Source organism: Amblyomma mixtum, chromosome 10 (assembly GCF_055824585.1).
Source record: "Amblyomma mixtum isolate Tamu chromosome 10, ASM5582458v1, whole genome shotgun sequence".
NCBI classification, from domain to species: domain Eukaryota; kingdom Metazoa; phylum Arthropoda; class Arachnida; order Ixodida; family Ixodidae; genus Amblyomma; species Amblyomma mixtum.
In genome coordinates, this window is record NC_143021.1 from 185105792 (window position 1) to 185174813 (window position 69022).

Sequence of the window (69022 nt, forward strand, 5' to 3'; positions counted from 1 at the left end):
CTTGTTGCAGTAAACAAAAGCAGCCCTTACTCCGGCATGCACCTTTTGATCACGAATGCAACTGCTCCGATTTTTTCACCAGATGGTTCCCGCAAAGCAACCTAGTTTTCTAACAATGGCATGCAGCCAGAATTCTCTATAGCTTATCTGAGAGAGGTGGATAATTCTCCAAGAAATGGTCATATCAAGCTTGGTCCGCAACTTGCCCAAAACCTACCTGTGAATCTGAAGAACTCCGAATCTTTCTCCTTAGTCCCATTGCACGCAGTCTGCTAGGCAGCCAGCGCTGAATCGGTAAGTAAACCGAGCTGTAGAAGAAAATATGTACTAAATCCGGAGCAGCTACGTCAGCGCAGCTCTGAGTGGAGCCAAGTAAATACTACGCTGGCTGATGGTCGCCGCGGACGGTGAGGCTTCGTGTCGAACTGATAGTGTCTGGTCGTTTCTCCGTAGCCAAAAAACAGACCGGTTAGTTTGCCGGCGACTCCCACTAAGCGTTGTCTCCGACCATGAAGCCGTCGCTTCCAGGGGTACGCAACGCTCAGAGGCGCCCATGCGCGAAAGCTTTCCCTACCCCTAGTCTCAACGCTTTAGTCTTCGTCACCTACTTTTTCATTGTTTCCAATGGGTTTTCAATGGAAGAGGCGGCGACGCTCTCCATAGATGTGCTTTCCAACATGCCCCATTACGGATTTGTGCATGAGCAGATTGGCTAAACCAAATACGAATAAATACGAATATTAGATTCGCAGCTCACCTTTACTACTAGTCTTTTCGGTTTTTAGGTCTTCAAAAGTTCGACAGTAGTCAACACGGCGCTGAAAATAATTCTGACCCTGCACACACGCCGAATCGGAGCCATGCGGCTCAGGACCGCTTGCAGCCGCGCCTACAAACATGCCTACACACCTTTGTGTGCAATGTTCGGCTGTTGCTAGGCGAAGCACTTACTTCATCAACCCGGCGGTCATGTTGTACTGCCGTAGCAGACTTTGCCCTGCCCGCCTGTACGTCGTGAACCTCTGTTCTGGCTTTCCTAAATGCACTGCACCATTTTCGCATCGAACCGCCGCAGTAGTCAGGAATAAAAACGGGCAAATGAGAAACCCAACCGGCGGACGCCTGCGAAATGCCAAAACGGTCCTTTCACTCCGCAGTTCTCACCAGCTATTACCATTTAGATTTCGTTGAAAAATGGGCGAAGCTGGTAAGCAGAAGATTTTGTTTCACCAGGGTCATATCGGGCAAATGCGCGCGTCTCTCACAAATACAAATTATTAGGCACTAGAATGCCTAAATAGTTCTGTCTCTGACTCTGAAACTAAAGACCTAATCAGTATAAACTTGATTTCAGGCAGTTTAAGTCAAGTTCTGACTCCGTATAAGTGCAATCGAAAAACTCCTTGTTTCTACCCGAGAAATATGAGACATACTGTCGTAAACTGCATTATATTTTAGGATGTGCTGCATGAGGGCTACTCAATTACCAAAACTTGACATGTAGAAAGACATACTTGATATCGAAGCACAGTTCAAAGGAGTTCACTGTTAGAAGTGTACTTTACACATACGTGGAACGTGCAGTGAAATCCGCGCAAATTTATAGCTGCTACCAAAGCAACACGGAGATATCTCCCCTTTCATGACGCACCTCCTAATAGAGGTTATAGTGTGTTAAATAACTGTTCTTGAAAACACGAAAGCGGCAGCTGACATTAAAAGCAAGGCTTATGTAATATGAAGACAAGTAAAGATTATAGAGTTTTATACTTACTCTGCTTGTCTACACGCCAATGGATTATACTATGTGGTTTTATCGCGAAAGAACTACTTAACGCACTCCGAAATAAAAAATCTTGTGCGAAGCCTCGGAGTAACTCGGATTAGCTCAGGTTAGTTCGAAGACTCGTCGCGCAAGCTTCAGCCAATGGGAGGGTCACTTTGAGGGTAGCCTTGGCCAAATCTGACATAGCAGCAGCCCATGCAGAAATAAAATTAATATTGCCGCGACTGCGTTTCGAACCTGCGGCGGCGCGAACGGATAAGTTTCGCTGGAGCATTACGCTATAGCCGCAGTTTTTTTCTTCATTGCATGGAAGTGAACCCACCCTGACAGGCTTCAAGTCCGACTCAACAAGTTTGCATCACTTAAACCGTCATACACCACATAATAGTACACTTTGATACTATAACCAAAGTGTAGTATTACGCTATCGCCGCAATCGATCACACATCGTGTTAAACTGGAACACATTGTTGTTGTTGTTGTTGCCTTGGTGGCATGGCACATACCCACGACGGGGGATTGGCCAGGGTTCTAGCGCTGTTCACTGCACATCATCGTCTTCATCTAATTCCATCTGGGGCGCGAAAATATTACATCAGCTTAACCTCGATGACAGTTTAACTTGAGTCTAATACATCGCCAGACCTGCTGACCTCCAAAGCAAAATGATGAGCCAGTCAGGTTTAACACATGTTTTAGCCCGTCTACTCGGTTTAACTAGGTTAAAACCATAAATCTTTCTTCTTTATAATCTACAGCTGCCGAGTGCTTATATACTGAGAGATATCTTTGTCTGTACGGTTACCTTCGTTTGCCCGTTTGATCATCAGGCAGACAAACGGCAAACAAAACAGATGTAGCTTGATCTTTATTCTGTATTATGCATGATACTTACACATCGCGTTTTGCGTGTGTGTTAAAATAAGGAAGGGCAATCCTTTCTCATGTGCAACCTTGCTTTGGTATACGCTTGGGTGTAGAAATATCAGTCCGGTTGTGGGAATGCGTAATCATTCCTCAGCACATAATACAGACTGTTTCTCCTGACGAGTAGCAGTGCCTCCCCTCTTGTGTGGTCTCCACAGAAATGGGCTTCAAACGCTGGACAAGTGGGTTATAACTGGGAATTCGGGAACTGCTTCTGCGTATGCCACCTGTGCATGTGACCAAATGCGTTCTCTATCGGGTTGATCACACTGCTGCTATGGCATATGAGAAGGCATAAAGCACGTTGTTGTAGATCAAAAGGGGGGGCTATCCGGTTCTTATACGCACTTGACTGGTATTGCACAACACTGGGAGTCACCTGCATGCACACGATACCTATTCATCTGAAATACAACTACACATTTCTATGGGCTGCCGCAATGAACGAAAACTTGTTACTGGCGCCGTCATGTGACGCCAGTGCATGTCGCTCCATGACAGTCTATGATGTCGCCTTGTTTGGTCGCTCTCAGTGGATTAAAATTCTCCTTGCGGCCGCAAAATGGCTTGAACCTCGATTCAGCCATGCGGCTCTTATGGTTATTTTGTAGCCACTATAAAGAGAGGAAACTTCGGTCGGACGCCACTTCTGGTTTACATTCGCCTAGTATTCAGGTGCCGTACTGGTCGATCCTCAAACGGTTAACACCGCACAGCGCACTAAAGGCGCCCATCTGCTATCAGGGCAGGTGGTCGAAAACAATCGGTATTCCTTTACTACGGCTCCCCTCATGGCCGATGTCCCTTTCAGACGTTAACCGCATATACCATACTCTACCATATTAATACCATACCATCAAAATACTCCAAAATCGCCCAAAGCATGCTTAACACGTAATGCAGCTCGCTGCAGTTTCCTTGCTCTATTAGCTCTCATTGGCGTCATGCTGAGTCCTTAGCTCGAAGCAGTGAAAACTGGGGGTGATAAACAATTTTCTTCTATAAAGAGCTTTGCGACCCCCGAACTGGGAGAGGCTCTTAGTACAGGGCATTCTGCCGAACCTGGAAGGAGGCAGTTCATTTAATGAATAGCTGCAAGAAGTTCCTTGGGAAGAGAAGCCTGGGTCTAGCAAGTTCCACCTGTGGCCGTAGCTGACATCACAGGGCAGTAGCGCATCGCTTAACCGCTTCACCACTACGCCAGGAGTGGTATGAGGACCCCCAGCAATCTAATAATTCAAAGTAGAGAATGACCAATTTTGCATATGTGGCCATTTGCTACAGGAGAATCAGAAGGTACAGAAAATATGCCGCATACAAACAATCCACTGAGCGGCGCTTTCTTTTTCTAGTTTTTACTGGGTAGTGATCGTATAACATTGAGCTTCTAAACATTATTTCTTGGGATTATTTTTGCCACCAGCCGCTCTGGCGGCTAAAGTGGTAGGTGCAGCAGGCGAAGTGACGGCTTGCACTGGTCGGCCTGGGTGATGCGTGGCATTAGCGAACGCAATTAAGACCTGCTCGAGCCCATAGTCTCCCACGACGGCGTTGCTGAGCGCAAAATCCTTCTCAAGCTGAACCACCTTCCAAACCAGGGCGCTGCAAGGGACGCGCTGAGCAAACTCGAATGTTCAGACGCCCTGAAGAAGTGAAGGAGATGGAAAAAAAATCTCTGCCTCTCCCGTAACCGAGAGTAGAGTAAGCATGAAATGTTTACGGGCCTAATGTCATCTCGGTGGACACCCGAAACGCACCGTACAGGAAGGGAGGAACGCCACCACCCGTTCAGCGCGATGCCTTGACATTTGAACGCAAGGTTTTTTGAGGAAAGGAAATGGCGCAGTAATTCTCTGCCATCTCGGTGGACACCCGAACCGCACCGTAATGGAAGGGAGGAACGCTACCACCCGTTCGGCGCGATGCCTTGCCCTTTGAACGCAGCGCTTCTCCCCCGGGCCCCTGTGCGCCTGCGCGGATTTGCTTCGATGCGCGAAGCCCCTAAGAGATCACGTATGACAACGAAGTGTATCGTGGCATTTATGTGCTTTTTGCACGCGTTATTAGAAATCGGAAATTATAATTCCGTGCATTATAAAACGCACAGCGACTGATATCTTGATAAACATTGAGAAGGCACTGGCAGCAGTTATTTTTTGTGACTCCTTTGGAGACCAACCGGCGCTTGCATGCCGGTCGCGTAGGAGGGCTTACAGAGTCTCGTTAAATCTCGCTAAGTCTCGTACGGTGCCCGGATGTTCTCGTTTCAGAGCCCGGATGACTGGATTTCAGTGCCCGGATGACTGGAATTCAGTGCCCGGATGAGTAGATTTCAATGCCCGGATGAGTGGATTTCAATGCCCGGATGAGTGGATTTCAGTGCCCGGATGATGGCTCTCGGTCTCGGCGTGACGTCACCACACTGCCGACAACGGGGGCTAAAAGCATTTCATGCTTAAAAACAAAAAAAAAGGTGATGACGACGCTGACTTCTGGCTTGCCGCCTTTCTGTCGAGAGAAACGATTAACTTGCGCGGGACTATTTGTGAGATCGTTAAGATGCTTGCTCCTCATGAATATTGAACCAAAGAGTGGTACATTCTGCTCATGCTTCAAAATGGAAAATTGTGTTAAGTGTTTTTGTAACATGTTTCATTGTCGAAGCTCTCGGCACTCAAGAAACACTCTCCGTTGAGGAGAGCTCTAAGGTACATGTAGAAAGTGCCTTGCAGCTCTTAAACTGTTTTCAGTCATTTATCCATTGAACGCACGATCGGTGAAAGGCTCGAGCCTATTCTCCTAGCCGATCAGTCTCGTTTCCTTTAGATTTGTTATCAGCAAGTGGAATCAGTTCATGAATGAGCGTAAGAAGCAAAGGTCGCGTCACAATAAGTCCTTTACATTCGTCCTAAAGAAAGGCTATTATATTATGAAGACTCCAACTAGTATGACTTCTGCAGTCTAGCTGGCTTCACACAAGCATACAAAGGATTTTTCCGAGATTGGAAGGCTTAGTTCTACCGCACTAATAACTTAGAGCGTCCTCAGCCATAGTGTTAAAGAAAATGCAATTGCATTTGGAACATGGTCCAACTACAATATCCCAAAGAAGCCTTCAAATGTACTGAGCAAACCCACCCTAGAAAATGTTTTAAGATTCAATATCTGCATTAATCTGTGGATTACTGGAAGAATAATGCGGATTAGTGGGTCATTAGGGTGGATTAAGGTTGCAGAGTGAGTATGGTTAGTATAGTGCGATTTGATAATGGTATGGAATGTACTCGAGCGTACTGGACCTCACATTTTCAAATTTTGCGAACTTCTCCAAGCAAATTCGTGACGGAGAAACTCCGTGGCTTTTGCAAGGCAATAACTTCTAAGCTATCACATTAAAAACCTATAAGGGCATATTTCTACACTCGACTAAAAAATCTGACGGCATGATTACTATTATTATGTTCTCTAACGCGGCTATTCTGCGTTTTTTGTAAAGACGCGGGTTCGGTCCCGGCCGTGGTGGTCACATTTCAATGCAGGCGAAACTGTACTCTGCGATGGCAGTGGACGCTAAATAACCACAGGCGGTCGAAATTATCCGTAGCCTCCCACTGCGGCGTTCCTCGTAGCCTGAGTCGCTTTGTGACGTTTGTTGTGGTGCGTGGTTCATCATACGCGCGCGTTCATTAGTGCGCGTTCATGCGAAGGAGCGGGCAAGTTGCGCGCGCGTCCATGAGCGCGCGTTCATGCGAAGGAGCAGGCAAGTTTCCAGGGGCGAAGCGGCGTGTATTCCCGCATGTTCGTCGGTGCGTGGCTGGCCGAGATAAGCCCGCGCGTAGGTTGCGGCGCACGCCTTTTATTCGTTTCGGCGCGCCTGCGCATTAGCGACGGCGGCGATAGCCGGACATCACAACGATAAACCTCATGAACCATGAACAATCTGAGTGATTTCTGGGTTTTGTAGAAGGTTTATTGCAGTTAATTTATTGTTTATTTATGTACTGGAACGGCTTTCAAAGCTGAATTATATCAATGTTCATCTTCGGCAGCCTGCACAGCTCTTCTTGGAGGCGGTGGAGGCACTTCAGCAAGCATCTGCGATTACGTATACCGAGTATCGTAATCATCTAGTGACTATAAAATAGCTGCGCTGTAATCCGGCATTACCGAATGTCGTAACCGTGACATCATTAAACCCTTCCTCAATCCGTTCCTTCACGGCACACTCTACGTGCTCGTTCACTTTGTTATTACCTTTATCATCGCGAAGACAATAAAGCCAGCTCGTGCAGGGGTTGTCACATGATCTGCTACAGTCGAGACGCTGAATCGGCAAACAAGCCATTAAAACAGGGGCTCTTGAGAAAGCGATCTGAACAAAAACACTCTAACTTCGTGGCCTGCTTCAGAGCAATAAATAAAGTACAGCCACTTACCCGCTGGGGGCGGCGTGGGATCAACGCTTGCTGGGTCGCAAAATTGTTGACAAAAAGGTAACGCCGCACACTACACTTCGACGGCTGTGTTTTTATTACGGAAAGGTTACCATGAAGGCTTTATGGTGAAGAAAGTGCGGGCGCTTACTTGAGGATCAACGCTCCACTAGCTTGCGGGCAACGTCCCAACGAGGATTCTGTTCCACTGCAAGAACGTTCTTTGATAATAAAGAGTGGTTTTTAAGGAAATGAAAGGGACGGTAGCTGTCGCACTTCTTGGTAGAAACCTCAGCGCCACCGTGAGAGAAGGGAAGAAACTACGAGTGAAAGACGAGAGAGACTTCTACTGCTTGGGGATATTTAATGTGCACTGACATCACGCCGCAGACGGGCGCCTTTTGTGTACGGAATGAATGCAGGGCTTGTTGACAGTATGTGGTATGCTATGGTATGGTATGGTACGGTACGCTACGGTACGTTGCGGTATAGTACGGTATGGGATGGTATGGTATAGTATGGTATGATGCAGTATGGCGTGGTATCGTACGGTACGGTATGGTGTTGTTTGGTATGGCGTGATATGGTGTGGTGTGGTATTTTAAACCATCGTTGTAGCGCAACACATGGCAAGGACACAGGACGAGTCCACACACACAGCGCCAACTTCCAAAAACTTTACCGCATAAAGTTGTTGGAAGTTAGCGCGTGTATGTGTGTGTCCACTCGTTTTGTGTCCTTGTCATGTGTTGTTCTGCAACGATGGTTCTAGGCCAGAAGCAACAAGCCCAAGTTTCTTCCTTACTGGTACGGTGTGGTTTGGTGTGGCGTGATATGGTATGGTTCATGGAGCCGCTAAAGGGTCTCATAACAGGGCCAAATTTTTGGAACTATCGATAATACAGTGCAGAGGTTTTTTTACCGCTCGCGACAATCTCTTTCTCGGCAACTTGGTTGGTCTGTCTGGTATGTACCGGTGAAGATCGGAAAATCAAACCTCCTCCAAATCTACACCTGATCAAAACTTCTGAATTCGAGGAGCGCTGCACTATGAACATTACTGAAAGTTAATGATGTTTCATCTCAGACTTGTGGCAGCTGATAATTAATTGCCATTTGAGGAGTGTTGGTTACGTTACGTTCACCAGGCACTCCGCCCTCTGCCAACAAAAATATGCATTAATACATGTAACCGCTCAAGGTCTGATTGTAAAAATGTCAAACATTTTATTCGTCGGAAAGAGCTTGGTGCTAAGAGGTCGCGTGAAGTGGTCGAGAGTACATAGCCCTAGACGACTTTGTCAGCCGACTCCACCGCCAGAACTTGCGTTCTGGGGTCAGAGCTAGCCAGCGCGGTCTCCCACCGCTCGATCGAGAGCTGGAGTTGTAACTAGATCACCCGGAGGTGGCTCTATTTCGCAATCCCATAGGATATGATCGTAGTTGGCTCGTTAGCCGCTGTGTTTACATTTTGGGTGGTATTGATGTGGATAAATGCGCGCAAGGAGTGATGGGGTGCGTATCGATCTCGTCTGTGGACGACGCCACGTAACTTCTTTTTCTTTAGCCAGGCCTTTGTTCGGAGGGGGGAAATTTGGCTGCCTGGTTCCCCGGATTCCCCGAATGGGCTGAAACACGTATCAGTTCAGAATGGCCACAAGTAGTAACAACCGAAAAGCAGGCGCAAAATTAACGCAATTGGAAGCGTCTATGAAAGAACAAAAATGAAAATTGAAGACAAACCGGTACGTCTCCAACAGCTCCTTCAAGAAGAAGAGGGCATTATTGCCTCAAATTGTACTCAGAAATCGCTAATAGACATTTTTGCTCAGGGTGGTTTCTGTTTACAGGAAGAGATCAAAACTATCATATAGTTTTGTTCACTAGCGAATCCTTATTCCGTATTCCCCCTGGAAACAGCTCAACTGTACACTTAGAGGCTGACCGCCTTTTTTTCCCTGTACAGCCTGTCCCTCTTCTTGCTTCTGTAATATGTTCGAAAAAAATGGTCTTGACGACACGACGGTTGCATAGATGGTTCTCAGGGCGACGGCCTTTGCATTGGTATCGCCATCCGGTCACGGCATAAAACGCGACGCAGTGACGATGCCGCCTACCATTGGCTGCTGCACCTCGAGGTAAGTGGGCCCAATGACAGCTGGGAAAGCGAGCCACGTAACCGCAGTTCAAAATATCTAAAGGCCCCAGGGCAACAAACGCTCGACAAGTGCTGCTCGATTCTATACCAATACCTGCCCGATTTGGTGGCGGCGCCGAGACGCGCCATTTCTGGGCCTGCTGGGCAACTCCGCGAGTGATTCCGAAACGGTGGTCTGATGTAGAGCTTTTAACGCCTCAGCGTTCTACATCCGCTTTGTATACGCCGTAGAGGACGGCTTAAGCAACACTGAAATAGCATCATACGCGAAAGACTTTGGCGCTCCACCTTCCTCAAAATACGGTATCTGGCGCCAGGATCTGGTAGCCTATAACTTCGGTATGAGCATACAACACCAGAGACAGGAAGCGAGCACAGTGAGTTTGGTGACAAGAGAGAGTTCAGGAAAGAACCCTCCCATTCCGTACCCGGTCGTCCTTATATTGAGGAGTGGTTTCGCGCCGTGACACGTGAGCCTTGCTTAGTGAAGGTTTTCTTGTGTAGCCGGGTGCAACTCAATTTTGGTCCGTAACCTTTATACACTGTATTTAGAAACATTTCTGTCCACTGGGTATATATTAGCATATTTCTTCTTTCGCGATATTCGCATTTCTTTCTACGTTTTGATGTTATCGTTGCCACGTTTTTCATTTTACATTGTTTCTTACGTAAAAATTCATTCTGTCTTTTAATGTTTACCATTGAGAAAAGCATTGGTTTTAGATGATGTGCTTATAGTTTCCAGCATTTTCGAATCAAAATATTTAAAGAAAAATATAGCGTTTTTAACTCCTACAGTAAATAGCTGCGTTTTATCAGGCAGCAAACATCTTAATGTAGGCGGAAGTATTAGGCAAAGCATTTAAACTTTCAGGTGCTTATGCAATAAAACAAGTATTGTTCTGCATATATCATAATTTCTGGAATATATTTTTTCGCATAAATTTAGCTTAAATTTTACCAATTTTGCTACAGTTCCCATTACTGAATAATATTCCAATTTGAACTGCCAGCTATCAAATAGTAGAGTTATTTAGCTTCATGTCGATGCACTGTATGCTGATGTAGCTAAGGTAAGGTTTTAAGTCAAAAATTATAAAGATAACGCAAAAAGCTAATATTTTGGAATACCGCGCCAGAAATATTATACATTCCAGTTTCTTATTTTCTTCGCTCAATTAGGCAATGGAATCGATTTTCAGAGCAGCCAGATTTCTGTATCAATGAAGACCTGTTTTTTCATTAACATCGCAGCCCCTCCATTTCATAGCCCTTGGGCTGAGTTTTATAATAATTAAATAAAGAATAAAAATGAAATATTAGCGAGCGTACGCATAACAAGTGGAACGGTACTGTGACGCTTGAATGCATCGCCGTATACGTCGAAGTCCGCGCGGCTTCCATCAATAGCGGGAACAAGTCGAATATCGCACTGTCTCCCTTTAGTTCTCTCCGAACCGTTACGCACGGAACGGACAAAGCTAACTTCCCTAGTTCAAAATTAAATTAATGAAACTGGTAATGAGGAGAAGAACGGTGCTTTAACGGAATAAGTCAGACCGGACCCCAGACCACTGACGACAGACAGGGTGTATGTAGGGTATCAATATAGGGTCGCGATGGCTCTTAGCGGACACTTCTTTTTTTTTCCTGCACCAGTTTATCGTCTCTAACACGCAAAGCGCACAGTTTATGACGCGTAACGAAATTGTACGCGTACAGAGAGGTCAGCCATTCATTTCCTCAGGGGGTTAATTTGCGTTCACATTTTTCCGCCTCCACCTCTCACAAAAACAACTGCACGTGTATCGTTACAGCAGCTGCGAGTGGTTTAGAGTTCGCGCTACCGACAAGAGGTCGCGTTGAAGACTACCAACTCGAAAAAGGGGGGAGGCAAGTTGCCAGGGTCGCTCCGTGACGGGCGCTGGTCGAAGGCCAGACCGGTAATCAGCGCGGCAGCACCACAGCGACTGCAGCGTCATCAGCGCCAGCCTTAACGCCCAGAGACGCCGCGCCAAAGCTGCGTACAAACGCGAACGCGTCACCACGCCGCCCATTGGCAACGGTTCCCACGGGCCTGCGTAGTCTCATACACGCTCCGCACGCGACCTGAGAGGACAGCAGTCCACTTTGAGCGAACGCAGAGAGGTGTTCGGTTTACTCGAGCCTTGTCTTGAAGACTTCTTTTGTGGGTGAAACCCGAAGGAAGTGCCGCCGCTATGGAGTGTGTCAGGTGGACCTGGGCCCTACTGCTCACTGCATTCTACGTCTCCTGCTTCCTGAAGACGGGTGAGTGTTCTAGTCGTGGCAAGCCAGCGTCTTGCACGATCACACCCAGCAATTCTGGACAAAAGCATTGTTTGAGCGGGAAACCGTTCATGAACACGATTTTTTCACATACTGTAAAATTTCACTATAACAGTCTCTATATCCACAGATCACCCGTTGACAGTGTTGTACTTTTTTTCCTATTCTCGTTTTTTTCTGTCGTCAAAAGCGTTCCCCACTGGTTTTCTATGGAGATCTTAACTGCTCGATGCGATGGATAGAAACGGTTTTAGAATGATTTTGCCACATATCAGAATAGTGGACCACTACCTTCAAAATTTCCATAACAGTGTCTTACAATTTTCAAATTTTCAGACTTTTTACCCGAGACAGCTGGACATAGAGATTCTCTTTCGCGCAGCGAGTACAAGTGCAAGGCACTGCCTTGAGCTGTCGCCCATCAATATTCAGATCAGTGCGCACTTCCATGTCCGACAATCTTGAATAAATATTTTAGAATCTGGAAAACTGCAAGGTACTAGTATAGAAATATTGAAAGTAATAGTCAATTCTTCCGATATATGTTAAATCTTTCTTTTCTAGCGTTTCCATCCCTAGCATCAAGCACTTGAGACTACCATAGAAAACCAATGGGGAAGCTTTTGACGATAACAAATGCGTTACGATGGCAAATACAAAAATGTTTTTTTTCCAAGACTGTTGGGTATCAGAACCGCTTTATGACATGGTCGTAGCCTGGTGTGTCGGTGATATGTGGAATTTACAAACATAAATTCGCGGGCAACTCGGCGCACGCCGCATGGCAAGCGAAATTGACTCCCATATTTTTAACCTGCTGCCGAGGTGAAGACCTATTCCAAACCTGCTACCCTACCCACCACCGACTCCAATTTTTGTTCGCGCCAACTCCCATCCCCACCTGAATGGCATGGCCAAGATGACATATTCTCTACAATGCGCATTGTCCCGTCTGAACTTCATAGTGGTTCGTGTCTATCTGAACAACGGTCTACTGGTTACCTTGGAGAACGTGGTTTTCTGGTCCGCACGTACTACGCCGACGCTGATGGTTAAGACGCGTACACCCTGTTTACTGGCCGTTACATAACTGTAGACGTGAAAAAAAACAACCTCTCCCATCAGCTACAAACTCCACCACATCCCATCTAGGCCAGAAGTCGATCGCGTACAGTCATACGCCAAGGGAATAGAAAACAATGCAGCAAAATATTTCGTATACACAAAGCAAAGCTATGGGAGGGTGAATAAAGCTTCTGTTGGGTTTTCAAGTAGCATCGTTTGACCGGCTTCATTTTAACTAATAGTTCTAGTTTCTGGCGTCGACAGTTATGACATTTTTCCACACAGAATGTCATGAACCCACGGAAGCCACTTCAAAGCTTTATTTCGGGTCAGCTTAAAGGGACACAGAGCAGAAACTAAAGTTCACCTGCATCTATATATCACCGCGTTGCAACGATAAAAACGCTACGTCCTATGAGAACGCAGGTTTTTCGAAGCTAGAACAGAAAATAATAAGAAGGGCAGGTGTCACCATTACCAGCAAATTTCGCAAGCAAATTCCCAAGACAGTTATAAGCGCGCACATTTCAGCGGCTAAGCTCCGCCGCAGTTCACTTCAAAATGACGTCAGGAATTCAATCCCGTCGCGAAAATACTTTGAAATCTAATTTTCGCTGCAAAATATGCATGCTGTGCTGTCGGATAAACATCAACGTAGCCAGAAAAAAACCACAGAATCAAGTTTTACGGAAAAATAAAATTGGGGGAATTTTTCTTGATGATCGGGGTTCCTAAGTGCAAAGTATGCAAGAACTCTTAGGTTAGTCTCCCTCCTGCAGGTTAGCCGAGTGACAACGACAGATATACCATTTCCAGTGACATGAACATAAGGAACATATTTTTTTCATTCTAAAGGACTACAACACGGACTAGACTGACTGTCTGTGCTCGTGAGTTGTTAACATTGTTCGTGTATTAGAACCAATGAAATATCGAATCGAAATGACACTGTGCCACCTATCCGAGTGCATTCGAACTATTTGAATTTTGTAAAGTGTTCAAAACCACGTTGGTTGTGCTGATCAGGAAATGATAGAAGTTGCTACTGAAGTCATGGCACGCATGAAGAGTCCTGAGTTCCTTTAGACAATTGTCGTAGTTCTACACTTGCAATCGATTTGCTACGTTGCCCGCTTGCACTATCCACTGAAAAAAAAAACAACTGTATGTCTTCAGATGTGCTACTTTATCTACTCTACGCTGATCTGAGCACCCATTGGTTATGGTGATCGGTTGCTGACCCGAAAGACGCGAGTTCGATCCCGGCCGCGCTGGTCAAATTTCGATGGAAGTGAAATGCCTATCAAGGCATGGCTTTACGCTAAAGGGATGTCTGTGCTATGTACGCTGAATGATCGCCTGTGTAATACACCACATACCACTGATCATGGTTTTACTCTGTTCCGTTATGCTATGTTCTTGGAACACATATTGCAACGAACGCTCACGATAGAAATCACTCCATACTGTATCAAATTTTTTCCTGTTGATAAAATCTGTACGGTGCCTTGTAATCGCTTTGTTCTAATGGGACTATCCTGTCTTTGTAGCAATCGTGTGAAGCTACGCCATACCGAACCAGCACAATCATCGAAGTCTCTGTTCCGAGAGAGTGCGCTTTGTGCGGGGAGGTTATGCTGCGCTAGAAGACCCTCCTAGCCTGTTACGCTATCTTTGTGCCTGTGTTTTCTTCTCAGAATTTTGTTTTGTGGCGGTGGCGAAGGTCAAGATTACGGTCGGCTCGTATTAAGTAGCCCGGTGGTTTGCGGCGCGAGCATGTTCGGATTTTTTTTTTCTGTTCAAGTAGTTTTCCCGCGTAATGAAGAAATAAAAGTTAAGTTGACGGCCAAATTGAAGAAGAAATTGGGAAACGAAGCTGCTGTTTACGTCGGCGGGAGCCTGAATTTCACTCGAGGAACAGCTTCGATGGCTCAGAGAATTCTGCCATTGCCGCTGCTTCCCAGCAGGTGCATGCGCACCTGATCTCGCGCTCCGAAATACCAGAAAATGGTGTCTTTTTAAGAGAAGAATAAAAGGAAAGAACAAAAACCTATTATTTGTAAAGCCTCATTTTGGCAAATTATTGTACTCATTTAAAAAAAACACGATGGCTATAGGTGCAGGTCCTATTCGTTTTTGAACACGAGCTCCGTGGTTGCCAGGTGCACAGATGTAGTCCAGACCGAAACTTGAATTTCCTCCCCCTGACCTGGAGGCTGAGCATCAGCGGCGATAAGGCCCTGCCACGGGTGATACCGAGTGCAAGCGTAACAGGCTTCGTGGTCGAACCGAGCACACGTGCCAGCTTGTCGCTGAATTAATCGTATCAGGGCACAGCTTAACCTTTGCAGTTTTTCCTTGTAAGATAATCCCTCGCGCAGAGTTGCCCAAGACTGGACAAATAATAAACAAAACAAACAATATTTAATTGCTAAAATTGAAAGAAGCAACCACGAATCGCCAATTCAGGATGACGAAAAAATTCATTCAAAGGAACACCAATGCATAAAGCATAGTAAGTTGTACAGGGCCTTTACATATTTTCACGCTGCGATCGAAACTTTAAACATAAGCAGTGAAAGGAAAAACCAATGGCGGCTCCGTCAGCGCTGGATCAGACTTGTGCTGTTGGCGTAAATGTAAAGCCCGCTCGAGTTTGTCCATGCAGACAAAAACGAGAGGTTCACGCGGTTACCTTAGCAAACACAGCGAAGCCGACTCCCGCACATAGCTTCAGACGCATTATGTGCCGCATGACGGTCCCCTATTAGCGCTTAAAAAAATGCCGTCGCCAAAAACAGCGGCGGTGAAAATGCATGGGATCACAACGGCAGCACAGAAGGCGCTTAACATGGAAAAAAAGAATTATCCAATTCTGCTTGAGCTGTCTTGAAATCGCCTCATACAGAACCATTCTGCACAAAAGCATTTTTCAATGAAGAATAGTGTATGAACGCAGTTTTTTTTTCATATATTGTAAGATTTGACTATAAGAATTATTGTACTCGTATCTGCAAATTTTCCGTGCTATTAACGTCCCTCCTATCGTCAAAAACGCTCCCCATTGATTTTCTATGGCAGTCTTAATTACTCCATGGGAGCGATTGAAAACCAATAAAAGGACGATTTTGCTACGCATCGGAAGAGTGGACCATTACCTTCAATATTTTCATAATGGTAGCTTACAGTACTGCAATATTCAACATTTTTTTTTTCCTGAATGCTGGACATGAACGATAAACTCAAGTTACTCGAAGGAACTCAATCACGTATAAAATTGTGTTTGGTGGGTTTATCAGCGACGCGGAAAAAACAAACAAACAAATAGAACCTATAAACTCATACCGCACCACCAGATGTTACCAAAGCAGGCAAACGCTCGAATGAGAAAACAATTAAATAGATTCTGAGAAAATCCCACTTGATGTAATTTAAAAATACAAAGCACTCAGTAATCACATGACTCACTGTAACGGCATGTAAAGCCACAATGGTAAAATATACTGAGAGTGTGTAAGCGTGGGTGGTATAATGAGCCATACGTTATAGAAGCAATATGCTCGCAGAGAAAAGCTGTCAAAACGCTCTTACTCACGATGCTTCAGTAGCAAAAAAAAATGCTGACTATATTTTAAGTAGCGTGAACCTGCATGTAAGTTTATCACGCCAGTGTAAGAGCGTGCAAAACTCAGAAACAATTACGGCATTTTAAAGCTGAATTTTCCCGCTATGCTTTACAGTGTGACCATTAATAACCCCTATCCAAGCGCGCATCATTTATGGCCTTAAATAAGTGAAGCTAACTCAATTAAAGCTACAGTAAGGTTCAATCCACAAGGCTTAAACTCAAGCACTCGGTGTTTAAAACTCGGCCGGTTCAAGGCAAGGAGCCTGCAAAGTCGCCCAGCATGACGGTAAAATCAAGAAATTGACCATTTTCCGTTTTGTCTCTTCACATACACTGATTTTTTTTTTCCGTAGCACCCCAAATATTCAACGAAAACATAGTGCGTGCTTCGTAATAACCAGGGTGTTTTAGTCTATTGAAACTAAGAGGCAAATACCACTGCGACGCAAGGTCGACGTGATTAGCTGAAGGCTACCTTTGAGCATCATTGCCCGCTTCATTCGGAAGTTGTTTACGGCTGTGTGGAAAATAGAGGAGAGCCTGAAGCAAAGAAAGGATATAGTTTCCTCTGATGATGTCCTTCCATCTCGATTTACTGCAGTTTGCCTATTTTGCACTACAAATGTCTTTTTTTTACTAGATTAATTGACAGCGAATGCACAACTCAGTCAAGAGCTACACGTTTTCTAGAAAGTACCATGATTCCCTAAAAGAACAATACATGAGAAAAGGTTAATATTAGAAAGTTTGTTAGGCCTACGATATACTGTCTAGTCGCATACAAAGCATTCCAGAAGTCTTCGATGCTAATGCAGCATGCTAATATCGCCGCACTACCCGTTATTCGCAAATCACTGCCTCAGTAATCCATACCGGGGATTGTGTCGCAAAGCGACACATGCCTGTGAGGGACGGTGTAGTGGAAATTTCAGGACAAATTTTGACCATTTGGGTCCTTTAACACGCACTGACACCCCACAGCGCAAGGACGTTCTTGCCGGGATTCTATCCCACGACCTTTGGATCAGCAGTCGAACGCCAAAACCGCTGATCCACCGCAGCAGGTACTTAGTCATTCATTCAGCTATGTTAGTGATTCAGAACAGATAATAGGCACAAGCCAGTATTTTTTTCTCTGTTATAAAAGTTCGTTAAAAAAATTCAATGCAGGTCCTTTCCAGAGCGGGGAATATTGGTCGTGTCCTTTCCTTCGTCTCACTAGTCAAAGAGATTTGTTAGCCGCGAAAGTGTGAAGAATATTTTAGGAAGCGAGAATGCTTTCAAACTAACCTTGGCCGCAGCGACACGACGAATATATAAGCCGTCCGAGCACCAACGCCTTGAAGAACAAACACGCCGCGAGACAGCGCCCTCTCTACCGGCTGGCGATGTTTCGAAAGCGCCATTTATTTGCATGCACTGCGTCGCAGAAAGTGCAAGCTGGCTGGCACTTGGCATTTCTGGCGCAAGCCGCGACCAGTGACACACGCATGCGCGCACGTGCACACACGCAAAGACAAATACAAAAAAAGACAAAAACAATGTCCTGTGTTAAAAGCGCGAGAATTAGGCTTAGCTGGTTGTCCATCATGGTGAAACACGATGTGTGTGCTGCGCCATTTTTCTCACCGGAGGGGTGTCTTGTCACTTTACACTTTATCACGACTGAACTCTCTCGACGCAGATTTTGGCTTATATGAAGGGTCTTCAAGGAACCGGAGCCTCCTTAAGAACTACACTCTTAAGCTTTTAATGCTGAGGTCGCCCTAAAGCCAGTTTTGAAGTAATTCAAGTTTCTTTCAATAGCATATAACCTCAGTACAGCAAAGCTCTAAAGTAAGCACCTAAGCGTGAAGCTCATCACTCGCAAAGAAACAAAATCGCGCGCACTAAATATCAAGAAATTTCACCGAAATGTCTTTGAAACGATGGTTTGATCTTATGCATTTCTAAAAAAATTCTGGTTTGCGTATACTTACCGAACATTATTCGTGTCAGATTCATGCCGATTTTATATTTCCACCTCAATAACATAATGCAGTTAAGCACACTTCTTTACACTCGGTAGACACCTTGGGACTCCATACAGCACCAACCTTGTCTCGAAGGGACTGCTTTTCGCCTCCGTATGAAGTGAGCCGGGTGATTTTTTCGGTTACTCTTCATGCGTTTTCATCTTCCTTTCACTTGGAAAGTCTCCCGAGAAATCAAACTTTTTTCATTTCTGTTTTTGTTTATAGTACGAGGCTTACAGCACTCAATGCAGTCATCGACTATTGTTTTCAAAGAAGTTCCGAAGGTCCTGAATATCTGCAGTGCTATCTAGAAGGCATTTAGGTTAATTAAAAAGACATGAATGGTAGAATCGTCGTTGGTACGAGAAAAGTTGTGAAAACGCGATTTTCTTTTTTTTTTTGTCAGAGAGAATATCCATTGATAGCCAAAACAGCATGACGGTCGGATATTCCAATTGTTACCCGACGAGAAGACTTAACCGACACGGTTCCACTGAAAAGGAAAGGTCGAGAATATATTACTAGCAACCGTGATTTCTTGTTAAATCTTTTACAACTGGCAATAAGTCTAATTCGAACTCATGCGTCCTCTTTTTTTTTCCTAACTTGTATGCAAGTAAGATTTTTTCAAATGTTTTACTTTTGCCACTGCATTGCCAACCGTGTATGGGTGCTGAGGCCTTCGTCAGGCAAGTCAGCGTTTTTCCTCAGCTCCTCTTTCCATGGAAAGAAATAAACTGAATTGAATTGAATTGAATGTCTAGCATTGCTTTCCTGAATAATCATTTTGTTGGTAATCATGAGGCCAGACTAGTCCATGTTCGGGAGGTTTAAATCGCTTGACAGAAGAGCCCGGTTATGAGGTTTAACACGCTTATTCACGTAATTTTTCGTTCGTCGAAGACAAAGACGGCAGAACCGGGCGGCCTACAGTTAGCTCCTTCAATATACTGAACACTTCTGTGGTAGGTTCCACAAAAAAGGCACTCAGCGTTAGGTGCAGTCTTTGTCAAAAGTATACAGCCCAAGGGGTTCGCTTCCAAGCCGCGTTGGGGGGCTCTTTAGCACAATTGAAAATTCTAAGCTTTAGAGGGTTGAGGACTTGGGTTCCTCCTGCTTTCGTGAGATTAATGTCTCTAAGTATGCAAAAGGAGCCTCACTGCAGGGCTCAGAAGCAGACCCCTTGGGCTGTATACTTTTGACAAAGACTGTACATGAGGTATAATTATCTTTAAATACTGCTTAAAAAGTACAGCAACACCTCCGCCTTTACTACCGCAGTCTTTCAGGAGAAGCTGCCGTTCATGGAAGGTATTCAAGCGTTGTCGCAATTCCAGAATATTTTCATAGCTTGTGTCTGCTAAGCACAATTGTTTTCTTGGAGATGCAAATTCAGCGCTTGATCTAAAAAAGAAAAACAATGAGAACTGCACGAAAAACATGCAATATCGTTATGCAGTTCATCCCGGTCAGTTATGATGAAATGCTGTTTTTGTGAGATCCGTAGGCCTAGTGGTTGAGCATCCGCCTCTCATTCGGGAGGTGCGGGGTTCGATCCCCACTGCCGCCGGGAACCCACCGGTGATGCAGTGGGTACAAGCTTACCCTGGTCTGGCGCTCGGCTTATGTGGGGTGAAATACTTGGGAAATGGGTCTTCGACCCAAACTCGAAAAGAAGAAAAATACCTTGTGCCATGGCACTCTTTGGCCGCAGATGCAGATGTCCATAAAAATTCATTCATCAACAATTATCTCACTCACGTGAGAAATGTGTTCATTTGTGTGTGCCTAGTTTTTATTTCGAAGTACCTGTTTATTTCTAAGTGCCACATAGCTATAGATGCAGCTGCTAGGGTACAAGGATTTGCTAATGGCTACAGTACATATCACAAACACAAAAAATGACTAATGCGCACTGCTGGTCAAGACAATCTATAGTGGGAACAACCTGAAGTCCTTAGTGAAAACAGCTTGCCTTTAGGAATAGTAATGAGTGCTCTACCGCAATCAGTCAGCTTTATTAACTCAAGAGGCCGCACAAACTATACCAGTATTGCTGTATTTATTTTAAAAATAATTCACTTCCATTGATACATTTTTTATCTCATCTGCTTTTAATGGCACTGTTACTAATTTCCGCACCTGTGCCCGAACTAGCCGTCACGTCTGTGTAGTATTTTATATTGACATAGTAATAAGTGACCCAGCAAAATTCAATAAACTCCCGTAATATATACAAGAGATGAGAGCTTCGGTACGGGTAGGCCCAGATAATGTAACAGTCTTATGGCATTTCGATTTCTTGGCAAGCACTTTCACCGATCACCCCCCCGTAGTAGCACCACGTCCTTCTAGCAGGCAAAACACGAGTGGGAGCGCAGCGGCGCCGTTGGGAGGCGCCCGGTATCTGTCTTTGCTCTCCGAGTAATAGTTCGTGCTCGGACAGCTCAAGCAGCGCTGAGGCGCGTTCTATTTCTCAATGACAACCCCCTGCATCGCCGTCAAGGCCACCGCCACTGACCGCACAACACGGCGCCGAGAAAAGTAAAAGGAAACGGGCAAGTTGTGCCGGTAATCCCGGAAAAGAGTCCTCGTGTGTCGTTCTCCTCTTCTTTTTCTGAACTTGCTTGCTGACGCTTTCGTTTTAGACATTAAGCGCTAAAGAAAAAGAAACTGCGAGGTTCAAACTTCCTAGAAGACACTGAAGACCTTGAAGGCGAGTGAAGCAAAGGTATCGGTTCGCAAATAACAGTATTTGGAAAGCTACTTGTACATGCAATTTGTGTTTCTTTAGGAGTCAAGCCAAACTTTCGATTAATTTTATTTCCATACAGAAGCAGACCTGCTTGCGTGAAAATATTGTACCTCAGGTCACCTTAGGCTGGCCAGAGCGTTTCCTCGGAGGTAGTCAGGAGAAAAAGAGGCCCTCTTTTTAGGTTTGCTTCGACAAAAAAATGTGACAATCATTATTTCGCCGATATTATCTTATTTCCGCGCTTATTCGAAACGTTTCGCATTGAAAAGGATGTGCACCCTTATGGTCGTTATATACTGACGCGCTGCAGCAAGCCGAAAGGTGTAGACGATATGACGAATGGTGAATACATGATTTAATGGTCAGCGAGCGTGTCCCGAGACCGAGCGCCTCGCGCCACTGTGGCTTCGCTTTTTCCTGACATCTAACAGTATTTTCCAGGCCCCAAAACAACCCAGTTACAGTTGTACGCCGATAGAGCAGCCGGTGATGTGTATCATGTGTCGTCATACTCGCCGTTTTTTATTAGTGCCAGAGATGGACGCATAATGGCATGGCTAAAAAACCACGCATTATGTACGACACAGCATTTCAGCGAGGCTTGATGATAAAAGATGCATTGGAACAAGGAAAAAAATGATAAATCACAGAAACAGGAAGTAAAGCATCCCTCACTCTTACGTAGAGCGCTCGAGCGGCTCACTTCCCTGCTTAAAAATCTACAAGTGGTCGTAGATTCCAGCTATTAGAGGCAACTCGTGCGGTAGTATACAGCCACACAAAGCTGGAAGTAAGATGGCCAACAGGACTTGCCCGCGGAACATGGGCTAGTTTCTCATTTCAGCTATCGTTGCGTAACACTCACTGCCCGAGCGCTCTACCCAAGGATGACGCCGACTGTACGTGTATGTCAAGCTGTAAGTGATAAATAGAAGAAAAGGCAATGCAAGAAAACTGGCAAAGAAAGAGAATCAGCTACAAACCCCGCGGAACGGGATGAGAGAGGCAGAGCTCTGGAGTAGAAGCCAAAATTCGTAAGTGGTGGTAGATAGGTTACGATATGAGAGCTAGGAAGAAAGACCTCGCTCGGACCAGTAAAGCGTCACATGTGAGGAGGAAGCCAATTTTATTACAAAAGAATACGCCGTAATGACGAAAGGTAATGCATGAAAAAAAAACATTAAAAAGTTTGAAGGAGCTTTGGTGAGGATGAGTTAAAGGAGAAATGTAACAATAGAATCTACCACTACCAGCAGCCCCAGCAAAGGGAACGAGCCTCCCCTCGGGGCTTTCCCTCAAATGTTTTTCTTTTCCTCTTCTCTTCTCTTCCTTCGTTCTGCATTTTGAAAGTAAAGATGCTACAGTGGCTGTCTGGTCAAGGTATAAAAGGATTATTTTCTCAGAAGATGGCCTTGTGGATAGAGGAAAATAATGCACCTATTGTGGTTGTCTATACCAAGAAGTGGATTGCTTCTCTTGAAGACATATCGTAGGTTTCGCGGAAATAAGAGAGCAGCTGCGGGTCTTCATTGAAGACGGTGACTTTCTGGATTATGTATAGAGTCCTTCGTTTTGGGGTAAAACCCAAATTTACTCGATTCTTGCACTCGAACTCATTTCTTCACAACCTGGTTTAAACCGATTTCTCTCCAAAAATGCCCCTTCCAGATAACACGCAATGGCCAGAGAATGGATACCGTACGAAGATTGGCGGATATTATGTGCTGATTCCATAAAAGTGTTCGTTCAACTAGTGATTTTAAACATCTTTCAAGCCTTTCACGGAAGCCAACGGACACTGAAACCGAGCAGCATGGGGGATATCTTCTCTTTTAATGTGTGGCCTTTCATCAGTGGGAGATTAATAAAAACCGAAGAGAAGGCATGCTGTTAGTCGTATGAGGTAATTTAAATCTTTACATTTCTTTTGTCAGTCGGATTATGGCTTGGTTATTGATGTTTTGTTGTTTCAGGCTCTATATGTTGGTCGGAGCTTTTTTGTTATTTCTGCTCTTTTGTGTCTTCTTAGGGTACGCTTTTAACCCTTTGAGGGTCGAATTATTTTGAAGAAAACTTTCCCAGGTGGTCAAATTACTTTATTGCGGATCTTGAATCTACAAAATGTATATAATCGAGAATAAATAGTAAAAAAAAATTAGGAACAGTACTTTGGTGACAGCATCACTGTCAACTGGAAAATGTTCAATAGAATAGAATAGTAACGGTGATAAGCAAGTTAAGAGCAGCACCAATAAAGATAGAAATCTACTTTCGCCGCCTCTGCGAAACAGTGCCCACAAAGAGAAAACACGTTTCGCGCGACTCCGTTGCGATCCCGCGGCGGAATCGAAAACGCGTAGGCGCGTTGCCACAGAGGGCGAGAATATCTCGCGAGCAACGGTGATAAGCAAGCTAAGAGCAGCGCCAATAAAGATAGAAATCAACTTCGGCAGCCCCTGCAAGATAGTGCTGACAAAAAGAAAACTCAAATTTCGCGCGACTCCGTTGCGATCACGCGGCGAAACCAAAACTACAAAACGGGTTGTGCCGCAGTCTGTGCTGCCGCGCTAAAGCTAGACATAAGTTCTGCTTATCTCCGTAAGAAGGCAGCACAAAATTCAAACACTTCTTGTATGTCCTAAGAGGTGGCAGCACCCCCCAGTGAGCACGCATCGTTCTTTTGGCGCAAAATTTCAAACGGAAGATCGAAACCGTACCCGTACGGCAAAGACCTTGCGGGACACAAAACCGCCGCCGTACATATACGGCAAAAACCTTCAAAGGGTTAAGAAAATATGAAATTGAAGGATTGCTGGCCACACTTACACCTCGCATCTTTCGCATTGTATAATTGTTTACCGTTCTATAACTGCTATATCTTTGAGTTTCTTTTCTGAAGTGCACCCAACCCTGCAAGGACGTCATTTGGTGTTGACCTGAATGAATAAAATTGGAAGCTTCCGTGCCCTGTAAAAGCCTGCGACGTAAAATAGTTGGCTTGGAACTGTACTGGCATGAGTTGTACGTTTCCAACCCTTTGTAAAGTACATGTATTTTGACCATGTGTCTGCCATGTCTTATTCCTTGATAAATTGTCTTGAGGCAGGTAATATGAACATCTGCCAATCCCTTTTGCTTCCTTAGCTAGTTGTTCAACAATCCTTGGGATGCCAGTGTGGTCTTTTAAATTTTGCTACCTGGTATTTCCAAGTGGCGCAGAGCTTACCTGGAAAGCGACGATTTGGTGCTCGCGCTATCCCGTATCGACCGTCATTGCCGTCTCCTCTTGTCTGGTTCGAGGTATCAAAGCACCACTCTTCAACAGGAATGTGATAATATGTTAAAGTAACTATATTCTGCAAGTTTTCTAAGCTTTTGTTTTCTTGCATGTATAACTGGGCTATTGTTGCGTGGTCGTAGGAATCCCCAGTGGACATTATGTGGAAAATTTGTTTGGATTTCTTGAACTGGAAAATAATGAACTCACATTTTTTGTGTCTTTGTGCTTGTTTACTCCGTAACTTGTATCATACTACACTGTTATGTAGCAGATGTTACTCCCCCCCCCCCCGCCCCATTAAGTAATGCCTCAACCTAATGGCCTTTAACGGTGAATAAATGATGACGATGATGATGGTGATGACGGCCGTGGAAGTTACACTGCGCAAAAACAAGAAAAGAACGTTTTCACACTTCAGAGCATTCTATGTTATATCTCAATGGCTCAGTTATGGTCGGCGCCTGCCCACTTAACAAGAATTAGTAATATCGGCCGTCACGAGTCGTGACTCATCCAAGCGCACATAGTTTTGTGCTGTGTTAATGATCATTGCTTCCAAGATTATTATCTTTACGTCTATTAGTCACCCTTAATACAGACAAACGCCAAGCTGTCTTACTGTTTCATCAGATGCCAAGACGCATTGCACGTATTCCTCTCCTCTCACTCCTCCCTCTTCCTGAGTACGCCGCCCTTTCCCCCGTCACCCGTTCGGCTTTCTTTCAAACACTGCAACCACTAGAATACAGCTGTAGCTCCTGAAAGCAATTAGGGAGCAGCACGCAAAGCGTATTTTATGACATGCGCCTCTGGTTCCATCTCACTCCTCTAATTTTAGTGCAAAGAGTCGGCGTATGATCTACGGGTGGCTCGGTACTTTCCCGTAATTGCCCATTGCATTGCGGGGGGACGTTTACTGCTGTACGTACTCCTTTCGTGTTCTGCAAGGTCGTACGGACCTCAATTACAACAGCATACGCCGTTGTCAACCAACAAACTACGGCTGTCAGAATTATCGCGTCGTAACCACTGTTTAGCTTTGATGCTATAATGAGTAATGGTAAGTACAGCTTTATTTGATTGCAATATGTTTTCTTTCTGTTTTACAACGCATTTTCTCAGAGTACCTTTCCACTGACCTTTCTATTGCTTCGCGTGGTTTGCGCCTACTCAGAACACAGCTTGATGGCCAGTGACGGTGCAGAGCTGGTTGTCTTTCGGTGAGACACCTGTCCAATGGTGAAAAGTGCCAGCGACGGAACTTTTGGATTCCCCCGAACAGACTCGAGAAAACCGTATTGGCGCGTAAAATGAGGCTTCGCTACGATACGTCACGAAAGCGTCTCTCAGTTCTTTCTGCGTTCATTGTCGCGCTCCTCATTTTGACGTCCTCGTATCGGAATGCTCATAAAAGGGCGAGATGTAACGCTGCAGGCGTCACGGTTTTATTTTTTATCTATTCTTTACATGCCCTAAAGGCTCGAAAGGGCATTACATAGAGGGGTTGAATAAGAAATTGCAAAAATGTTCACACTACATCCAAATAGATAAATACAATGAAAACCAGGAAAGGATGTCGACTAGGACTTTTCACGTTTGAAAGAGGAATGACTACAGTTAATAATTTCTCGGACAGAGAGAACGCAACATATTCTTAGACTTTGGGAGGATTGGTTCGTTGGTTGGTTGGTTCATGGGGGCTTTAACGTCTCAAAGCGACTCAGGCTATGAGGGATGCCGTACTGAAGGGCTCCGGAAATTTCGACCACCTGGGGTTCTTTAACGTGCACTGACATCGCACAGTACACGGGCCTCTAGAATTTCTCCATCGAAATTCAACCGTTGTTTGGTTTTGGGTGCTACAAATAACGTAATTCTTGAGAAATAACCGTTAGTGCGACTTTCACCATTGGAGTAGATCATTGTAACCCGACGCTCGGCAATTCAATTCACTTGAATTGAATTTAATTGCCTCTTGTGTATGCCTAGGCTCAAATCTCCGATTACAGTTTGGCAGGGATCAGACAGTTGTTGCAAGGCATAGCAGAACTAATAAATGTACATATTGGCCTACAGTAACACGATACAGAGAAAACAGCAACAGCATCTCCAAAATATGGGAAAACTGGACTAGCAATTCAAGTCAGTGTTAAGCACATATCTCACCTACCTACTTGCGCACTAACTAGGGCAGATAGACATGCATAACCGAATAGCCAAAATATGTGTGCAATAAACTAATCGATACTAACAACTCCATAATATACTCAATTTACGCCTTGAAATGACAAGATTCCTATTATATCTTAAACTGTGATAACAGAAACTTCGTAGCACAGAAATGTTCCCCGTTCGATAACGTGGCAATGTTATACAAGTGATTCGGGGTCTGCGAGCTCTGTACGCGTTGTGTGGCCGTGGGTTTGTGGGGCTCCGTGCGGATACTGGGTCAAGGACTCGGTGGAGGTATCTTTATTATTTCCTTTTTCATTTAGGCCAAGAAATCCCTGCAGGGGAATAAGTGGCGCTGCGGTTGTTCATCCACCGTGGACAGGCACAAGAATTCTGGGCAGAAGGACGATTTTTGTTTGGCCTGGCTAATATTTGGCAGTCTAGGCAGACTTCAAAGAAATCGTTCACTGATTTTCATGCAATTGCAGTACCAAGCGCTCAATTGTGTTAAATTTATTGAACAAGTGGCAAGCACGCCATTAACTGCAAGAATCAAATCTGGGCACAGCTGTAAGTCTATACTGCAGAATATACGTTTTCGGCCCTAACATCGGTCAAGCCAAATGCGAAGTGTCTCCTTACCGGGAATTGCGCGGTTGAGGAACGCTATTTAAAAAAACTCGCATTGACGTGGCCACCTCATTTCTCTCTAGGTAATTTTTATAAACGCTGTGATTTGCTTTCGGTGAGGAAATGGGAGGGGCCAAAGGTCAGAAACGTTTGTTCAGGCTTTTATAGGGGAATACAAAAGAAAATGTGTTGTCATGTTCAGCTTGTTTTTTTTTTTTGTGGCTGAGTGTCGCAGGAACTCGCACTTGTTTGCTCCGCCGCGTGCAAGAACAAGAGGTGGGCACAACGCCAAACAAAGGGGAATTCATGACGTCATCGTTATGGGAAAATTGTCAACCCCTCCGACTGCCTTGCCGAGTATACGGCAAAAGCTGGACTTGGATGCCAGCATTCCAGCAATACGGAACGGTTGCAAAGGGAGGTCCTGCGAGGTCTGGACCAGCTTCAGACCTTTCATATAATATAACTGAGGTTATATAAGTTGTTATATAAGTGTGATTTTTCTTCCATTAAAATACGGGCATGATGGGCATCGTTACCCCGAGAACTATGCGGGACGTTCCAGAGGTACGAGATTTTTCAACAGAATCGAAAGTTTCAGGCTTACCACCCTTCTTCTATCTTTCATCTGACCGCGTTTTACTGCGCTTTGAAACAAAGCAAAACATCAAACACATGAAATTATTACATGCATGTAATACGTCTTTTCTATTCAAACTGTATTAAACTTAACGGTATCAGCTGGCAGCGCACTGCTGTTAAAGACCATTAAAGTCTGAGTACAGCACGATCTGTGATCCGCATAAGAAAGGAGCCATATTTGCGCATGCGTACTTCTCAGCGGCCCAGGTACGGGCGCACACTTGCCACTGCGCAGGCGCAGTTGAGTCCCCGCGTAAGCAGATAAAGAAGGGAACGCGAACCGCACTATATTAAATGTTTTCAATGGTACGAAAACATCTATGCGCCGTCTTAATCAGGTTCACTGTAATATGCTTTGCGAGTTCTGCGGAGCAGGTGCTAACACTTGGGCTGCTGATAACGCTTCCCAAGACACAGCCACGTATTTAAGATCACCTTAAGTGCTCAAACCACCTGATGCATTTGCAGTAATCAAATGCGTTACACTCCAGCTCCTCAGCGCTCTCTTCCGACTTGTAGCATTTTTAATTCGCAAGGCTTTGAGCGATTTCGTTTCATTGGGTCATAAATTCATGCCACAACAAAAGGCGGAACGCCGACTAAAGGTCGATGTAGTAAATGTTGAGCGAACAAGGCTTCCGTGTATATGGAAGCCGCAGGGTCTAACATTTTTAACCCAACGTTTGGTCGGCGTTCCTTGTTTTTCTGCGACATCTGCCAGCATTCTGCTCAGGTCCGGCTCGAAAGTCTACTGATGAGTCGGCCCTCCTGAGGAGCAGGCACGAAAGGCGCCCCTGATCGAAGTGTGTTCGAAGAGACGTAGCAGTGAGACTCATAGCTACGCGTACAGCCGACCGAAAGCGGAGGATGAAGTGCAAAATTCCCTTTTCGCGCTTGTCGAAGCACGAGAGAACAAGTCTGCGAACAGCTAAGGAACACAGAGCAGAGTGCCGTAACACTCTCGCTGTGTCAAGCAGCAAGACAAACGAGCATGTTTTCCTTGCTATAACCTACTTCATATGGAAGTCAGTGTAGAATAAATTTCGTGCCTGCCGTATAGCAGGTTCCAGCGGTCGCAATGCATTGCGGGAAACGCCAACGGCCGTTTCTGAGATCTCTGTTTCAGGGAAGAAGCGATTTTGAACACGAGCGTAAAACGAACTGAGTGAAGTACCAAGGTCATGAACTCCGCTACCTGGAAGGAACGCTTTATTATGTGAAATGTGTCGGAGGTATAATCAGAACAACTGCTGTTTTTGTGAGCACGCTACGCATTAGCCTTTCCTGGACAAAAGATCACAAGGGTACTGCGAAGCTCACACACTTCATCGAACATATGGTATTATGGGAAAACCGTCGTTCCCTGAAACCGCAACATTACTGTCACGACGGGCGAATTTAAAGATGTCTATTAAGTGAGGTGTCCTGTCGATGCACCCTCTGTCGGAGAAGTCGTTTGGCTCACCTGCTATTAAAGTGTTTGTAAGCCTAATGTTACGCGCCTCTACGTGAAGAGAAGGTGCCCGGTGGGCAGCTCTGCAACAACATATATATTCTCGCATATTGTTCGTCTCCATGAAAGGCACCTAACGGATATGTGCCGTAACGTGGATGCTGCCATAGAGTCATTTCCTTTCTCGCTGCTTTGGACGATGCGTTTGCGTGCGTGGGGGAGGGGGGGGGGGGGGAGACCACGCCTCTTCCGGTTGGCCGCAACGGCCGCAGCGATGACCGGGTAGAGACATTTCTTCTTTGGCTGCGAGCGAAGACCCTCCCACGTGCATGCATGCTTTTCACGTTTCCTTTTAAACGATTCCCGCAAAACATCGCGCGGCTTAAAGGGGCTGCGATAAGTACTTATTTACGTTTGGACAGTCCACCTGCTTCCTGAAGCGAAGCGGCGACGTTTCGGGCGGCTCATTTCGTAAAACGCACGAGCCTCCAGCTTGCTGATAAGCATCGCCTTGTGCCGCTCGAATGGGCGCGCCAAGCTGCGGAGCTTTCTGGTTGCAGTTTGCCTTCTGGTTCGTTCAAACTTCTTCTGTCAAAACTCGGACCACGATGTGGTACTGCCTGACCTTCGTGGTCTGAGAGAAAGCTGTCTTAGGTTTTAAAGTAGCTGTAAGCTGTCATTTCCGTTCAGGCCACGGTTTCTGCACTTGTGTGAGCAGTTTCCTATCCGAATGCCTGAAGAAAAATAACAGCAGACATGCGACGGTGGAATGTGCACGAATAATAAGCGAAGAGACGCCGTGATAGTAACGAGTGTTTTATGAGTAAAAAGCAAGGAGATTGGCCGCGGGCCTGAATGAACGTCAGCTCCTGAACTGTGTACCATGGTTGGAAAAGCAGAAAACAAAAAAGACGCAACTTATGCGGTGAATTTATATAATGAATAGATAATGCAAAGAACTGATATGCCAAAGTACAAATGGTGTGCTCCCTCGACCCATTGAATTGATTGCGATCCGGAATCAATGGCCGAGTAGCCTTGGTCAGTATCCACTCAGGACAATTGCTAAAACTGTCTTAAGCTATAGTTAGTGAAGCTGCCTTTTAATAGATTGAATTAAGTCGGGGTACAGCAAAGCTTGCGGTCGGTGGTTAAGTGGCTGACAATCTTAGGCCAAGAATTTGCGCCGCCATCATTAACACTCGAAAACAATAAGCACGCAAAATTAAAATCATGCTACAACAATTGCACTTCTTACTTGCGGGAAGTTATTTCTGATCACGCTTAAGAAATGCAGTAGAGCTTTTTAGACGTCTTACCACTCTCGTATTCTTTATAAGGGCTGCTGTCGGGTTTTTCGCATTTTTCTGGAAGCATTACGGTTTGAAGCGTCATTGTTTCCGAATGCGGGATATTCTTTCTTTTTTGAGCTACAACTATCATTCGAAAACAAAACACAGCGTGTATATTATACAACAGGTAATGATAAGTGTTGATACGTTGCGGCAAGTATTAACTGGTACATCACATTCAAGATTACGCGGTGATGGCGCTCGAAGGCCTGCCGCACCCCAATGTCTCACTACGCTACCGCCCTCCTCCCCTGCCACTTCCCCTACGCGATGCACTTCACACTTACATGCATCTGCGTAGGCGCATCAGCGACCTCAATCTAGCCGTGCAAACTTCTACAATGCGACGCGCAGCTTAAACGAATTTGATCTGTTTTCTTGAACGTCAGGGTTGACTGAAACAAACAAAAAAAATCGATTGTTGATTGTCTAACAGTCTCGAATACCGAAACCTTCCTGATCATTATCAAACTCTTGCATGCTTTTCTGTCCTTCAGAAAAACCAGAACAGCCCTCTTTGGTAACCTAAGGGGCGAGTGGGCGCACCCGATTTCTCTTTCGTTGCTGTGAAAAAGGGATGAAAAAAATCAAAACCTTTCTATAAGCCTTGTTTATCCTTAAACAGCAGCCAGGCTAATCAAGAAATGTACTACGTGCTTAATGACGTCACGGCGTTTTACTCAACGCTCTTCTCAACTTGTGCGAAACGCGCGATTTCTTCATTGCTACGTGATTATCTTGGGAACTTTTTTTTCGCTTTCCGTTGGAGACCTTGAAAGTTTGCCTCTCTCCGTTAGCAAACTCGCATATTTTGCATTTGTTCGCCGACAGTTGAAATTCGTCTCATCTATATGGTCCCCCAATCAAAATATCTTAGAGAAATACTTGAGTACGTTCAAAGCTATAGCTGCCCGGTAAATTTTTAGAAATTATAGTCCTTTCGCCAGTGTCTCCCACCTTAAAAACCTTAATGATACACAGATGCTCGAAATTCGTCGTTCAGTTTAACTTCTTTCTTTATTTCATAAATATGTCTACACCTGTTCTTCGTTTCTCCCTCTGGAATCACCTTTCCGCTCTTTACAACCCTTACATAATGAACTCAGCTTCAACAGAATATATGACAAAACTCAGTTATTTAATTCTTCTGCATTACCTAGAGCAATTAAGCTCTGAAATGATCTTCCTGGCAACATAATCCCTTTCACTGATCGTGGAGAGTTTAAAAAGCACCTATGTATACATTTATTGCCCTAGTTTTGTTCAAAATGTTTTACTGTAGTTTCAGTTGCTCTTAACGATGTTTTCCGATGCCCTACTGTTTCTGTTGCACCTGCTTACCTCTTTTTCGCGTATTCATTTCGCTCTTTGTTTTCTATTTTCTGATTTCATGTTTAATGCAATTTTGAACTCCGTTCTGTGTCAACGTCGTGTTCATTTCGTGTATTTGCCTTGTACCGCGTCCGTTGTACAGTTATTCTGGTTTACTATTCCTGTATATTCATTTTCTTTGATATGCCACCCCCCCCTCCCCCTCACCTAATGCTCTTCGGGGCATGTGAGGTACAGGCACGGGCAAAAGTAAACGGAGCACGCAACTGTCTTCGAATATTTTTCACGCGTCACCTAATTCAAATTTCCAGCAGTGGTACGCGCATGCTAATAGCGCAGGTTGGTGGGCTTTCTTGTAGACAAACAACGCTTCTTCATTACCGATGGAGAAAGCGCGATTGCACTTCGAACGCAATGACGTGCTCCCTTTACTTATTGCAGCGCCTGTACATATAAATTAATTAATTCATTCATAAAGCTGCTTGGGCTACGTACGTCTAGTGTTTGTTATCAACCATGACGCATGACACATTGTGTAGCCGCGTTTACATGAATGCGACAGAATAGAACTTGAGTCGATTTTTCGAGAGAAAGAGCGAGTCTTTAGAAGTAAAGACGCGATTCGTTCCTCTACCGCATTCCTTAATGTCTGTGCTCTTCCTTTCAAAGAGTGAACTAGAGTCGACTTCTGTCGCATTCATGTAAACGCGGCTTGTGTTCGAAAGACGCATACACACGGTGTGTGTGCGAGATCCCGACAATAAACGAGCCACACCCTGCAATTGCCGTATTAGACGCACCTGTCACACTCAGTGACAGCAGCATGAGCTGGGTTAACGTCCGGTGGGTGTTTTTGAGACCCCTGGCTTCTGCAATGCGATATGTTTGCATGAAGTCGACCGTCGTCCGAGTATTTCTCTCGGGGAGATGCAGTAAATGCCATAAAGAAAGCCACAGAAGCAGTTTTGGAAGCAAAGAAGTGTAATATTGATGCTTCTTGTGACTGCATAGTTGCTACTGAAATATGCTTGCGCGATTGTCGTTTCTGCTAAAAATTAAAGTAAATGTGTTTCCGGTCTTTAACCTCGGACATCCTAAAATGTAACTTATTTCTACATTCGACCCATCTTAGAACAAGAGAACAAGAGAAAATGTTAATCTTTTTTACAGCTTAATCTACACATAGTGAAAAAGCCACTAGACTTAAATGCCAACACAAATAGGCAGTAGGTTTTTGAATGAGTATTTTATTCGACGAAAACACGACAAAGAAATGCGGTTTCGGTTAAAAACCTAGGAAACAGTAAATATTTCTCACTAAACCACAATTACAGCGAAAATTCCAAAGAAATTCCACAATTCCAGAGAAAACGTGGAATAAACAAAGCACACCATAATAAGCTACGCAAAGTAGTTGCGGCAAAAATGTCTTCTAAATGTGGCTCAAACACACTGGAAGTATAGGGTACATCCTGGTCTCTTCAATGCGATGCGGTGACGCGATTCTCGGTCACCGCATCGACAGAAGCGCAGCTCAAGTATGGAGACGTAACTCGGCTCTACGACACTCCGAGAACCTATCGCGTTTCCTTTCATTAAATGTATAGCAGTAAGCAGCCAGGCTCTTCCAGGCTGGGCGAACGATGCAACCTAAAGTCAAGTTCGAAGGGGCACCTAAAAAGGAAGCAGCTTGGGAAACAAATGAATTAGCAAAACATCTCGCTGACCTGCAACTTCAGTGCGTTATAGGAAAACGGAAGAGCAAGTAATCTGAACAAAGGACCTGTAATCCACAGTAATTAATTTCCAGCTTACTTCTTTACCTGCACAGCGACGTCAGCCGCGCATTTCGCACCGCTGCACACGCCTGACATTTGTTCCGATATACTTATTACTGGTTGCACCACAGCCAGTCATTCCAAATAGTACAGTAGCTGAAAAATCCACAGGCGAAATACTAGCCCCAAATAAAGCACTGCAGCAAAGAGGCTCGTCATGTATGAGAGATGCTTCGCCTGCCTGACGAAGACATATCCAAGAATCGCTCTGGAGGCGCATTAATAGAACATCTCGAAAAATGGATTATGTCACACACTTTGTCAGTCCTCAGCATGCGCTTTAGTGCTCGCTGGCGGTCATGTATCAGTGTGAAATTACATGCGCTTCCGCTCTGTGTTCTCTGCATGCTATGTACTTATCGAGAAAGTGGATGTACCCTTCGTCTGGGCGAAGGGTCCAGACGAAGACAGGGGAAACGCTGGCAAGCAGCCTGAAGCTCTCCCTCCCTTGTTTACTTTGTAATCCCCGCAACATTACTTGACATAAGATCACATGTTACATTCTTACGTAAACTACATTACAACACATCGCATATCATAATATAACATAACCGTCCTTTCGCAGTTACGCACGCATCCAATGATCTTGCGCTTCTGAAGCGGAATCCGATTGCAGCTTTCCCCGCGACACTTCGTGAACACTCAGCTGAGACGCAAAGAAGCGTGGGAATTTCTGGAAGACGCAGCGCTACCTTTCGCCAAACGCTTTCGCAACATCATCCATTATTCCAGCTACACCCTTTGCGCCGGACTTCTTAGCATCGGAATGCCTGGGCTGCCTCTCTATAGTACGGGCCATGAAAGGGGCACGGTGAGCAATTCGAACAACTAATTACGCTCAGAAGGATGCGTGTTAACTGAGACCATCCAAACACGCTCGGGAGGGAGCGGCACGAAACCGAATATTCAGTGGCGCAATTAAAAGCCAGAAGCCCCTGCTAGCGGTTTCGCCATCTTGAAAGAATGCATATTGAATTATGCTGCAAAAATCCCGGACATTTGTTTTGCTTCGGCGATTTGTTTTACAAATGCCTGTCACGGCTGGGCGTTACAAAGCGAATACAATATCCCAAAAAAGGCGTAATTGAAGAACAAGTCCCGTCGTGACGGCTCATTATTGGAATTTCGAAACAATACATTTCTATGCATTGCCGCCCCTCCTTTGTTGCCTACAAAGAAGATTTTATGTAGCGTCCTGCATACGCAACTTTGCAGTAGAAATAATAGCCTTGGAAACATGAAAAGGAAACATTGCGCAACTAGTGCGCCCTCTGCTATAGCACTTACATTTACATTTCTGTGTTCGAAATTCATTTTTGCAACTGATTAGTCCTGTTCCTTGATCCTTCAAAATTTTACCAGCATCCCTCATTAGTAAGCAGTTCAATCGCCGCATGGTTCCGGTACTCGCCTAAGGGGCATAAGCTTGGAGGCTAAAGAAATGGCATAAAAATAAATTGCAGATCATGGAGACATGTATGCAACGGGGAAAATATGTGAGTATTGGAAAGCGCAGAAGAGCAGGGCGGTCTAGAAAACTTAAGTGACTTAGGATTTCCTGGATAAAATCAAGGAGAGGCAGGACACGTATTATGGAGAGGATAACGAAATGATACGGTCTCATAGGATAACGTAGCTGGTTCTACATCAGGTGAGTGGATGAGGTTGGAAGATTGTGGGAATAAGGTGGCCGCACGACCGGGTTAATTGGACAAATATGGGAAAGGCCTCTGTGCTTCATGCAATGGAATTAACATGGTCGTAGCTGGAAACTGGTAATAATGACAGAAAGAAAGGCGTTGACTAGCCAGTAAAGCTGGGCAAGCTGGCACAGTCCCATGGTAGACAACATCGCAGTGGACAACACGGACTTTAAGGGAACAACTTGTCGAAGTCCCGTCTTTGTTTCCTTCAAGTTCGTGTTGTCCATCCGTGCTGTTGTCTACTATGACAAAAGGAAGATGCATGCAAAATCGCATATGGAGTTGGTGGTCAGCGCCCGAAGTGTCTTCTGGCCGTCTTTTTTTTTGCTGTTTTCTCTGTTTAAATTTACTACTTTTCATTTCTTCGAGTGCCTAGTGAACCTTCCAACCCTTACCGACATTTTTTTATGGTTCAATAACATACATTTCTGGTTAGTTCTGTGGCTAGCTAGCGCAATTTATAATGCGCACTGAAAAGAAATCTTACAGCCTTTAGTTCTCGGAACTCCTTACGCGCCAGTAGCGATGGCACGTTCGAAGAAAGAAACTTCAATCGCAGTTTTTCCTGGAGCTCTTGTCTTGGAGCGACGCGAATGTCATCATCATCATCATTTATTATCCCTTAAAGGCCCCTGTCGGGGTATTACATAAGGGGGGAGCGTATACAAGGTTGATGTGGAAAAACAAATGTCACAAAAATATAACAATGCAATATAGGAACATAAAGAGAAGCAAAGAACGCGATAGTTAGAACGGTGCGGGTAAAAAATGCCTTTAGGCCACAAGCACCACACACGTCGGCGAGAGGTTAGGGCAGCAAAACTCAATACAGGAAAAAAAATTTCATATAAACACAAATCGAAAAAAAAAAGAGATGTCAACCCAGGTGATCTAACAACATCGCCTTAAACCTTGTCGCATCGTGCACATTTTTTAGTGAGTCGGGCAGAAGGTTCCATTCTTCAATTGCGGTCGGAAAGAAGGACTTGTTAAAAGCATTGGTGGAGCCATGAAGTCGTTGGACGCTATTAGAATTAAAATAAGTAAAATAATAGTAATAGCTAGTAAATACGAAGCCCCCTTCGTTCACAAGTGGCATGCAAGTGTGAAAAGCGACTCTCCTCCTGTTGAGGAAGCGAAGGCAGCAGTAGCGCATCGGGCCTTCATGGGAAGACAATTAGCACAACTCAAATTAAAACTTTTTTCGTCCTCGAACAGTTCGTTAAAACATCAAGCTCCTTTCACTCATGTCCAACATTCTCGCACAAAAATTTTCAAAATCGGAAAATTGTAAGATACTGTTATGTAAATAATGAAAGTAATGGTCCATTATTCTAATGTGTGACAAAATCTTTCCCTTAAAGTGCTTCCATCGATCCAGTCGAACAGTTAAGACTGCCATAGAAAAGCAATGGTGAACGCGTTCGACGACAGCAAGAACATTAATAGAAAAAAAATACAACACTGTAGTCGGGTGACCTGCTCACACATTGAGTATTATAGTGAAATCTCCCATTATATAAAAAATTGCATTCATAAAGGTTTCCTGCTCAAAAATACTTTCCTCCAGAATTGTTGGGTATGGAGATCGGTGATCTGCTTCCCACAATGCAGGTTAGCCCACCTGCCTCCATCTTATCACTTTTATCGGCCGTTTCTGGCATGACTGACATGGACTCAACCCATATGCTCCTGATTGTACACATATTGCGTGTGCCCTTTGGCAATAAAACACAACTGCGATTCAGCGCTTGTGTCGCCTTCTTTCATCACCCAGTCTTTGCGCCGTCCTTTTCAGTTATGTCGAGTCATCTAGCCCGTCCCAGCACCCTCCTGGTCAACTTTTCTCTTCCCAGACATACTCACACTTCCTCTTTCAATCTCTCCATTTCCATCCCCATAAAGCGAAGCTAAGGTGTCCACACTGGGTGATGCACAGGTTACTGAGCATTTCTCACACAATCCTTGCCCGTTGCTTTCGTTGTCCTATCGTCGAAGTTAGGCACTACGCGGCCTCTACGGTTGCTAGAACCTACCACCAGCGTCGCTTGCAAATATAACACCTTTAGAATAGGGGGACCCTATCGGTTATTTGGTAGGAAGACAGCGCAAAAAACGACAACCACAGGGGAGGAAAAGACACAAAAGAACGCTAGTATCAACTGATTTATTTGTCATCATGTCACATTTATCGGTTAAGGCGATAGGGGAATAGCGGGGCGCTGGTGCGCATGCACTAAACAGTAACGCCCGCTGGTTCTTGTTCCGAGCTTACACACCGGCGCATCGCTGTTGCTCTATGCCCCTAAACCATAGGTTCCCCCTATTCTGAAAGTTCCTATAGATTCGTAACACACGCTAGTAAGTTTAGCGCATGGCCCACTCGGTCTTCACCAATCTCCGTCTCTTTGTCCAGGCCTTATATACGCTGGCCAAGAGTATCGCTTTTTCCTCGGAAGTCTCCTTTGTCTCGATCGTTTTGCTGCGGTCGTCCATCACTGGCCGAGAGACCTAGCCGCCGTATTAGCATGAGGAAGGCGGCAGTCAGAGGGGCGCGGCCGCGCCCATGCCGGCCGCGACCGAAATACGCAATTAGCATGCGGCTCACAAGCGCCACCCCCTCCGTTCTTTTCTCGAAGGTCGCCTCCTGCCCCAGCACTTCCATTTTCCATCGCCTCTTCTCGTGTTTTCTTCAACGCGCCTCGCTTGTTCGTTTTAGTGCGTGCACAATGGCACGCCTTGAAGGAGGGCCGCAAATTAGAGAAAGTGCTCGGCCGCCGCCGCCAGGCGGTAGTGGTGGTTCCGAGCGCTCGTAAACAGAAACCCACGGAGTGGTGTGGTGTGGTGCTTGGGGACTCGAAGCTGGAGATTGTGTCACGCGCCAGGTTCTTCTATGGAGCCTTCCTTTGCCTCGGGCTAGGCTTAGCCAACTGCGTGTCCGTACGAGTATAGTGCCTAGTCATCAGCCTTCCCGGTCCCCGCGAGAAGCGATGACGCGTGGGGCGTAGGAGAAAGTAGAAAAGTAAAAAAAATAAAAGACTCGTGCGCGACGACTACCTAAAGCCGTACTAATCGGCATCGGGAAATGAACACCTTGAACAGAAAAACAAAGAAAGCGACAAGAGAGTCCGTGAGTAACGCAAGAAGCAATCTTGGGGCTTGTCCTGTGCTAATACCAATGGTATTACCAATTGTAAATAAAAACAAAAGGCACATGTGGAAAGTGAGACCAGGAAGGCAAATGACAGAATGGGCGTCAAGGCGGAGGGATAAAAAGTAAACAATGAAGCAAAAAGAAAGACAGTGCGTGGGCGACGGAAAAGTATAAGTTCTCCATTTTTTGGGAGTATTATAAATGTTGTTATTGACAGAGGGAGCGAAAAATAAAAGAAACAAAAAAGCCGCCCTGGGGTTCAGTTTTTCCCGCGGAAGCGTGACGAGGGCACACCGCTCAAGTTCGTGTGCCTCGTAAATGGCCCGGTGACGTAAACAATGGGAGTTAATGAAGACACGGCGCCTAGAAGAAATGGAAAACAAATGAAGCTTCTTTTCTTTCACAGCCCTTAAAGGAAATGACCATCACATTCACACCGGCAGCTTTCGATTGCTTGTTCTTTTCCGCAATCTCGCAACTTTCGTACATGCGTCGCTCCTGTCGTTAGCGGAAAACGCTAATTACACGAAAGTCACCATTGACCTTCGGCATTGATAAATGTCGTCTTCATGCAAGAAAGAATCTTCTGTTCCTTTTTGATCACCTTTCTAGTGCGCACTTGGTGATTGCGGATAACTGCAAATGGGCGCAGAGAACACTTCGAGGACTTTTTTTATTTTTGCTTTTCGTCCCGTTTCTCGCTGCCCAAAACACACACGAAGACGTCTGTGCGGGCGACAATTGATGTGCCGCATTCAACGAGACGCCCGTTCGGGTCTGAGGCCCGCATTCGTAGGTGCGTGCGACATTCTCCCTGCATGTAAGAATGCAATTTCACCGCAATCGTAAGGTTTGTTCGTTAGGTAAACATCGCCTCGACCGACAGTTGTTGCCTGTGCAACGATCAACCTTGTCGGGCGCTTTTATATCCATATCCAACATTATTGGACAAAATTTTTGAATATTACGAAACCGTAAGATATTGTTATGGAAAGATTGAAGCTAATGGTTCATTCTTCCAATGTGTAGCAAAATCTTTCTTTTAGAGTTTTTCCATAGCTCGCATCGAGCAGTTAAAGGTTCACTTAAGAGGAATCTGAACTCGTATTTTTGCCGCGGCAAATCGATCTACACGTTCCGAACATTATTTGAAACTTCGAGTTATTGTCCTTTCCGGCCGATTTCTCTAATTTAAATCAGATTAAACGTCCCGGCTCCCGCCTTTCTTGGAACTCGCCGCAGACGGTAGCAGGAGTCAATTAACGCGTGGAGTGCCTTTCAGGCAGTCGCGTGGCGGCTTTGCTTTCGCTTTTATTTTTTTTTTTTAGGTTTCCGTTAATAAATAGGTCTAGTCAGACACTACATAGCTGCAAATTAAATTAGGCCCACGGAAATAAAAATACGCGTGGACTCATTCCGCCAATGGCAGAGCGGCAAGCCGCCACAGAACTGGTTGAAAGGTTGGTTGACTCTTCCTACCGTCTGGGGCGAGTTCAAAAAAAGGCGGGAGCCGGTGCGTTTAATCCGATTTAAGTTATGGAAATCGGCAGCAAAGGACAATAATTCGAAGTTTTTAAGAACACTCGGAACGTGTAGATAGAGTTCCCACGATAGAAGGACGAGTCCAGATTAACACTTTTAAGACTGCCACAGAAAAACAACGAGGAACGCCTTTAAATGTAGCAAAAACGTCAATAGCAAAAAAAAAACGCAAGCCTGCGACGGGAGATCTTCGGATATATTCATTGTTGCAGAGGAATCTTGCAATATATAAAAAATTCCGTTCATAAACTCTTTCGCGTTCAAAAATGCTTTTGTCCAAAATAGTTGGGCAGGTAGTTCAGTGAATGTTACGAAGACACTGTTCTATTTGATCTCAGTGGTCATGCTTCGTGTCAGCGTCTTTAATCATATGTGTTACATAACTCCGGTTCTAAGACCCAGCGATGGCCTGCAAGTAATTTTTGGAAACAATCAGACGTATGCGCCTCCGATTAGCTTTACAATCGAATATTCGCGGCTGCTAAAAACTTTCCAGGTTTCTTTGGCGAAAAGGGAGGGGGGGGGGGGGGGGGGGGGGGCTTGTGGCTTCACAATTTTAGGTGGTGTAGTTTTTATAGAAACTTAATTTTGGATACGGAGGCCAAATTCCCTGCGTGGGCCTCGAAAGGACCACAAGCCTCACAAGCTGCTCCGAGGCACTGGTCGTCGCTGGGCTTCGAACATTGCATTGTCTGCGCAGTACAAAACTGTAATGAAATGTAGACTGCTGTTTAATGAAATTTTGGCTTTGACAGCTGCGACGTGACATGGAATTGGTGTCAAAGGGCAGCTAGCAGTTTAACAGTTATATAAGGGCGCCGCTGCTAATTGCATAACTCAGTGGGGACATGTTCCACAAGAGAAAGAGAACAATGCGTAATATGAGCTGGAACGAAGACTCGTAGGCATTTTCAAGGCTAACTGTTTGGTGAGGACCGCCGACTCCAGTCACACCGGCCACTGGAGTGCATCAGCCTGTGCGCTGGATTTTCGCCTGTCTTCGCCCATTATCCCCTTTTTTTTCATCCCTCTCCTGCACCGCCGGAATACCATCACGCCCTGGTCAACCAGGCGCAGTACATACTGAGCGCTTAATCCACGCTCGTTATTAAAATGATTTTCTTTCTGTTGTAGCGTTCCTTATCAATTGCATTTAGTTTGGTCGTTACGTCAGTCTGGGAAAATAAATATTTGATAGGGAACAAGAAAAGGACCAGTCACAGGCAAGGCTTAAGCCTGTACGCCTCTTGCGTGCCCCCACAATCGGGCACTTTACGTGGTGACCTTTCGATGCGACTGTCCAGCTGCCTGTGCATTAACCTTGGACAACAGTCACTGCGGTTTCTTTGTGTGTGTGTTCAAATTCTTGCTGACAGGTGTTGGAGGGGAACAGAGGCGAATCAGTGAAAGCTGCGGGTAAAGGATTGTCGTTGCCGCAGTGTCGCTAAAAGGTAGCCTTTTCCATTGCGCAACGTCGTATCTTCCTGTGGAGACAGCGCCGTTGCCTCGCATTGTACAGTTTGCTGCGGCTCTTTCGTCTTAAGGAATTGTGAATATCAAATAAATCCCTTGCAAAAATCTTTCTTACAGCGTTTCTTTTACACCAGTACCAACATGAGCTGCAAGAGCAAGCGACGCCCTGAAACCTGCAGAGAAAATTAGAAAAAGCGCAAAAGCGGGAGAAGCAACGCAACATACAAGGGCGCGTTGTCGTCGGGCTATCTGCTCGTTATGGTTTCCTCTGCAAGTTGTTACAACCGGTTTGACCAAGCACGTCGTCAGTGATGCCTGTCGTGGCAAATTGTTCCGCAGTCACTGTACAGGCACCTATCCGTACCTTGGAAGCTCGCCACATGTAAAAGTCTGATAACGAGAGGAGCAGAGCTCACTGGTGGCTGACTGCCTAACAGCGCTCACATCTAAGTAGCTACCCCGGCAAATTTATGGTTTGAGGTTTAACGTTCCAAAGCGACTCAGGCTATGAGGGACGCCGTGGTGGAGGGCTCGGGAAATTTCGACCACCTGGGGTTCTTTAACGTGCACTGACTAGCCGCTAAAAACGCTAAGTAAGGGATACACAAGGCGCGAAGAGAGGCCGGAGAACTGCTTGGAGAACGACTCTGGTTCGACAAGGACCTGTGCGTCCACAGCAGTGGATGATGCTGTCGACCGTTGAGTTGTCCCTGCTCGTACAGGCCCGGCGCAGTAGTGCGTCTGGATGGCTTGAGAGCCTCCGCAACTTCTGGCAACGTGCGTGGTAGGCATTCGATGCCAGTGCCTGAGTCTCCTCTACCTTTTCCTTCTCGAGATGGTTAATGGGTGATCGGCAGGCAGCAGGCGGGGCATCGGCATTTCTCGGAGGAACACGTCCAGCAGGAGAGAACTTCAGCTGGGGACGCGGTCTCGGCCACCTCCCAGTGCGTACCATTCTATTCATATTGCTCGGGGCTTGTGGGCCGGAATAGATTCGAAGCAGTTGAAGTCGCCGGCAGAGGATGTTCGTGGTAGTGATCTCCAACAAAGCAAGGTGGTTTTCTTCATTATAGAACGGCAGTTATTTTCCTCGTGAGGTTTCATTTGCGAGAATTTCTTTCTTGTATTCTTTCCTGTGTATGCATGAGATCAGACCTGACCAGTACATACACATGCCTGTCCCGGAATAACCTATTGCATAAATACAGCGCGACGAACAAGACACAGATGAAGGATACAACATAGCCCTGTAATCTGTCCTTTATTCTGTGCTCTGTGTTGTGTCCTTTCTTCTGTGTCTTGTCCTTCGTGCTCTAGTCATGGAATTGCGTTACCAACTCGCCGAACAACTTGTATCCGGGTAATCTAGACACAGCAGCTATTAAACTAATTTGTTTTTATTTTTAATGAGTTCATTTCAGGTTGACATCAGCACGACGGACAAATGGCATGGTTGTGGTTCTCCTTCGGTGCTGGCAAGTTGCAGGTGAAGGCGAGGTGCTGAAAAAAGAGACAGAATTCATGAATGCATCACCAATTAAATATAAAACAGAAGTTGCGTTTTCATACACGATTGGTCGAGGATCTGCAGGAATGCGGAAAAGTCGCGGCGGTGTGCTTACCAGCCAGCTCGAAATCAAGCGAACTGAAACCGACACCCAACAGTCGTAGCAACTGGGGCGGATTATTTATGGGCAACTCTCGGGAAGGAGGGGACGCACTTCTTGCACTTTTGCCCGTCCAAAAACTCGGAGCCAATTCAGTTTTCCTAAGAATTTTTCTCTTGGAGGCGATCGCGGGGAAGGCGTCTCTACCCTCTGCGTCGCTCTAATTTGCCCTGCGGCCTCGAAACGAAATGAGAATTAATAAACGCCAGCTTTTCCTGCCATTTCGTGCGAAGCCACCGCAAGGTTTCGTTCAGAGCAAGCCCTCTTCATCTGGAGGTTGCCGGTAAATACTAGCTGTAATTTGCGGTGTACAGTCCGCGTGCTATACATGTTTAAATTTTGAATTCAGTGCTTCGCGGACCTTCCATTGGCGCGGACTATGCAGTATATTTTTTTCAGTATCACCGAATGCGGATCAAATTTCCACAGCTTATTTTATTGCGAGACTCTGCCACACTTGTGCTGTGCGTACACATATTTTTATGCTGGCTGCTCACCTGGCTCCCTTGGGCTATCAACCGGGTGCGGACAATCTAGTTACAATACTTTGTTCACCAGACATTGAGCCTTGCGGACTATACGCTATGTGTGGACTGTATGCCGGAAACTGCGGTGCGACAAAATAAGTGCGTGGTAAGTGACGCCACCGTCAACATGAACACGCAACGCACCACTCCGCGACGTGATGACCCGTCGTGACGTCTGCCGGTGTTAACGCCGAACAGAACACGTGAGAATAGTATCTGGCGTATGACAGCCAGCCTAACTGGGTGAATATGCCAGTTACGCTCGCTGACAAAATCGTGGTCTCGGTGCCAGGTGTAACTCTCTGAAAATTTAAACCAACGGCTCGTTCTAAGTCGACAGGCTGCAGCCTTCAAGGCAGAGTGTAAATGATAATAATGGCTTTTTTTTCCAACATACAGTGCCCAACCACTAAACCTTGCATACAAGGCTGTAGGCGACCAACCACTCGAAGAAACAATGTTTTTACCGAACTGTAATCCCAACTGACACCAAGCTTTAATTGCAAGGAAAGCAAAAGACTGGGAGGAACACGTATTCAAAGTTTTTCGATAGCATTACTCATAGGGGCCTGGCACTCCAGAAGCAACCATTGCGTCTGACGTAACCAATACCAGCGCATAAGAGTTTCTATCCCGTTTTCCTGCTGTTGCTCCTTCCATTCGCAAGACACTCCAACTGATCCAAGCAAGCGTGTTCCTGAAGGCTGGCTCAGCAGTTTCCGGCACTGTCAGTGCGGGCGCCCCCGCTCTGCCATGAAAGCTTTGAGCTTACCGAAGGCTGATGCCAAGTCGAGGGACACTCAGCGGTGGTGGGTCGACTAAAATGATCCCTCCGAAACCGGTAACACCCCAGCTGGCGTAGCTACCGCAGGTGAGGAGGACGGAGGGGGTTACCACGCACCAGGTGACTCCGGAGAAACCGCGGAGGTCAGCTTTCGTTCGCCGAGCACCAAGGGGAACGCGAGGGGTAGCCAGGTCCCGTGTGATGCCGTTCCACGCTCCTTGGCCGACCTTTCCTGGGAGGGGGTCGTGAAAAACCAAATCGGGAATAGGCCTGCCTTGAAGCGCGTCCGTTGGGGCAGCTTGATCCTGGGCATCTCTTGCGTCCTCGCCTTCGAACACCACGATGGCCTTTCGATGCCGGTGTTCGAACACAACAGCTCCTCTCTTTTCCTCCGCGAGATGGTAAAGGAGTGCTCGGCTTGCGGCGGGAAGGGCTCTGACTTCCGTGGGGTAACCCCGCCTAGCAGAGGAGTCTCCAGTCTTGGGGACTCGTGCCTCGACCGACTCTGGGCTGGCTGGGCGGGGAGCGAAGGGACACAGGCGAAGGACTTGTGGCCGCTGTCCAAGATTCTTCGTGGCAGCGGCCTTTGAGTCGGCAGAGTGGCTTCCTTCTTCGTGGAACACCGGTTCTTCTGTTGTTGTTGTTGTTGTAGCCTACGACAGAATGGCACATACCCACTCTGGGTGATCGGCCAAGAATCGGGTGAAAAAGGTTGGTATTCACCTGTACGTAGTAAAGGCAAAAGGAAAGCACACGGGAGAGGAACACCGGGGGAGTCTACCACAAGAAGGGCACGGAGAGGATGAAAAAAAAAAATCAACAAAACTGAAAATCTCGCGCCAGCGCACCTGTCACGCGCGGCGGAGCATTCGGTTCCGGTTCTTCTTTCTCTAACGAAGCTCTTAATTTGAACTTCATCAATTCCGCTCAAAAGGGCGTTTTTTTTTTCCTTTTTGCGGCGTTTATTATTGCATAACTACATTGTAACACTTGCCCCAGTTTCGCGCCCGCCCTAGACTGCTCTTCTGCATAAAAATCCACTATTGCGTTCTCCTCGGGAGCAATAGACAGTTCCTTGCGTCTTAAGCAGCGCTAGTATATACGCTGATATTTGCAGGTTGTTTCACACTTAAAGGGAACGCGTGGTTGCGTGGTCGTGCTCATTGGTGCGCCAGAGTGCTACGGGCGGGGCCACGGCTCGAAGCAAGGGCGTCGAAAACGCGAAGCACCACCTCTATTTCCTTCCGCTACTTTGGGTGATGCGCGGCTGCGTCGGACGCATTGGTGCTCCAATGAGCTTGCTTGTTTCCTCTAAGTGTGAAATTGCCTGTGCAGCCTACATTGCGTCCATGGCCGCAAAGGTCGGAAGATTGCTTCTTTCGTGTCGTACGCCAGCTTGGAAGAAGAATATCGTAAAAAGGACCGCAGGATGGTGACAATGATGATGATGAAAATATTTTAATTGAAATTAATATTGGTAGTCAGTCCCTTAATCCGGGGGTCCATTAGATTTTGCAGCCGCTCATTCCCCTTCGGTGAGCTCCTGCTGAGCATTGTGGTCTGAGCTGGTCAACATTTCCCATACCGCTGAGTCTGTCCTTTTATCCTTCCGTCCCAAATGGCTAAAAGTTTTACTTCCGAAGAAACGCATCGGCTTTGGAGTTTGCCGACACATCAGTACCAATTTCTTCACTCAATCGACCCACATCTTAGATCAAGACTCTCACCCAGAATTCCTAGACATCTGGAAACACTTCATCACCGACTACGTCTGAATGCTGCATATACAAATGGCTTGCGATACCGTTTTGCACAAATGAACAGTCCGCATTGGGACAACTGTGCCTCGATAGAAACTGTGGAACATATCCTGCTTGAGTGCCCTGCGTATGCTAACGAGCGTGCGTACTATGAACATTGCATGCAGGAGCTCTGCCCAGTGCCCCCAACAATGGACAAAGCTTTAGGTCCCTTAGCCTGCCTTAGGCAACAGAGACTTGCAATGAACTTTCTATTTGCATATTTAAAAGACATTGGACATCTCGATAAGCTTTAAATTCACTTGCACGTTACCTTCATGCATTCTTCATGCAGTGAACTTCGTCAGCCCATTTGTCGGACTATGCACTCCATCATTCCAAAGGTTACATCAATACTCGCCGTTGCATCCTTAGTACCCATTTCATGGCCGCATTTTATCTTCGTTTTGTTTTTACCTCTTCCACGCTGCTCTCCTTCTGTCTTTATCTCCCAAATTCCCCTCCCTACGCAGAGTAGCATGCCAGCGATTTTTAAACGCCGGCTTAATTCTCTGTATTTCATTAAAGTCTCTCTCTCTCTATTATTGTGTTGTTTCGGCGCAACCATACCATATAGGTCCGCCTCTATGCTACAGTTTACGCTTGGTGCCCCATAGTCTTCTGGGTAGACTGCGTAAAGTTTTTTGGGGCTTGAGCATGCGTTTGTATTCTTCTCAGTGTTATTTTCTTTTCTTTGTCTAGTTATTCCTCCGCTGGCGCGTGTTATCTTTTACCTTGCGTATATTGTCGTGGGACTTCTGAGTATGAGGTCAGTATGTTTGAGTAGCTGTGCTCGTCCGTGTGTTTGGATGTCCAGGGTACGAGAGCTCGGGCTGCGGCATGTGCACCTTCATTTCCCTCAACGGAACGATGCGGCCGTATGAGTTTTGTTTGCTTTCCGGCTTCCTTTAAGTTCATCAGCATCCTAATGGCTGCCTGCCCTATCCTGCCTCCGGTGTATTTCGTGCACGATTCTTACAAATACACGATTACGTTAGTTCCTTTCTGAGTGGCTATTGCGAGCGCAATGGCTTTGCGTTTTCCGTCACCCATACCAAACGCGATCGATGAGAATGCTTTTCGGGAGCAATGGGACCCAGTGTTTCGCTGGTATATTTGGCTTTTTCTCCATAAATATCTTCACGATGGAGAAATGATGGAGCTTTGGTTTTCATTCGGCGTGTTTAAGTATAGAAGACAGCGTGCCATGGCGCTGAAAAAAAGTATCGAGGGCGTCCACGACAGCACAGACCACTCTTACTTAAAACGAAGCTTTTGTTAAGCTAAAAAGTTCGCACTTTTTACAATTTCGCAAGTTCCTGCTTCGAAAACGAATTTTACGCGGACCCCATTGGTTCAGCTACTCCGCCGTTCTCTTCAAAATGGTGAAAATTCGTTCTTCTTTGTGTGGATGTCACGAGTTTCTATCCAGTGAGTCGAATATATTTAAATTTAATTTTCTCACACATAAATTCGTCTACTGCTGTTCGAGAATGTCAACGTACCCAGAAAGAGCAAGATAATCAATTTTTACTGACAACAACAACGTTGCTCCCTTTAACCCCTTTAAACATTCCATAAAAACAGTGCAAGCATCCACTATATGAGCGCGTCCTTGTCCCGCTCGTCCTTGTCTGTTCCTTCTTCGTCCTTGTTGTCTTAGCGCTTGAAAAATGTCAAATCTGCACCAACTAGCCCGATCCGCTACCCTTCTGAACGCCGTTTGGTATGACGTCACACCGCTTGCCTCGTCGTTGTGCTCGCCTCCGCTTGCTTCGCCAGCCGAAATGCGACGTCGCTACCAAAATGTCATTGCCCCGCCGCCGTGGCTCAGTGGTTACGGCGCTCGGCTGCCGGCCCGAAAGACGCGGGTTCGATCCCGGCCGCGGCGGCTGAAAAAAAAAATTGCGCTCTTTCAGTCTCCCTCGTGTTTTTCCTGTGTGTGTCTTTTGTGCGCAATTCGTACCTACAACTGAAATTTCGTGAAGGCGAAATTCTAGAGGCCCGTGTGCTGTGCGATGTCAGTGCACGTTAAAGAACCCCAGGTGGTCGAAATTTCCGGAGCCCTTCACTACGGCGTCTCTCATAGCCTCAGTCGCTTTGGGACGTTAAACCCCAATAAACCAAAATGTCATTAGACGAAACTGCTTTCACTATATATATATCCTGGCCTAGCTGAGCTAAGCCACTGCCATTTTTATCGAGGCGTTCGCTGTGACGGATAGCATAGTGACACGTGTCAACGTACGCGTCCCGCCACGCAGCCCTGTGCCAGCAGCAGCAGCTGCAAGAGTGCGACCCGGTGCCCGTGCTGCGGTGCTACGGCGGCCTGCTGAGCAACATCGAGGCCGACATGGACCGGCTGGCCGCCAAGTACGGCCCGGAGCTGGACGCCGCCCTCAGGGCGTTCGCCGGGTGAGTAGAGCTCCATGGGCAGGGCAGCCGGCCGTGTGCGCATGCGCGCTGGCCTCGCATGCCGACAGCCCCAATCAGCTCCACAGTGACTTTGCTACGACGAAATAGGCTTCTACAAATTAATCGGGTCTATTTCGTAACGGCCTATTTCGTATTAATAGCATTTGGCCTTCTGCCATTGGCTGCAACTGCTCTCGATGACAGAGGCCGTGGGAAAGACGTCAAGATGGTCCTGGCACGCTTAAGCCAAAAGATTATACCGCACTTTTGGAGCCATCGCCGACAGATTATTGTATGGCTCATCCCTCCTGTACATAAACACCACCGCCGCCACTCGTAGGCCGGAGCCAAAGAATAATGGAGGGCTCGCGGGCCAATGGTACGTCTTGTGAATGCACCTTTAGTGGGATGAAAATTGCGCCATTTTGAACCGGAGCCTCGGCATTGCGGCACCTGAATGTTATTCCCAGAGGCCGTGTTTTCACATGTCTAGACCACGAGGTAGTCAAGAGAAGATTGCAAGCAAAGAAGTCTTACCTGAGGTAGAAATTTGCAAACTCCAGTGCCAGCGGTCTGCGCAATCATTGAGAAGCCTCTCCAATTCAAGGTGCTGACACGAAGGCACACATATAGCCCTTGGCCTCAACCCACCTACCCAATCCAATTTAATAACCCGCGCTTAGAACTCTTATTAACGATTGCTCTCCCTCTTTTCCCCTCTTCCTCAGGAAATACCCAGCCTCGTCGTCTTCGTGTAAGGTGCGCCCTGGCGAGTTGGGCCGCTGCACGCGCGCCGAGCGTGAGCAGCTTGACCGCATCGAAGGAGTCTACGAGGTCTTCCAGAGGACGGTCAACGACGACCAAGCGCTCAAAGGTACGTGCGCTACAGCCGCCGCGCTCTTCGCATCGAATTGCCAGGAATCCTGCACAGCACCCAGCCAGTGCCACTAAGCCTAACGGCCTATCACGTTCCGTTCAGCAGCCATTAGGTCGTTCTATTTCTTACGTCACGGACGAGCACCACGAGGTGGCAGCCACGGAAACAAGAAACCCTTGTCTCGAATTCCTAGTAATGGATGGCTTTTGGACGCATGCGAGCTCTGGTTATCCGGCATGTACAGACTCAGAATCATATCGCCGTTTTTTATCCTCATCGTTGCCCCTAATGGTCCTTTCCTGCGACCATTATTATCCTTTCAGTGCTAAGTGCAGCCTGCTAGATAATCTACCTGCCTGCCCCGCCCCATCCTTGCATAAATTGTCTCTCTGGAGCCTACCCTTTTATTAAGGCGAGCATTTTCCTTCTTGTTGGTAATAATAGAAACAAAGGTAGAAACTGTGTGAGACATCTTGAGTCGAAGGCGTTGGACAAAGTCGTATACCGTGATGAAAATCATGGCATCTTGTACAACGGTGAATTGTCTCACTGTAGTTTCAGGGCTTCAAAAGAGAAGGAGAAGGTATTTAACGAAATTCGGAGCAATTAGCTGCCGTTGAGAGCACTGACACGCTTCTCTGCGTGCGCTAGGGACAAATTTTGGGAAGAGAATGGTGTAGAAAATATAAAAATAGAAATATAAAGGAATAAAAATAGCGGCCATTGATATAGAGGGAATAAACATCCATGGATTGAAAAGAGTTGGGGAAGAGAGTTACTGGAGAGTACGCTAGTAATCGGCGATTCGCTGATGACATTTAACTCGTTAAATGACACATGGGACGAATTGCAAAGCATGATTAATGACCTAGGCAGCAAAATAGAACAGTGGGTCAAAGAAATGTTGCAGAAAGCTAAAGTAATGCCCAACACTCTCGGAAAGTAAAAGCAGTTTATGATAGGCTGCGAAGAGTTGGAAGTGATATGGCAATATATCTGCGTAGGACAGGTAGTCGCCGCAGATCCTGGCCACGAGAATTATATCGCTAGAGTAATAATTAAGAATGGGATCGAGCGCATTTGGAAGGTACTTTCATAAATGATAGCATACCAGCGTCCCTCAAGAGAAAAAAAAACAAAATCTATATTAGCGGTACTCACCTTAGAGCAAAGAAAAAAAAAACGTGGAGGCTAACAAGGTTCAGCTGTAACGTTGGAGATACGAAGAGGGCTGAGCGGGTCAGGGCCCTAGCCGGGTCTTAGCCGAAATCCAGATTAAAATAAAGGGCCATTGGCTGGTCCTGCAATGCAAAGGTACGATAACCAATGGTCGTGAAGTGTAACGGAGTTGATTACAAGAGAACTCAGGCGTAGCAGGGGGCTGCCGAGGTTACGTTGGCACGTAAGATCAGGAAGTTTGCGGGAATACGGTGGCCACAGCTGGCACAGGACAGGGTTAATTGGAGTGACATGGGATAGGCCTTTGCCCTGCAGTGGACAAAGTCAGGCAGATGATGATGATGCTGAATAGACATAGAAGGGGAATGCAGGAAAGTACAAATGTGAGCAAATAATTCCAGTGTTCTGCTGATGACCACACAAAAGGTTCAGTACAAGGCAAGTACTTATCAAGGAGGATATGAAAGAAGGTTTTAAAGATTATCAATCCGTCCGGTGACATCCTATTGGGCAAAGAAAAGTTCAGTGAACTCACCGGTGCGCAGGGCAGGCAGAGGGATTCCTGCCCTGTGCAAATTCATATTTTCAATTTTTCCGACCAGTTTGCTTTTACATTAGTTGCTAAACGACACCATAATGGCGTTTGAGACGAATACGCAACCAGACATGAAGACCAAAGCAAATAATTATTTTGACGACTCCGACCTTCCGCACAAGGCCACGCTGTGATGCATATTTCTTCCCGTATATATAGCCCGTTCACGCAGTTCCTCTTTAGAAGGACATTAAAGAACAAATTGAAGCTGGCCCGTATCAATAGGTTACCGCCTTGTAACGACAAAATAGGATAGTTGCACTGAAAACAGAGGTTTCATATTTATTCAAATACCCTAAAGGCCCTCTGCAAGAGGGTGTTACATAGGGGGGGCACACGAAACACACTAATAAGAATATGCGAGAAACAAAATAGTAAGAATAAACAATTTCAGCAAACATGGCAAGAAAACCACAAAATACGCAAACACCAATATTAGAAGTGGATTAAAGTTCGAATAAATATAAGATAAAAGTGTGAAAATTGAAACACCGGGGGTTCAAGTCTAACACAAAAAGAAAAAACTACAATACGATATCGAACAAGATGCACAGGTATTAAATTAACCACAAAAACGCACAGAGACGTCAAATTCTGATATGAGTCCACAGCATTTGATGAAATTGATCGGTGTTAACTTCAGTGGCAATATCTGATGGTAGGTTATTCCAGTCAGCTATGGTTTTGGGGATGAATGATTGTGCGTAATGGGCCGAGTGGCATGCTGAGCGTTTGACTTTGCAGGGATGATCACGGCGAGGAAAAATGACAGGGGGTGACTGAAAGAAGTCGTCGCGCAAACGATCATGATGATAAAGTTTGTGAAAGAGAGATAAGCGGGCGTGTTTCCGTCGTAGTGATAGCGGATGCAGTTCGGCACGAATTTTTAAAGATGAAACACTGGAGTACGGAGAATAATCTGAAAAAATGAAGCGAGCAGCACGGCTTTGCAGGGATTCAATGTTACGTATAATGTAGTCTTGGCTCGGGTCCCAGATGGCACATGCATATTCAATTTTAGGCCTGATTAACGTATATATATATATATATATATGCTAGAAAAGGCCAAACTTCTCAAATACAGATATCCGGTCTACCGGCAGTTTTGACAAGCAAAATGCGATGAGAACAACACTTTTCGTTACTGACCTCTTAGGCCGTGCCACATCACCAATGATCACGGGGAACTGTTCGTTATATATCAGTGAAAATTAAGTGGCGAGAAAAAAATGTTCCATTTTGAAATCCAATTTTCGAAAAAATAAATTCGCGTTTTGCTGCACATTAAACATCATACCGCAAACAGCCAATCAGCTTATTTTATTTGTCCTCGGTGGCTCTTTACGACGAAGCTTTAGGCACCTCCACTTGGACCGGACACATTGCCTAAGCCAGCTAACCACTTTTTTTACGAAGAACGCTGTGGACTGAAGGAAAAACTCTTTTCCAAAAAAAAAAGCCGTTAATCTCTCTCTCTCTTCCTTGTTGTAGACATGGTTGCTGCGTACCGGTGCTGGGACCGGCGCAAGTACCGCGACTGTTTCGCCAGCCTGCTGCAGGACACGCTAATCCGGGAGTACCGCGACTCACCGTACCAGGGCGAGCCCGAGAAGATGAGGATCTGCAGGTACGTGTAAAAAGGGATGGTACCCCACTAAACCAGTTGTGCGAAGATATTACACTGGAACTGTGGAATCACACCACTTCTCCCTGAACGTACACTGTGCCTTCCGATGCTCCTGAAATCGTCGCGCCTTGAGTAACCTATGAGCGCAGTCGTCCACACACCCGTCAGAGCGCTCGAACTGCGCACCTTGCAGTCCTCTTGCGTCATTTTCGAGCGGCCTAGGCCTCGAAACATGACCTTATTATGCATGCTGATTCGCATGAACCATGTTTAATTCCACGTTTTTTTTTTTAATCTTTATCAGGCCGTGCAGGCCGCGGCGATTGTCATAAATGCACAACAGAGCACGCCACTCGAGCACTCTAGATAGGTGTGTGGATGACTGCGCCAATATTTTGCTTTTATAATTACTGGCAAACTCCCTTTCTAACGTTCTTCTTTGATGTTATGCCTCTTTCATAAGATATTTTACCATGATGACTTACACGATAAATTGCTCATTCCGCCTTCATATGTATCATCACGCATTGACCACGCTCACAAGGTTGGCATAAATTCATGCAACACTAAATGTTTCTCCGATTCTTTCATACCCCGCACATCTAAAGACTGGAACCGCCTTCCCTCTTCCGTTGCAACAATTAAAAAAATTTTGTTATTTCAGTCTGCCGTGCGCAATATAGACCATGCGAGTTCTTCTTAACATTGTATAAAACCTACCTCTTTCCTGTGTGTTCATATATTATTTAATTTCACCACTGTGTACACTCAAACGATTTTCATTGTGTTATATTAAGTGTTATGGGACTTTGTTTAGATCATTTTTAACCAAACTTAACTGTCACTTACAGTATTACTTGTATGTTTTTGTTGCTGTGCATATCTTTTGTTTGTTTATTGATTAAAACCCACTCCCCTCTGTAATGTTTATACACTGAGGGTAATAATAAATGAAATAAATAAAAAACCCTACAAGCGCTAACTTTATGGCGCAAAACTAGTAGACCTCTCCCTTGTGTAAACAGAGTGACGTCAAATAGGTGTGGGCCGATAGCCCAAATCTTAGTTCAGGAGTGCAAACTGCTGGGCTAGTTGGTTCATATTGCGTAGAAAGGGAACCAGCGAAAATAGACGCAAGACAAGAACAAGTCCAGCGTTGTGGTGTGTGCCTTCTTTGTTCTTGTCTTGCGTCTATTTTCGCTGGTTCCCTTTCTACGCAATATGAACCAACTAGCCCAGCAGTTCGCACTCCTCAACTACTATTCTTCTACACCAGCGTTGTGGTGTGTGCCTTCTTTGTTCTTGTCTTGCGTCTATTTTCGCTGGTTCCCTTTATATGGCCAAATCTTCGATTTCCGGATCTGAACTGCTTTGTCTGGTGTCGAGCGCGCCCCCGCCGCCTTCGTTCCCCGATCCGATACGCCTTGCAGCCTTTCTGCTCTCGGTGAGAGCCTTCTCGGTACGGCGCATGTTTTGCCCATCGGACCAGAAACACGTGTGCTGATGACGTCAGCCGGGAGGGGTCAATGGATAAGAAAGAAACGAAACAACCACATGGCGCCGCTGGGATCCAAAACCACGATGATGTTTATGATAAATTTTTATTGCGAAAAGGCATGTGAGGCCAAACAATACCATGGCACAAGTTTTTCTTAAACTAAAGATGGGGTCAAAGAACCATTTCCCAAGCATTTCGCCCTGAATAAGCTGAGCACCAGACCGGAGGAAAAGCTTGTACTCATTGTATCACCGGTGGGTACCCGGTGGCACTGGAGATCGAACCCCGCACCTCCGGCATGTAAGGCGGATGCGGTTCCAAATCCGTGACCTCCATAAGTCGCGTACGAGGATCTACCAACTGAGCTAAGGCCACGGCTGTTCAATCTTTTACACTCTCTAGGTTAGGTTACACTCAATGTAAGTATACACCCTAAAGTCGAGGATTGGACCGGCACCGCCATAGCTCAGCTGGTAGAGCACCGTATGCGACATACGGAGGTCGTGGCATCGGATCCAACAGGCGCCATATGGCCGTTTTTTCTTCTAGATTCTTGTCAACTCATTTTCCGCCATCAAGCGATTTCACTGGTATTTTCCCAAAATCAGCACCACTATAAAAAAATCCTATGATTTCCTCGTTTTCGATTACTGTTGGCCTCCTTGATATCTATTTTCGCTCAGTTGGAAAGCGGCGATTCCTGATATTCACTCGCTCTAAACGCAGAACCAGTTTACTTGTGTGGCACACTACATACGACTTGCTATTAGGGTAGCCTGCAATGCCAAGCATAGCTGGCGGAAGTTTAAGCATAAATTTTTATATGAGAGATTTCGGCATGACACAGAGTACAGGAGAGGGTATTCTACACTAGAATACACGCTCTCTCTGTGTCCCATTTCTCCGTGCTGCCTCGATGAAGCTGTAAAATGGTGTAAGCAACTATCTTTGCTAAAAAAATCAAATTCTGAAACCTTGAAAAGATGATCATAGTAATAGAATGTATTGAAAATTTTGTCAGCAGAAACTAAACCCGCCATGGAGAATATGGCTTAGTGCTTATAGTGCCTATGAAGCTAAGGAGGTCCATTGGTATTCGGACGGGAGTCATCCGAACCTCCAGAATTTGGGCTTCAGGATTGCTGTAAATGACGCACAGCAAGGCTAAAAAGCAGTTCTTGTTGCTTGAGAATTTGTGGCGTAGACTATCGGCATATTCATATGTTCGTTCTTTTACACACACTCAAATCTCTCCGCTCACAAAGAATAATCACAAAATTTGTGCGACGAGGGTAATTAATGTCGAATGTAGGAGGGGCGTTGAATATCTAAGTTCTGAATCTGACATAGAAGCGAAAGCTTTAGACGTAAAGAACATTCTTATTTAAATGCATGGCAGCAAAAGGATACAAGCCAACAGCCCCCGAAACCCAGGGGCATAAGGATGTCTTTCGTTGTATACTTTTATTACGTAAGCAATACTGCGCCAGGTTTCGAGCCGTCGTGCCGAGGTCAAACAGATGGAGCGCCGTTGCCATAGCAACCGTTTCAGCCGCGCTCCACCAGGCGGCAGGACCGTCACTGCGCCGCCGCCGCTGCCGCGCGCCTATTCGCGCGCTCTCGACGCGTGTGTCGGAATGTGGAGAGAGGAGAGAGGAAGCGGCAGGGAAACGGGGGATACGCACGTTCGTCGCGGGCAAAACAGTTGCTGCTTGCTTACGCAACTTGCCCGGTTTAACCAGAGCTAAACCTCAGCTAATTTTTTTATCAATGGACGATTAATGAAATCAGAAGAACAACCATTTACCGCCGGTGCGATTCGAACCCACGACCTCGGAATTTCGAGTCCGGTGCTCTACCAAATCATCTACGGCGACGGCTGTCCGATCCGCTGCTTGCGGGAGTATTTATGTGTAGTGTATAAGCGAACCTTCAGAGTGCTCACCAGCGCCCCTGTCTTTCATAGCGGCGTAAGTGGTGCGTCCTGTATTATCGCGAGTGCCACGTAGGAAAGTGCTCCAGTTGGTTATATTAACTCTATGACGTCTCGAACGGTGAGGGCGGAAGCTGTTCGAGGACCATCTTATGCTAACTATGGCATCAAGCTTCATCACCAAAAAAATAAATAAATGTTTCGTCGGTCATAAAATTCTCCCATTGGTCTGCAGGCAGTGGTCAGTCCTGGCCGGAAGCTGCTTCGACGACGCCAACGGGGCAGTGTGTCCGGAGAGCGCGGCCGCAGGACGCCAGCACTTCCGGGACCTGATGTCGGCCTACGTGGGAAGCTTCGGGTGCAATCCCAACGCCGCGGGCAGGCCGATGCTCAGCGGCGTCGCAGTCGCCCTCGGTGCCTGCCTGCTCACGCGACTCGGCGCCCTCGTCTAAACCTGGGGTGTCGTGTGACGTCACACTGAACCACAAGCAAGCGGTGCCTATAGTTGTTCAGGAGACACTGAGAACAGACTTAACTTCGCCTATAATCCTTGCATCGATAGAGTACCAAGTTATCGACAAAGAAGTCACTTTAGCTGAAAAAGGAGACTTCGTGATTGAGAAAAAAATGTCTAATATGAAATACAGGTGTCGCCACCAACGGCGATTTTCACAAGAAAGCTGCAGTGACGTCGAGGCCTTTTTACGCGGATCCCTGAAGCTGGGTTACAAGGTCATTCACTTGCAAACGTGATCACGAGTCTTTTGAGGTCCTGACGTCACGGGTTTCAATTGAGACGTGCGAAAATTTTTTAAACCCTATTTTTTTCGGCGTAAACCTCTATTTTCCTGCAAGGCAAACATCATTATATAGAAAGGACAGCAGTGTAGATTTTTACTTATAGTGACAATTCGCTGGCGTATTCCTCAGTGTCCTTTCAATGCGCAGTGATTAGTGAGAAAGCGGTAGCCTTCATAGCACAGCTATGAATATTCACGGTGTCTCGAAGTTTTTCATCGTAGCATGCCGCTCCAGTAAAAAAAAAAGTTGGAACCAATTGGATTTCCTACTGGTTAAAATTGAGTTTTCATCTGGTTCCGCCTGGTTCTAGTTGGGTCAGTCCAGTTACCAATTAATTCCATTTGGAATGATGGTCCAATTGGGTAGCCCAAATGGGCAATCTAATTAGACCAATTGAGTTTCAATCGGTCGGCCCTATTGGTCTGTCCAACTGCGCCCAATGTATCCATGTGAACATTTGCATATTTTGCAAAGAAGCAAAAACCAATTCTTACAATAAAAGCTACCAGCAGCTTAACCTCTAAATGGTGTTCGTTATCTGCCCTACCACTGCGGTCGAAATTAAATTAACAACTGCGGTAGTGGGCAAGCACCACTGGCCACAGCTTGAGGGCATCACAATCGGGTATAAAGTTGGAGCGAAAGGGTGTTCTGTGGGTGTAGAAATTGAGCTAATATGTGTTATTATTGTCTGAATGTGTAATGTTTCTTATGTGTGATGTATGCAAGTCTGTTGGCTTTTATTTCCATAAAAGCTTCAATTCCGTAGCAAAATATTGATTCGCATCTGTTTTTTTCGCGCATTAAAAATAAGTTACGTTCCAGAACTATTTGTCGCATTGTGTATTTTGGGCAACTTAATTGTGAAGTATATTGTTTGAATATTTTCTAGATTGAAGAACTGCCTATGGCCTGGTTACAAATGATCGCTTCAGTGGGGTCCGATTGGTCGGGTAATTAAAACCCAATTAGAACCAGTTGGAAAATTCAATTGGTTTCAAATGAAATTTGCAACGGTTTTTGGGTGGTTTTAGGCTGTCGTTAGCATTAGATGACCAATAGACCACTGGCCCTAGATCTACACCCACAGGGAAGGCCCTGTGTTGACCTGGAAGCTAATTCGTAAGGTGTATATCGTTGCCGTCCACCGCTGTAGGCCGAAGGCAAAGTCAGGGCACTAATTGAGGAGAGGTGTGGAAAGCTGTGCTGGAATGTAGAGTTCACCGATACCTCTGCTACAGCTCAGATGCCCGCTGAGGCGGTCTATCCTGTATTTTTACCTTCACTCTCAGGTTCTCATCTCCCCTATGTACGCACCATACATGTGTCTGCTTTCTCTCAGAAATGTCAAAATGAGGGCGCTACGGCCCAGCGTGGACACACATTTTTGTGCCCAGCGCATCACCTCTTCTACGTCATTGCTTTACTTGATGTAACCAAAAAATTCAATAAACTGGCGGAGACCTCCATCTGGGTGTGTTTACAGCTATTAGTGGACTCATTTCATGCTTATTCTCAGCTTGAACTTTTAACGGTGCATGTGAAAAGCTCATTAAAGCGTATGGAAGCCATATTTCGGTTGCATGTTTTCTTCCTTGAATAGCGGCGTAAGACATTACCACGTGTGAATAACCACGTGTAATTCACTTACAACAGCTAAATAGCAATAAGTGAAGCTATTCTCCCACCTGTTTCGGTTTCAACAGCCGAGCGATGGCGGTGACGTTGTGACGGCCCTAATGAGGGGTCACAATTCGCAACCCGGTGGGTTGCCGTCTGGGATTCGTGCAGAGGGTGGGAGTGAACGAGCCAACATCACAACTGACTGATAAGGAAAATATTTAATCGTCAGCTGTGGCTGCCTGAAGGGGGTCGGCGATCTGCTCACCCGGTGACGAGACGGGGCTTCTTGTGGAGTGGAGGGGCGGCATCAGCTCCACCACGGGACCATGGAAGGGCTCAGCAGCTCAGGGTTCATCTCGGCCGCCCGGACGGAACTCTCTTGGCTCTCTCCGGTCCTGCCTTTCTCGCTCCTCTTGCTTGCGGTTTTTGTTCAGTTCGTCTTCCCTAGGCACCTAGCCAGGGAACCCCCGATCGCTGGTCGAGTCCAAAGTCTTGAGCCTCTTCATAGGCTCCGCCCTCAGCACGTGACCACGCGCACACCACCGAAACACGTGCAGGCAAGGGGGGATCATGGCGCCTTTCAGTCGCGAATTCTTTGGCTTGCCGCGGGCCTCTCAGGTGCATGCGGGCGGTGGGTTGGCGCCGTCATCCTTCCGCCGTCGCCGCCACTCGGTGTTTCTTCCGTCGGTCCACAGGAATGCGCTGTTCGGGAGAATGCGCCGCACTCAGCTTCCCCGGCAAAGTCGTCACGCCTGTCCCATTCTCGTGAGGCGTATGCAGGCTCCCTACGTTGGGTGCGCTGACCTGTATTGGGGGGGAAGTCTGCAGTAGTGCACTGCACGGGCTCGGGCCAGCCCGAAAGCCCGGGCCCGGCCCGGCCCGCGGGCCGGGCCGGGACATGATTTATTTTGCCGGGCCTGGGCCGGGCCCGGGCCTGAAGTTGCGGGCCCGGGCCGGGCTCGGGCTTAAAGCTGCGGGCCCGAGCCAGGCTTCGGTCCGTACAGAAACGGCTGGTGTCCGACTTTTCATTCAATATTGCAGAGTGAAGTGCAGAACTGTGGCTTTGAAGCAGCGACATGTTTGAGCTATGAGTTATAGTACGCGCTGAGAAAAAAACTAAGCTTTATTCATTCACTTATTTATTTCCTTATTTCCACGCCGCGGTTCAGTAAGAGTAAAATTCAACCGACCTTAATTGGCCATTGATCATTCGCGTTCCCAAAACATACCTATACACTATTATAAATGCATTAGGGAAGAACATATTAGTTTAGGACGCTTATGGTCTTCAAGCACATACCATGAAATACTCAAGCCTTTTAGCTTTTCGTTTCTGCTGAAAGGTGACCAGTTCGGCTATGAGCTCAACCTGTGAGATCGCGTTCAGTAAAAAAAATGTCATCCTACTGCTTGCTAGGCAACTTTAATATTTATACTTCGCAGGCGGCAGAACATAACTGATTACAATCATGGGGGAACGCAGAGTAGACTAGTACGCGTGTATGCAGCCCTTTTTATTTGGCTCTCGGAACTTCCGAGTTTATCTTTGCCCACCTACACGAGACCAGTCTCCAAAAGACGGGCCTGGCGAGAACTACACTTCATCACTTCCTTCTGGGTTAAAAAGAACCAACATTCTTTAAGCCAAACTGCGGTTTCAGAACCTTTGTCGGCCAGTTCCCTATCGCTGTAGTAGCAGTCTACTTGCTCAGTTACTGTGAAACGGGCCGGGCCGGGCCCGGGCTGGGCTTCGCTCCGGGATTCACGGGCCGGGCCGGGCTCACTAGAGCGATAATTTAGCGGGCCCGGGCCGGGCCCGGGCTTCAAGCCGCGGGCCTGGGCCGGGCTTGGGCTTCAGGTCGCGGGCCCGGGCCGGGCTCGGGCCTCAAATTCAGGCCCGTGCAGTGCTCTAGTCTGCAGGCGCGTCAGGGGCAGCGACGGTGCTTGCCAGCCGGGTCGGAACACTGCCGTATGGCTCAGCTGGATTAGATGCGTCGCTACGACCATACAGGCTGTGTCTGCGGCCATTCGTTTGCTTTCCTATACTATCTGTTGTTGATTTCGTCACGTCGACGCCACGGCCAAATGAAATGAAAAATGAAATGGATTGTTATAGGATACGGCCCTGGTTCCCTATCCAGGTCAGCGCATAAACTAAACCTTGAATTTGGAACTCCACGCCTGCTGAAATTGGACCAAACAGCCTCTTAGCTGCTAGCTTTGATAGCTTCACGTAGAGTGACCGAATCTGTCTTTTCTGAAGTGGTCGTACGTTGTGAACCTCAAGACACCCGGTGGGACCGAAGAGTGCAAACATAGTACATCAGAAGCCTAATTCCAATGGCAAGCCAAGTGAATAAATCAAGGGTATATGGAGAAACAAACAAGAAAACGAGTGAAGAATGAACATTTGTGCAGTTGTTTTGCTTACAATAGCTCGGTTGAGTACAAAGAGAACAAACAACGTACCCTGGTCAGAGACAGACATGCACAGACTATGGAGTTTGTTCAGGTCGAACTGGCCCATCATTTGGCTGGCACAGTTGGCAGCACTGTGACTTCTACCATCGTGCTATTGTGTAATAGCTGTCTCCACCAGTCAGCTTTCTTCACATTCCAAGAGCTAAGCCCCTGGGGGAAAGAAAAATCAGGCGGAAGCTTTACGTCACACGGCTGCAGCCTTAGCAAAGCAAGTTCTCCTGCAGCTCCTGCGTTTCCTCTCGCCTTTCTCTCTCCGAGCAACTCAACAGTCGGCCGCACGTGGAGGCCGAGACCAGGCCGTGGTCAATTAAGCGGGAACACGAGGGGACCGACTTTTTCTATAACTCAATAGCGAAGCATCGACCGATTCTGATGACATCACGGCTAATCCGCGGTCAATCCACTTACCAGCTCCTTGTGATGTCACACTAGCACTGCTAGGGCAATGTCCTCGACGTCATGGGAGCGGGTCAACGCAATGGCTGGAGGGCCTACATAAGAAGACCACTGGCTGCTTAAATCGTTCTCGAGTAGTATCCGACTACATAGGTTTCAAAACTGTCACGTCTCTCTTCCTCCGTTCTTGGGCCCCATCGTGCTTGGAAGATCCGGCCAGTAGTCGCTCCGCGTGGGGCAGCCCTATGAAGTTAATTACTCATTGGCATCCACTCAAGCATAGTCATATGACTACAAAGGAGGTTTCCCACCTTTCTTAGAAAAACTCGTCCTGGACCGATGTTCGAACCCGGGCACCGCTACACCGGAGCCGTCTCTCTATACCAACTGAGCTAACCGGGGCGGCAATCTTGTGGTAGGGATTTGTGATAACATTTGACCAACATTTGACCTTAATTTTTCCATTGGCACAATTTGACCAATTTTGCCATTGCCCTTAATTTTGCCGTTGGAAAAATTAAGGGCAGTTAACCGAGATGATTTTGATGGCGAGTGTGGAGGTCATGGTTAGAGCAATGGCTGCCTCCTCTGCTTAGATCTGTTGTAGTCGGTGAGAATTGAGCCAGCAGGGAGAATTTTTGCGTAATTGTTTGTGACTGCTAGTACTTTACAATGGCCTGTTGTATAGGTGGCCGAATCAAGCGCTGCAGCGGGGTCTTCCTCAAATTATCAGTGTAAGGCTTGCACTTACACTCTTCTACGTTTCCCTTTCTTTTCTTGGTGCATATTTTTTGAGGGAGGGGGTACTAGTATTTCGGATCAAATTACAGCAGGGCGCTTTCTCCCGATATGACTATATGCCATCCCATAGCTAGCTTGCAGCACTACCAAAGGCAGACCTCCTCAGCCCACCAGGAGAGAGTGTTAAACGTGCTCCTCCGCGCCCAGTCGTCTGCTCGCGGCGTACACAGATATGGTTAGAAAAGAGTATAAATCACGGGAGCACGGGCGCTGCCATATTTTATCACGTGACCACTCCGCCATAGCTGGCCTTCTCGCTTCGACTGCTGCCGGCACGCTGGTGCCCGGCTGCAAGACGCTTTTGCGGCTTTCACTCTAGATAACGAGCTGTCGGACAGCACAAAAACTTCGTTAACTTAGTTAATGACACTTAGCGGCTCTGCTATTTCGTCAGCATACAAGCATTCCATGCAAAAACGCTCCTTATATTTGTTTCAGAAATACTCCGACAACAAAGTCTAAAAAAGCCAGCGAACTGTCAACACAACGGGCAAATGACGTGGTTCCGCGAGCATCAATTATTCATGGACTAGGCCGCAGCGCAGCCGCGGTGTGGTGTAAGTTTCATGCATTATGCAGTGACTCTAGCCTCGCCAACAGTAAATGGCGCCAAATCAATTTCTACTATGCGTAGATTTTAACATGCGTTGATATGGCAACGCACACGAGTGCCTCTCAGATCCGTCACAACCGAGATGCAGTCGCAGCAGACAGAATTCGATCCTGTGACAAATGAGACTTTTTCGAGTTCCATTACACAGATTGCTCCAAACGTTAATGGAAACCGACTACGCTGGCGCTCTGAAGAGGATGCCATAGCACATGGCAGCAAATTCTTGCCTCCCGTACGTGCACCTCAGAAACCAGCCATGGGCCTAAAGGGCAGGAATTCGTTAGGATATAGCTACTATAAGGCCACCGAGCTGTCTCCGCCAATGTCCACAACCTCATTTGGATACTAGCCTCTTGACCAGGAACTGGAAAAAATAACATTCTTTACATTTCATAACATTGTTCTGGCCTATTGCAAAACCTAACCTGTTAAATGTTAGCCTGTTTAGCCTGTCAAAGGGTAAAGGTTCCAAGCTTGGCATTCTTCAGGGGTCGAGGCATATGCATCATTCAGCGCGAGTGTGCATGCCAGCAATTATTCCCTATTGAAAGATTTAGTACCTTTGTGAAATGCACATTTGTACCATTTCAAGGTTATTCTCTTCCCGGAAAGAAAAAAAAACATCACAATGAGATGATCTCCGATGGAAAAAAGTTTTTATGTATGCATAGTATGAGACACTGATGGCTGGACACACAAAGAGATCGCCAAAATCGTAATGTGTAATATTTTATTTTGATACAGAAAGTCTCCGCGCCGACGGTGTCGAAACCAAGCAGCAGTTTCCGGCAGTAGAAATGAGGTGGAAGACAAATTGGGCACTGCCTTTCCGATTGGTTGGGCTCCAGTTTGAACTCATTTTCCCTTGTAACTGGGGAATTTCCCTTTTCCTCCCTAGTCAGCCTTTTCTTTTACTCTAAATAGCTCTTTTCGGCACTACACCGTTTTATTATCGCGACAGCGTTGAAGGTCCTGTTCACTGGAAAATCCGGTGTCAGCAAGTGAAAAATCAGTGGCATGGCTGTGGCAGGTGGGCCCCAAAGCAACCTAGGCGGCAGGTGGCCCACCTAGGTCACGTGACATTGTGGCGTCATCACAACCTGCCTGCCAGATAGTGAGCCCAAATTGCCCGCCGTGGGAGGTGGCAGTTAAATCAGTGATTGGTCTCTTGGGATCGAAGCGTAACCTGGGCCGCAGAAGGCCCGCCGCAGGGCACCGGTGCATCGCTTAAAGGGATACTGAGGCGGTTTTCGTATCAGCCAATTTTTTAGGGTTTTGAAGTAATGCCATTGCTGATCACGCCTGTTAAATTATTTTTTCGATTGTGGCTAAAACAGTGCCGCAATCACCAATTGAAAGCGCGATGGTTAAATCTCCCGCGCCCCGCGCGAGCGCAGGAGAGGAGAACAGCGGAGAGGGAAACCTCATCCATGTCGGTCAACGTGACGTCACGTTGAGGAGCCGGGGGTACTTCAGCGCACCCGAGAGAGCTTTCAGCGCGCGTTGTTTCTCGTGCTGTATGCGTTGTTCCTCGTACTGCCTGCGTTGTGACGTACAATTGCGTGTCAGCCGACCTTGAGAATCATGTTCAACACGAGGTACTACTCTGCGTTCGTGTCCTCGAACAACCACGGCCGCGACCGTGTCGTCTTCCACTGTTTTCCGCAAGATCACGAGCTCGCAGCGCAAGCGCTCGCTGCTGTGACGAAAAATTCAAGCCGACCAAAGCAAGCGCACTCTGCTCGAAGCACTTTCGTAAGAGCGGCTGCATGCAGGGCTTGTCCCTAATGTGATCTATGGAGATTTCTGTCGAAAAGGCGCGGCTGAACCATGACACAGTTCCTTCGAAGAGGCGTGTCACCATTCCGAAGCGCTTCTTCTATAAGTAGAAACATGCTCACTTAGCCCCTGCAGAAACCTGATAGAGGCTCAAGCATCTGTCGCTCTCCTCAGCTTAGGTGATGGCCAGACCACCTGAGGCGCGCTTAACAAGGCTCAGTTAGCGATTTTATATTCGGTTCGACGTGTCCAAGCAAGGAAGCAAAGCAAAGCACAATAAAGCAAAGTAAGCAAGCATCGAATCTCTTCATATGCGGCATCTCGTTTAATCGTAGCTAAGCGATTAAAATGAAAGCGGTCGACGTTCTGATTTCGGATGCAAATTTAAGAGAGAAATGAATGCCAACCGAGTTTTTGCAAAAAAACACCGCGACCTTACTCGGTTTCTTCATCAAGTTGTGGCAGCGGGCGAGTTGCAGGTAGCTTGGCTTTTAAGCACACATATAGTTGGCCACCACTTCACTGAACCTAAACTGCAAATCTAGGAAGGGCGAACGTTTCCGAGGCAGCCATTAATATTTTCTGGCATGTGCTGAACGCGCCACGAGTGAAGCAGCAGCCTTGTGCGCGTATTTGGCTTGGTTTCCAGCGCACAATGATTGCATCACTATCTTGTGGTCACATGCCTCGCAGTGCTTGGCCACTGCGCTTCGGTCATTTTGACACCAACTTTGTGCTCCTTTATCGTTTCCTTGGAATACTTTCTTGCCCCAACCTGCAACGCCGGGTACTGAGAACAGGATTTTTGTACACAGTGCTTTGGGCCTTTTCTTTAGGATGACGCTCTTCCGGGTGAGCCAGGAGGTGTCCGGTGGTGGTAATTGACTTGAGTATTGTTCGCACCCCTTCTTTTCCGAGAATACGAGCCGAGGTTGTACTGGCACCTTTTACGCATGGTCTGCATATGCGTCTTTCACGCTGGCGTATGCTTGTGCTAGGCGTAGAATTTTTTGCTTGCGTCTTTTTCTTTCAGGTGATACGTGGAATGAACAAACTGTAGTATCCTTTTCTTTGGAGGTTAGTAAAAAAATAGTTGCCACATTCGCTTTTACAACACCACGGAAAGCTGTGATCTGCACTCAACGCAGTGCCGGATCCGCATCGGCAGCTTCTCCAGTCCTCAAAGTGTCGTCACGATCTCTCTTGACCAATCACGGGCGGCGACGCGCCGCACGGTGTGCCCCGCGGCACAGGCAGCATATCTCTGCTAAAAAAGGCAATGTGCGCTTGTTTTTGCTTTATTTGGATGCGATATTCCAGTATCCAGCATGAAAAACTATAGGACGCCGCTGACAGCCTGATTTAAAAAAAAAAAGTGCTTCAGTCTCCCTTTAACCGCTGCACCAGATGGGGTATGAGCACTTCCAGGGATCTATGAATGTAAAGAATGACCTTCTGCATAAATGAGAATTAGCCCATTATGCTATCGCGTCACACCCTTAAGGTGGAGCTTCAGTATCCCCTCCAATTTTTCATTTTAAGACGACCACTATTACCCGAATATGACGTCTCCGAGTGTAGTAAACTTTCAACACGATAAGAAAATTGAAAAGAAGAGTATGAGTGACAGACAACTAAAAATAATAATGCTAAGGGCAACACCTTCCTTCTCGCTTGAAACTCACGGAGATAAGTACTGCTGTTTAAGCCATTATGGTTCAACTGCTGACACAAAAAGAGCAGCAAAAAATGAAATCCAGACTGACGCACCATGGCCAAAAATGTGAAGGAGAACACCCAGTAGGACACGTAGGAGAGGAGTAGGGGAAACCCACGGTAGCTTTGCAGTCCAACCAAAGCGAAAGGGACTCTTTGTTGTGTTAGTCCTCCCCAGCATTTTCTGTGAGGTGTCCACGAAAGGAGACGCCATCAAGATGCGCTGCTCCAGGCTTCCTTGGCAAGGCTTCCACTGTGATTGGTAGGGCCCCGATGCCAGCACTGGGCCAATTAAATGTGATTGTCTTGTTTTTTTTTTTATTTTGAATTTTCTAAGTGGAATAACTTTCTTTCGTGTGCTCAGATTTCAATAATTCTTTTTGTACTGGTGTCTAGAATGCATGAGGAATCTCTAGCAAATAGGGAGTGAATAACACGTTGCAGTATCGAGGCATAGGCTATGTGGGATGCTGTGATTAAAGGCTCAGGATTAATTTAGGCCGCCTGCAGTTCCTTATAATGCACCGACATCGCACAGCACACGGGCAGTTTTGCATTTCGCTTCCAACGAAATGTGGCTTCTACGGCACGGATTCGTACCTGCGACCTCGAAATCAGCAGAAAAACACCAAAGTCAGTCAGCCTTCGTGGTGGGTGATTGTTGCGTGCAACTTGGGGGCGACTGTCGTGTGCATGTGGTTTGTGAAGGAAAGGTTCTGAAAGCAAAACAGCTTACAAAAAAAGGACACTTTTATCAACAGCATCTCAGCATTATATACTACTTGCTGTGGCGAAATAAAAATGACTGTCAGTCCCGTGCTTCAAAAAGTGGCCTTGTAATTGAATGGCCATTTGCTAATGCCCAACTCGCCTGTGAAGTCACCAGAAAAAGGGTATACTGCCTCATTCCTACAACAAAAAATGTTTGCAAGCTGTGTGCTTTGCCATTCGAAGAAGCAACGAGGTCTATATGTACAGGTTCAGGCAAAACAGAAAAATACAGTGGCAAGGTGAAGCCGCTAGAACTGGGCACAGCAATAAGAAAAACAAAGCACCAATAACAAATTCACACAGTCAGGAGCACAACAATTCTGATGGTAGCAAATTGATCAGGGACTTCATTTTTTTTTTTAATTACTGCAGTTTCATTGAGCACAACATATCTGTGCTAAGACATGGCAGTGCCCAATAAGCCTAGAACATCAGCCCCCAACCCCTCAATCACTGGTTTCATTAGATGGCCGTTCTAACGAGGCATTCATAAAATTCCAGAACTTTACCAAACATTCTCAATTTTGTTGGTGGTATGGCGCACTGCAGTTGAGAAAATTAGAAAAAAATTTGCACTTCAGAAACCAAGGTACAAGACAAAAAAATCTCTTGCACCACTAAAACAAAGCTGTTACCGTCACAAGCTGCACAGTATCAAGCAAGCGTAATATGATGGACTGAAAGTTCCCACAAAAACTCCTTTTCTGCTGGCCTGATCCAGAAGAGCTGATGTGTTTTGGAGAGGACCTTTCCAGCTTATATGACAGTCTGTTACACTGTAGTGACCCTTGCACAAATGTGCAGAAAACATGATGGGAGAACGCTGCTGGAGCAATTCACAGGGCTTCCAGGTAAACAGAAAAACTTGTCACTTAGTCTAAACAAGGAAAAAGAGGAAACATAATTTCTTAAAGGTGCACTGAAGAGGAATCTGAACTTGTCTTTTTGCCGCGGGAACTCAATCTACACGTTCCGAGCATTCTTAGAAACTGCGACTTATTGCCCTGTGTGGCCGATTTCCCCAATTAAATCGAATTAACGTCCGGCTCCCGCTTTTTTTTTTAATTCTCCCTTGTACGGTGGGCGGAGTCGACCAACACATGGAGTGCCTTTCAGCCAGCTCCGTGGAGGCTTTGCTTTTGCTTCATTTTGTTTTTTAGGTTTCCGTGAATAAATAGTTTCATTTGCAGATAATATAACCGCAAAATAAGCCCGCAGAAATAAAAACACGCGCGGACTATTTGCCACTACGGACTACTACGTATTACTCCGCCAATGGCAGAGCGGCAAGCCGCCACGGCACTGGGTGAAAGACACTCCCCGCGTTGGTCGACTCCGCCCACCGTACGAGGGAGAATTAAAAAAAAAAAGGCGGGAGCCGGACGTTAATTCGATTTAATTAGGGAAATCAGCCACACAGGGCAATAAATCGAAGTTTCTAAGAATACTCGGAACGTGTAGGTTGAGTTCCCGTGGCAAAAAGAGGAGTTCAGAT

General features: G+C 46.3%; 1 protein-coding gene across 1 annotated transcript; it reads left to right on the plus strand.

Annotated features, from left to right (window-relative positions):
* The first annotated feature begins 11286 nt into the window (after positions 1-11286).
* On the plus strand, positions 11287-58920 carry LOC149327934 (uncharacterized). Its single transcript, XM_089565095.1, has 5 exons — positions 11287-11593; positions 48687-48837; positions 49566-49711; positions 52980-53115; positions 56782-58920. Exons 1-5 carry the CDS (start codon positions 11524-11526, stop codon positions 56996-56998), a joined length of 720 nt encoding a protein of 239 aa, XP_089421221.1. The 5' UTR covers positions 11287-11523; the 3' UTR covers positions 56999-58920.
* The last annotated feature ends 10102 nt before the right edge of the window (positions 58921-69022 follow it).

What these genes read in the sequence shown, in the direction of transcription:
- LOC149327934 (XM_089565095.1), top strand. Translation starts at nt 11,524, where the DNA reads ATGGAGTGTGTCAGGTGGACCTGGGCCCTACTGCTCACTGCATTCTAC. An exon ending in GCCCTCAGGGCGTTCGCCGG is followed by an intron (nt 48,838 to 49,565) that starts GTGAGTAGAGCT and finishes CCTCTTCCTCAG; the next exon opens with GAAATACCCAGCCTCGTCGT. An exon ending in CGACGACCAAGCGCTCAAAG is followed by an intron (nt 49,712 to 52,979) that starts GTACGTGCGCTA and finishes TCCTTGTTGTAG; the next exon opens with ACATGGTTGCTGCGTACCGG.